Below are 72,089 nucleotides of genomic sequence, written 5' to 3'. Positions count from 1 at the left end.
GTCTTCCTAATGTCACTTTTACTTATTTTTCTGATGACTAAATCTCTGACAAATCATTCTCGATCTTTTCAGGACTGGGAGCATTTTCACTGCATTATTTCCTCTGTCTAAAACCCTCATGACGTGGAAAACTTCAATCAGACCAGCATTCAGCCCTCTTTTCTCCAAAGAGAGCTGCCCCAAACTTTCCAATGTCCCATCATTGCTGACATTCCTCAGGACGGCAACATTCACTTCAACCTGTTCAGCGCCGTCTGCAATTACTTCACTTCCCCGCTTCCTGAAGTATCACCCTCAGAATTGAGCATAATACAGGTGGAGGATTCATTCAGACTCGGATTGCGCGGGCGAAAAATCTGCAATACTTGTTCTCACTTTCACCACGTGTTTCCCTTCGCCGTGTTCACTGCAATGGCAGCTCTGCACCGTCCCTAATTCAGGCAGTCCGATCTTATTTAACGAAGTGGCTTTTTGAGAAAATTCATCGGACATTTTTGCTCAGGTCAATTTAAGGAATCGACTGGGATTGGAACCCGGGAACTCTCACACGGCTGCATGTGCTCGAAGACCCAAAGATAGAATCACATTCCAGACTAACGAGCCACCAGCCATGGGTGCAGCCAGCTCCTGAAGCAGCTGAGACTTGCTCAGTACGAAATACATTGTACATTACTCCCAGAAACGCAAGCAGCGAAGAGTTTCAAGAACATCTGCTTCTCAATCTGTCTCCCTGCTCCCAGGACGCTGCTGTTTGTCCCGTCCCCAGGGACCGGGCTCACTCCACTGGTGAATAATTGAACCATTTTGTTTCTACTTGGAAGCTGTGCTGGTGGAAGGCAGAGCCCATTCACTCTTCTGCTCGCTCTCACTATGACGTGAGGCAGGAGAAGTCAGTTACAGTCATGCGTCGGAAATGGGCAATTTTGAACTTGTTCCAAAGGTCTTGTTAACGGAGAGACAGAAAGATGACGTGCTGTCGGGACAGAGAGAAATGGACACCAGAGACTCTTCCCTCAGGTAAATTGATATGAGTGCATTTTTCTGCAGCCTGCTTGGTGTTCAGAATTTATCTTGACACAGCAATCCTGCAGAAAGTCTTTTATTACACGGGCGTTGGTTTCTTTACTGCAGGAAATGGACTAAAACAGCAAGTCACGTATTTCAAATTCACCGGTTCATTGCCATCTGAGAGAAGAGGTTTCACACGCAATCAGGACACACCGACAGAGAACAGGACAAGACAGCACCATTACACAGGAAAGTCGCTCAAGGAGGGTCGGAGCAATAGCAGAGGACCGTTTCGAACAAAAGACCCCTCGGTTATGGGCCCAGCACGCTCTCGCTGCCCCACACGGCCCCAAGGTGCAACGAGGCTTTCCGCCGATCCCTTCAGCCTTTCTTCTGGCGCGTGGCATGGACGTTCGAGACTGATGTCAAAGATCTTCACTGCTGTCGTCTTGTATGGTGTTGCGCAGACGTATGGAGGCTGTGTAAATATAAACTTTTTCTAACTTCCCACATTCTCTTGTGATTTCACTCTGAATAGACGCGATGCGGCCCACCTTCGCTCTGCTGGGTCTACACAGTAAGTAAACGTGGGTCTCTATTCGTATCATTCTCTTGCCTTCTCCATGTAATTCTGCACATTGTTACTTTAAACATGACCACCGATTTCCCGTTTGCGTCTAATGAATCTGCCTCTTTGTCAGTGACAGTTAGGGATTTACTGACCTCAACCACTCCCTGTACGAAAGCATTCTTCCTCATGTCACTTTCGGTTCTTTTCCTCATGACTTTTAAACTCTGCCGAATCGTTGCCGATCCTTTCAGGCGTGGGAACATTTTGACTACATTACTTTCTCTGTCTGGACTTCGCATGACTTGAAAAGCTTCAATCGGTCCAGATTTCAAACTTCTGTACTCTGAAGAGAGCTGTCCCAAATTTCCAATCGACCCTCATCGCTGACATCCCTCAAACACTGCACCACTCACGACAACTTATTCAACGCTATCTCCAATCATTTCACTTCGCTGCTTTCTGTCCCATTGGTCCTCCAGGGAGCCCAACCTCGTTTAACGAAGGTGCTTTTTGAGAAAATTAAACAGACACTTTTGCACAACTCATGAAACGCGGGCTCGTCCGGGATTTTAACCCGGGACCTCTCGCACGTTTGCTGGGGATTACACTGAGGGGGAAGGGAATCCTTTCCCACAGTCCCCACATTTCCACGACTTCCGCATTGGGTGGAGCTTTCCTTGTGTTGCTCTGGGTTTGAAATTACAAACAGAGTGGGGACATAGTCTTTCCCACCGCGAGGGGTGTGATTTTAATTCCCCAATCTGAGTAAATGGTTTGAAGCACTTTTCACAGTCAGCGCTCTGAATCTCCCTCACTCGGTATCTCAGTATTCTCCCTGCCACACCAGTGTCCAAAGTCTCTCAAGCAGACAAAAGCAAACATTTATTCAGGACCATGGGGGCAATGGATGATGCATCTGACTCCACCTACTTGTTTCAACTGCAGCTCACACCTTCTTCACACATCTCAATTAATCTTTCTCATTGTCATGAAACCGGCGTATGGGTACAATTCCTAATCTGCAGGAATGAGAATCGTTTCACTGTCTCGCGTCAGGAAATGTCCCTGAGAACATCAGAGTCAAGTCACAGCGCTGTCAGAGGAGGGGAAGCTGAAATAGCCCCACACGCTTCTCATGGGCACATTTCACTTTCCCCAACACACTGCCCCAGCCACTGCGGCTCTTGGGAGTGGAAAGGGAACAAGCACCAAAACCCAGTCTCAGCTTTGTAAATCTTCAGGAAATAAGAAAACTGTTCATCCCTTCGGGTCTTCCATCCTGGGCAGACAGCGTTAATTTTAAATGGCTGTCCAGTCAGTGTCGATTCGTTTTGGCTGAAAAAACCTTCCTTATCTCATCCCAGCATTTCTTGCCACAGAAAAATGTGCGGCAGAGTTCATGTATATATTTCCTTCTATGGTATTTTGTAAATTACATTCGTTTTCTGGTTGTTTGTATAGGGTATTTCAGGTTCATTAGTCGCTGTTTAATTGTGTTGGTAAATTTGTGGGCTACCATGATGCTGAGAGGGTTGAGTTGTCTGGACATCATTTCCCAGATGTCTTTAATGTAAAGTAATGTGGCTCGGGTTTCTGCAGACGTTGTGTCTGCTTGTGTCAGTTTGTTGATGTGAAATCGGCACACTGGGTTTATTGGGTAGGCAAAAGTGAGGACTGCAGATGCTGGAAACCAGAGTTCAGATCAGAATGGTGCTGGAAAAGCACAGCAGGTCAGACAGCTTTTGAGGAGCAGGAAAATCGACGTTTCGGGCAAAAGGCCTTCACCAGGAATAGAGGCAGGACAACTCCAGGGTGGAGAGATAAATTGGGGGTGGGGTGTGCTGGGCCGAATGTAGCAAAAAGTACAATAGGTGAATGGGGGTGGGGATGGAGGTGACAGATCAGGGAGGAGGGTGGAGCGGATAGGTGGGGAGGGAGATTGGCAGGTAGGCGAGTTCATGAGCACAGCGCTGAGCTGGAAGGTTGGAATTGAGGTAAGGTGGGGGGAGGGGAAATGAGGAAACTGATGAAGTCCACATTGATGGCCTGGGGTTGATTTTACCCCAAGCGGAAGATGAGGCGTTCATCCTCCAGGCATCGGGTGGGGAGGGAGCGGCGATGGAGGAGGCCCAGGACCTGCATGTCCTCGGCAGAGTGGGAGGGGGTTTGAAATGTTGGGCCATAGGGCGATGGGGTTGATTGGTGCCGGTGTCCTGGAGATGTTCCTTCAACCGCTGTGACTTGACTCTGCGAGGAGTCTCCAGTCTCCCCAATGTAGAGGAGATCGCATCAGAAACAATGGATACAAGAAATGACATTGTTGGATACACAGGTGAAAGCCTTCGACCGACCACAGCCCGGATTCGATTTCCGGGCAGGGAAGAAATTTTCAGTAGAGCTATCAGCATGCGTCCGCTTTTCCCTGGTGGTCTAGTGGTTAGGATTCGGCGCTTTCACCGCCGTGGCCCGGGTTCGATTCCCGGTCAGGGAAACGATTCTCAGGGAGTTTATAGGTTACACGTTCTTCTTAAATGCTCTGTACAGTTATTTATTGATCTTCGAAGTTCCTAGGTGCTGCAGTGTGTCGTGGCTCGTTGAAATAGTGTCCTGATTCAGATTTGTTTGTATGTGTAGTGGTGATTGCTTCTGTAGTTAAGTTTTTGGTTCGCGTGCGTTGTTTTCCTGTAGACGCTGTTTTGAATTTACCATTGACTGTTCGCTCTACTGTGACATCTAGAAATGGCACTTTGTTGTTGTTCTCCTCTTTTGTGAAGTTTATGCAGGAAGGATATTGTTGATGGTGTTGTAGGTTTCCTCTAATTTGTTTCATTTTTTGATGACAAAAGTGTCATCGCTGTAGCAGACTCTAAGTTTGGGTTGGATCGTTGGAAGGGCTGTTTGTTCGAGTCTCTGCATTATTGCTTCTGCTAGGAATCCTGATACTGGTGGTTTCATGCGTATTTCGTTGATTTGTTTGTAGGGCTTGTTATTGAGTATGAAGTGGATGGTAAGGCACAGTTCCACGAGCTTGACAGTGCTATCTTTGTGATGAAGTTGATGCTGTGTTTGAGTCTTTGTTTCTTCGAGTAGTGCCTTCAGTCTTCTTTGGCCACGTTGATGTTAATGGATGTGAACAGGGCTGTTATGTCAAAGGACAACATTATTCCATCCTCTTCTATCTTTGTGTCTTTGGTGTTCAGGAATTCTTGGATGGAGTAAATGGAGTGAAGTGAATCTTCGACTAGGTGTTTTAGCCTTCGGTGGAGGCCTTTGACGAGTCTGTATATTGGTGTTCCAAGTAGTGAGACTATGGTCTGGGGGGGGCTCCTGGTTTGAAGGGGAGGAGAACAGCAACAAAGTGCCATTCCTTGATGTCACAGTGGAGCGATCAGTCAATGGGGAACTTCAAACTGGCATTTACAGAAACACAACAGACCCAAACCAAGGACTTAACCACAGAAGCAATCACCCCAACACCCACAAACGAAGCTGCATCAGGTGATTATTTCAACGAGCCACTACACACTGCAGCACAGAGAAACTACGAAGAGCACAAGAGAAATACGTATATAGTGTATTTAAGGAGAACGGGTCCCCAATAAACCCCCTCCGCCGATTTCTCATTGATACTTTCAAGGTGACTCTCAAAAATTCGGTTTGACCCTCCATTCTTTCCTGTTTGTTTTTGTGGGTTTTGAAAGCTTTCGCAATCCTCTGACTGAGTATTGGAGTTGGGAGGTTATGTTGTGGCTGTACAGGACAATTTTTAGACCACTTCTGGAATATTGTGTACAATTCTGGTCTCCCTCCTATCAGAAGGATATTGTGAAATTTGAAAGGGTTCTGAAGCACCAATGGATCCACAGAGAGGAAGAGGCCCTTCTGCTGCCCTGAGTGTGGGAAGGCCTTCAGTGATTCCTCTGCCTTGGTGACGCACCAGTTGGTCCACACCGGGGAAGGCTGTTCTCCGGCCCCTTAGTGCGAGATGGCCTTCAGCAGTTCATCCCACCTGCTGAGACACAAGTGGGTCCATATTGAGGAGAAGCCGTTCTTCTGCCCCGAGTGCAGGAAGGGCTTTGCTCTTTCTTCCGACCTGCTGGCCCATTGGTGGGTCCACATGGGGGAGAGTTCGTTCAGTTGCCTAAGTGCAGGAAGGCCTTCATCAATTCCTCAGCCCTGCTGATGCACCAGTCCGTCCACACCGGGGATATGCCGTTCTCCTGCCCGAGTGTGGGAAGGGCTTTACCCGCTCCTCCACACTGCTGAAGCACCAGCTGGTTCCCACGGGGGGATGGGGGGCGGAGGGGGGAGGCCTTTCTGCTGCCCTGAATGCGGGAATTCCTTCAGCAATTCCTCCGCCCTGCTGAAGCACCAGTGTGTCCACACCGGGGAGAGGCCCTTCAGCTGGCCCGAGTGTGGGAAGAGGTTCATGTTTTCCTGCAACTTGTGGAAGGACCAGTGGGGGCACCAGCGCTCCCAGCAATCAGATCCCACCGGTGACGCTGCCTTCAGTCATCCTCAAGGACTAAACCTCTGTCAGTTCTGACAGTGTGTGCAGTGGGAGTGTTTTTGTTTTCTACTGGACTGCAATTGTCTCCCCCACCCCCCACAACCACAACCTCATGGTGGCTCACGGTTAGCACTGCTGCCTCATGGCACCAGGAACCCAGGAATACTTCCACCCTTGGGGGTCTGCGTGCAATTTATGGAGGGTAGGAAAATGGATCTGAGTGGGTTAATCTTCGGAGAATCTGTGCAGATGTGTTGGGCTGAAGGACCTGTTTCCACACTGTAGGAGTTCAACCATCATATGAGCTTTGCTTTCATTGGATACTGCTGCTCATTGAGCCAGGGGCTGCACATTGCCAAATGAAATGATCCAGAGAAACGTAAGACCGCAAGACCATCAGAGCAGAGTTAAGGCCATTCGGCCCATCGAGTCTACTCAGCCATTCGTTCGTGACAAAAGTAGTGCAGATGAGTTTGCTACAGTGTGGAAACAGGCCATTTGTCCCAACAAATCCACATCGACCCTCCGAAGAGGAACCCATCCAGACCCATTTCCCTCTGAGTAATGTACCGAACTCTGTGGGCAATTAAGCATGACCAATTGACATGACCTGAACATCTTTGGACTATGGAAGAAAACAGGACCACCCAGAGAAAACCCACGCAGACACTGGGAGAACATGAAAACTCCTCACAGACCCAACACCCAAGGCTGGAATCAAACCTGGGTCCCCGGCACGGTGAGCCTGCAGTGGTAAACACTAAGCCACTACATGTTGCAACTCGAAGTAGGCAAGCAGGAGGTTGGGAGAATACAGCAAGCCAGGCAGCCCCAGGATGTAGAGTAGTCAGCGTTTTGGGTATTAACCATTCTTCAGGACTGAAACGTTGACTTCTCCATGAGAAACGATTTACGGGAATGTTGCTGGGGATTGGAGGGTTTGAGTTACAGGGAGGAACTGAATAGTCTGGGACTGTTTTCACTGAACCATCAGAGGCAGGGGAGTGACAAAATAGAGGTTACAAAATCATGAGGGGCATGGACAGGGTAATAGACAAGGTCTTTTCCCTGGGATGGGGGAGTCCAGAACTAGAGGGCATAGGTTTATGGTGAGAGGCGAAATATATTAAAGGGACAACATCTTCATGCAGAGGGTGGTACTTATATGAAATGAGCTGCCACAGGACACGGGTCAGGTGTTTTCAAATGGGATTAGATTAGTTTATGATATCAGGTCAGCATGGACAATTTGGACCGAAGGGTCTGTTTCCATTCTGTACGTGTCTCTGACTACTGGTCCTGATGTAAGTTTAAAATAGAGTCCAAGTAACTTTGAATAGTTCAATCTTGTTGAGCTCACCTCCTGAAAAGTTTCAAATGAATCCCTGTTTAAACATGCTGAGTTAGACAAAGTATCCCATCAAGTTCAACACAAACCCAGAGTTGAAGACGTCAGAAGTCAGAACACCAAGGGGACCAAAAACTGATCACAATATTCCAGGTGCAGCCTCATCAACATAACTTGCCAACATCTATACTCAATTCCCGAACTGATGAAGGCCAGTGTGCTGAAACCTTTCTTCATTGCCTTGTGTACCGATGTAATCAGAGATATAGGACCTACTTTAAACTGATCCACAATCCTGCTTCTGGGAGCACAGTGACTAATAGGGAAGGCAAAAGGGAGATTGGCCTTTAAATGGAGTATAAAAGTAGGGAGGTTATAGTGGAGGTATTGATTGAAAGTACAGTGAAGATTCAACCAGCTGACAGTGGATCTGAATCACATGTTGATCAGACAGGTTCGGACAGCAGGAAACCAGATAAGTTTTTACAACAAACCACAACGATTTCATCATTAGACTCTTAATTCCAGATTTATATTGAATTCAGATTCCACCATCTGCCGTGACAGGTATTGAACACAAGTCCCTAGAACATTACCTGGGTGAATAGTCTGGTGACAATAAAGTCGGCCATCGCCTCCCCTGAACACATTGGCTTATTGTGTTTAGAGGTAACAAAGGAGCAAGAGGTTTCAGCAGCTGCTAAGTTGTTGATATGACACAAGGGAACATCAGCATTCTCAGTAATGTCACACACTGAAGACAGTGTCCTGTATCAGAGGTAAGGGCTCGGGAACCAGAAGAAATAGGAACAGGAATACGCCATTCAGCCCCTTGAGCTTGCTTCTCCATTCAGTAGGATTCTGGGTGATCTGGCATTCCCCACATGCACTTTCCTGCCCTTTTCCTGCAACTGTTCATCCCCCGACTCTTCACGAATCTATCCATCCTAGTTTTAAAGTGACATAAAGGCTGTCAACAGAGTTACTGGGGTGGGGGTGGGGCACGGGGTCTCAGGTCGAACTTGGGGACTAAAACAATGGCTTCACACTTCACAATATTTAACTAAGGGAATATTTATTGTTATCCAAAGCTGGAAATTGGGCAGGCATTCAGATGAAATTATTGGTAAATTATGAATGACAGAGGAGTCGGGAGAGAAGTGGTGTTCAGGTACAGTTGGATATCATTAGTATAGATGCCAACACCAGCAGCTGCGGTTAAACAAATCAGAACGGAAGACGCTAAAAGCAGACCCTCCCAGAGGATAGAGTGATGCTGGAGAGGGTCAGTACTGTCATTAACTCTGTTCAAGGCTGTCCGCAGGTCGACGAGGGAATGTTCATCCCTGTCACCGTTACAAAGGATGTCAAACATGACCTTCATAAGAACTGTTTCAGGGGTAGAAACCAGACTCGAGGGCTTTAAACACAGAATTCTGGAAAAGATGGGAATGGCTAATTCAACAATGATACATCCAAACCAACACTTCCATTGGTGCGATAATAATAGAAGTGTTTTGGTTTTTATTTAGAAGATTCTCAGCAACACTGAGTAAGAAGCAACAAAATTAACACAAGAAATAGTGCAATTGCTACAATGTACCTGCTCCCAATTGGGGGCCATCGGTGTGAAATTAACTGAGTACAAGGGGCAATATTGGAAAGTAATTACCCAGTTCATAGCTATAAGAGGGGAGACACAGACTGCTTGATACAAACACAAAATGGGCGGGAGTAGGCCACTCGGCACTTCGAGGCTGCTGCAGCATTCAATAAGATCATGGCTGATCTGAATTCAACCTCAACTCTACATTCCAACACTTCCCCGACAATCTTTCATCCACTTGGTGATCAAGAACCCATCTACCTCTGCCTTAAAGATTTTGAATCCACTGCCTTTTGAAGAAGACACACAACCCTCAGAAAGAAAAGAAATCATCCTCATTTTTGTCTTCTACATTTAAAATATGACCCTGTACTTTCAGATATTAAGATAGGGACACAAGCTGCATTCAAATAATACCTGTGGTACAGTTAACTATGTCAAAGTGCTTCACATGAACATAATGAGAATTCCTTTAAAAATCACAAGACCGGAGCACAGATTAGGACAGGTGACCAAAGACTTGGTCAAAGGGACAGGTTTAGGGAAATCTTTTAAACAGTTTCAATTTCCCAAACATCAGCGGACAAAGACGTGAACAACAAACACAAAATAGCAAAGAATGGGAAACAACAGTGTAGTCATAATGTCACAGGATGAGTAATCCAGGGAACATGAGTTCAAATCCCACCACAGCAAGAGGTAAGATGTGAATAATTCAAATTATAAATGCGGAACACAAAGTTCGTCTCAGTATGGTATCGATGGCACTGACGTCAATTGTCATAAAAACCCATGTTCACCAATGTCCTTTCAGGAGGGAAACTGCCATCCTTGCATGGTCTGACGTACATGTGACTCCAGACCAACAGCAATGTGGTTGACTCTTAAACTGCCCTCTGAATTGGCACAAGCAAGACACCTTTCACTTAGGGATGGATAACAAACATCAACCTTGTAAAAGTGTCATAACAGAAATTGCTGGAGAAACTCAGCCAGTCTGGGCAACACCGGTGGAGAGAGAGAAAAACAAACAGAGACAATATCCTGGCTTGAGTCCAGAACAGTTGTGAAGAAGGGTCACAGCACTTGAAATGCTAACTCTGCTTCTCTCTCTAGTTTCTCCAGCATTTGACTCATTTTTGTGTTTCAGATCTCCATCATCTGCAGTTCTTCATTACACTGACTTAGGGAAGCTCAAATCCCATAAAAGGGTAGAGCAGAAGGGCTGGACTTACTCCGCAAGTATGGCACCGGCTATGGAGACAAAAATAGTTCGTACTTCGGGTCATTGAATGATCTTACATCAGGGACAAACTTTTGGGGAAGCTGCAAGAGTAAAAGGCATTGGTGTAATTTCAACATCTGGGTGAACTCTCTCTGCCTTGGGGGTCAGGCTGATTCAGCATTCTGGTCCTGCTCATTACCTGTTAAATTCTCCATTTGTTGTTCTTGTTATATTTCTACATGGTTGACACATTCCTATGTTTTAAATGAAATTACAAACAGACAGGAATTTTCCATGTAAGTAGTTATACATTCGAGGGTTTGGAACGTGAATGTAACTTTTAAACTATTTATTCGTGCATGGGGCGTGGGCATCGCTGGCAATGCAGCATTTATACCCATCCTTAACCACCCTGTGGTTGGTTGGAAGAGTGCATGAAGGTGTCTGAGATTGTCTTGATCAGCACAGCAATCTCAAAGACGGGGTTGCTCAGGTAGAAGTACCCTCCACACCCACAGCCAAGTCTGCACTCACTTCAATGATAGATGCCATCTAAACCTCCCAGGACAAGGACAGCATGGGATGACAATCAGAATAAAGCTTCCTCTACTCTTCAATTACAAGTGAAGCTACCTCAACACTGTCCCCGACAAACACTGCCAAGACAGACACAGCATTGGGTTAGATACAGAGTAAAACTTGCTCCATACTTCCCCATTCATAAAGTCCTAGGAGAAGGACAGCAAAGGGTTTAATAAGCAGTAGAGCTTCTTCCGTTCTGACTGACACTTAGTCCGTTCTACACCAATCCTCAACGAAAATTCAGAACTGAGATTATTATCTGGTACTGAATCCTAATGGGAATGACAGCAACAGAAAATCATGCAGTGAAACACAGATAAAACACACACAATGTACAACAAAACTAGACTGTTCTTGGGATCAAAGACATTTAAATGACAGGAGACATAGTCCCTGCAGTGACCCGAATGTGAGCTGAACAAATTTCACACTTAAACAATATTCTCTGGGAATGCAATGTCCACCTCACTGCTGTCTATTCAGTTCCTCTGCTCTCGTTCAGGGCTGAGTGCGGCTGAACACATTGTGGCGTAGGGGTCAAGAGGTTGGACAGTTAAGGTCAACTTGGATTGAGGGCATCCTTTGTCATGCCAGTGAGGTCGAGGATCGCTCATTTACTCAACTTATAATCGGGTACAAGGGGATGTCAGGCTGGGCTTGTATCAGTTTGAGTTTAGAAGAAACAGATGATCCGATGGAGCTGTATAACATCTGGAGAGGACTTAATGTAAATGTAATGTCAACTCAATTCTAGCCGGAGACTAGTCTCTCATTTAAGATAGGAGAGTTTTGTTTTTCTCTCAAGTGTTCTCGAGTCTTTGAAATTCACTTATTTAGAGAGCAGCATGTGGTGGTGACACGGTGGTTAGCACTGCTGCCTCACGGCATCAGTGACCTGGGTTTGATCCCACCCTCGGGCCGACTGTCTGTGTGGAGTTTGCACATTCTCCCCTTCTGTCTGCGTGGTCTTCCTCTGGTGCTCTGGACTCCTCCCACAGTCAAAAGGATGTGCAGTTGAGGGTGGATTGACCATGGGAGATGAAGGGTTACAGGGATAGGGTAACGAACTGGGTCTGGGTGGGACGGTCAGTCAATGTTGACTCGATAGCCTGAATGGCCTATTTGCACGCAATTGGCCTATATCAATCAATAGTATGCACTTGCTTTATGGTTACCGACATCAAATTAGATGATTGGTTTTGGTTAATTTATCTCTTATTATCGTATTCAACCAACTACAGCATCTAGAAACTTGCTTAATTACAATATCCAATATCTGCAGAGTACTTTTGCTTTTAGTCATGACCATTATCGTGAACTCTGTCGTGTGACCTCCTCATTGCTGTCAAAGTTATTTATTTGTCTCTACATTGTCATGGTTTTACTTTGTTGAATGTCTTCCTGGCATTTGCAGTTAAGACCCTATATTCTGCCCTCGTCAACATTTTCCCTTAAAATTCTATACTAAAGATTTCATGAAAAACCCCAGAGTGTGGTGAGACTGCGGAACTCACTACCATAGTGAATAGTTGGAGTGGGAGACACTACAACTAAGGTTAAGCAACCCAATACAAATGAATGTCACTGTCACTAGATTCACAACACAGTGAAATTTAAACATGCAATGTTCCTCAATTTCTCAACTGTTCCGAACCAGACTTGATGAGGAACAGATCTTGCACAACTACATTATAATTTAAACAAAAACCAATAATTATAAATATGGGAAGTTTGCTCGGGCAAAGTTAAAGAAGATAATCTAATTAATACCACTGATTTAAACCCTTTGATCAAGTCCCCCACCATCTCAGAGACTGAAACTTAAGCGGCAAGTTAAGAAATAATTTTTTTTTAAACTTACCAATTCAAGCAAACTTTTCCAACATGGATTGCGAAGCCTTTGTGCAATCTTTGGACTATGACTGTTTCACAGACACGTAACTGTAAATCTAATTTAAAAGTCACTGCTGAACACCCCAGTGTTCAGCCATTTTTTACAGGCTGGGACTCATTCCCAGAGAGAGCCAACAATGCTTTAACTGGACAGTAGAATCTAGAGAGAACAGCTCCTGGTATCAACGAGCAGCAGCGCCCACTGGAAGCAAATTTGCAGAGGTGGGGGAGCACGACGGCATAAAACAAAAAAAAATCCGACCGACTCTCCCTTTATAAGCAATGTCAGAATGTGCAGGGGTTCAGTCCTCGCAGTGGACAACAGCAGTTTCACCAGCAGAATCAGATTGTTGGGTGCACTGGTGTGCCCGCTGGTGTTTCTGCAAGGTGCAGAATGATGAGAACCTCCGCTTCCACTCGGGGCAGGTGAACGGCCTCTCCCCGGTATGGGCCCACCTGTGCCTCAGCAGGTGGGAGGAATTGCTGAAGGCCTTCCCGCACTCTGGGCAGGGGAAGGGCCTCTACCCCGTATGGACCCGAAGGTGGGATGCCTGAGTAAAGCCCTTCCCGCACTTGAGGCAGGAGAACGAGCTCTCCACGGTGTGGACCCGCTGTTGCCAAAGCAGGGCAGAGGTATTGCTGAAGGCCTTCCAGTACTTGGAGCAGCTGAAGGGCTTCTCTGATATGTGGACCCGGCGGTGGGTCAGTAGGACGGAGGAATAGCTGAAGGCCTTCCCGCATTCGGAACAGGAGAATGGCCTCTCGCCTGTGTGGACCCCCTGGTGCCTCTGCAGTACAGAGGAATTGCTGAAGGTCTTCCCGCACTCAGGGCAGGAGAACAGTCTCACCCCGGTGTGACTGCGCCCATGAGTCTCCAGGTCAGATGGGAAACGGAAGCCTTTCCCACTGTCGCCACATTTTCATGGTTTCTCCACGGGACGGGATTCCTTGGGTTTCTCCATGACCGAAGCTTCAGCTGCACACAAACGCGAGTACAGCACCTCCCTGCCGTGAATTCCCTATTCCCAGTCTGTATAACTTTTACTGGCTCCACAATCAGAGTGCTGCAACAGTCGGGTCTCTCATCCAGTCTCACTGATGCTGAAAACGTACTGAAAGAGGAACCAAAAAGCTTGGTTCCTTCTCACAGAATCATAGTCGAAAATTGTTATAGTCCCGATGGATTCAGTGACTGCCAGACATTGACGTGAAATTGAGGACTGCAAATGCTGGAGAGTCAGAGTCAAAGCACAGCAGATCAGGCAGCATCTGAGAAGCTGCAGAGTCAATGTTTCAGGCAAAGCTCTTCATCTATTGATATTGAAACGTCCATCTTCAGATCTACAAATAATCTATAAAAAGAGATGACAAAAGTCATTACTGTCAGTCCAGGTTAGAAATTCCAAACAACCAATTCTACTTTCTGCAGAACATTCTTTTCTTTTTCCACAAAATTGAAAGCACCATCCCACCCCCTCTCACCCCTCTATTCTCACTCCGCTCAAACTACTCCTCCCGACGGTACTGATACAGGATCTTACAGAGACCGAAAAGTGAAAACATCAAGACAGACACCTCTGAATTTTGGATACCTCCACCTGAAAGTTAGTATCTTTCACGACATCTAGGAGTGAGTAAGTCTGATTTTGGGAAGCAAAAAAAAGTGTTAATTCAGGATGAACCTTCAATGCAGCTTCTTGAGAAACAACCAAACACGAAATGGTTAACATCTGGGGAGGTGGAAGTGGGGAGATGGAGGAAATGAGATATCAAGGCATTGACACCGACACTAGACAGAAACTGAACAAACAGGCAGGGCAAACATTACGGACAAGCCAGAGTCATATAGATACACAGCACAGAAACAGGTCCTTCGGTCCAACTCAGCCGTGCCGACCAGATAGCCTAAATTAATCTCGTCTCATTTACCAGCACTTGGCCCATATCCCTCTGAACTCTTCCTATTCATATACCCATCCAGATGCCTTTTAAATGTTATAATTGGACCTACGTCCATCACTTCCTCCGGCAGATCATTCCTTACACTTGCCTCCCTCACCCCAAACATATTATCCTCCTATTCTGGACTTCTCCCATCCCAGGGAAATGACCTTGTCTATTTACCCTGTCTATGCCTCTCATGATTCTATAAACGTCTGTAAGATCACCCCTCAGCCTCTGGTATACCGGGGAAAACAGCTCAAGCAATGCACTGCGTTTCCTTTTAGCTTCACACTCACAGAACCTTCCTCCCGTGTAAAACATTGTTTCCCTCCCCCACACTGTCCATGGGAAAAGCCAAGACTGCTGAGACTCTGGAGTTGGGGGAATGCCACGTAGAATTCCTAAAATGTTGAAACACGCCATTCAGCCCAACAAGTCCACACCGACCATCCAAAGCGTAACTCATGTGGACACATTCCCCTATCCCATTCCACTACACTTACTGCACACTATGGACCCATTTAGTATGGCCACTTCTCCCGAAACTGAAAACCTTTAGATGTTGGGCGGAAACCAGAGCACCCGGAGAAAACCCAGCAGGGAGAATGTGTAAACTCCACACAGAGTGTCGCCCCAAGGCTGGAATCGAAAGTGGATCACTGGCGCTGTAAGGCAGCAGTGCGAATCACTGATCCATCGTGCGGCCCATGTGTGCAGAAAGAGGTGGGGGCTGGGAACTTTGTTAATTGTACCACACAGTAGATTGTTGAGTAAGGTTAAATCTCACGGGACCCAGGGAGAGCTAACCAACTGGGTACAAAATTTAGAAGCGTGTTGTTGGAGATGCTGGAATCCTTCCTGAAAACAACGAATGCTGGAGATCACAGTGGGTCAGGCAGCGCTGTGCTACTCTATGACTGGATAGTGTGGACGTGGAGATGATGTTTCCACGAGGAGAAGGGTTGAGGATGCCAAGTCATTGAGGGCATTTAAGACAGAGATAGGTTCTTGATTAATAAGGGGTCAAGGGTTATGAGGAGAGGGCAGCAGAATGGGATAGAGAAACATATCAGCCATGATCGACTGGTGGAGCAGACTCGATGGGCCAAATGGCCTCATCCTGCTCCTGTGTATTGTAGTCTTAAAGCTGGGCAGATGACTTAAGGGGTTCTCAGAAACTATTTCAGAATCCTGAAGAGGGGTTGTTGGACTCGAAACTTTAACTCTGCTTTCTCTCCACAGATGCTTCCAGTCCTGCTGAGTTTTTCCCGTGTTCTCAGTTTTTGTTTCAGATTTCCAGCATCCACAGTTCTTTGTCTTCTTCATCAAATTCATTTCTTGCCCTTCCCAAGTGTCTGGAACTTCATCTCCCTGATCTACAAACTGTTCACTTACCCTAGAATGACCAAACCTCCTTGTCAAAGTAGACCCCTTTGTTGCAAAATTATTGTTCAATTCTGTGACCAAAAGTATTGCATTCGTAATTACTTACACCAGGGACTCTCAATATCTTAGGCCAGAACACGGCAAGATTGTTTCAGACAGTACATTTATGTGATTTGATTCAATTCCCTATTCCCGACTTTACCAGCGTGTTGCAGGGAATGGAGGGTTTGAGTGAAGAAGAAGCTGGGACATTTTTCCAATGGAGCCGAGGAAGTTGACAGTTAACCTTATAGAGATTTTTAAAATCAGAAGGGGTATAGATAAAGTGTCATTCCCAGAAGGCTCAGAATATTTTATTGCTCCAGAAGGTGTAAAAAGGGGTCAAAGCTTCAACAGAAATCGAGCAGAGTTGAGAACAGACAACATTTAACTCTGTGGGAACAGGGAGATCAGAGGACAGAAAAATCAGGACCTGAAATCCGAGCTGACACCAGACTACCATGCTATCAGTGCTTTGATTAGCAGTGCCCACCCTCTACCTTTACTGAGCCTCTCACTCGACTTGAATGCCACGTATCCCCTCGATATTCCGGATCCAATCCCTGTCATTCTGAAGCCATATCTCTGCAAGGAGTCTCAGATCATAATTATTCTCTACAATGTGTGCAGACAATTAATTCGCTTTTGTTACAATGCAGCACACATTCACATACTGAGCTTTTAGTTTTATTTTTTGTGATGGTTCGAATCCAGTTTTGATTGCTAGTACATTTATTCTCCTTGTCCCTTTCTATCATTCTCTGGCATTTGGTTTCCACATCACTACATTGCTCACCAGCCTTGATTTGGATTCGCCATGCTAAATTGCCCAGTGTCCAGGGATGTGCAGGTTAGGTGGGTTGGCCATGGGAAACGCAGGGTTATCGTTTCAAAGTAATAGAAGGAGTAGGTCATTTGGCCCATCGACCCTGCTCCACCATTCATTAAAATCATGGCTGATCGATCAATCGTCTCAGCTCCTCCTAATTGCATTTTCCCAACTTCCCTTAATTCCTTACCACGCAAAAAACCCATCCAACAGTGTCTTAATGAAGCTGCCTCTACTGGTTCCTTGAGCACAATATTCCATTAATTGACCATTAACCACATTGGTCCTGCCCTGGGTTGCCTCATCAAAATGCAACAGCTCATATTTGTCTAAATTAAACTCCATCCACTACTCCTTGGCCCATCGGCTCTTCTGATCAATTATTATTTATATTAAACTTTCTTTCCTACCTTATTCCCTAAAAGCTGAAAATCTCCATTCCACACTCTCACCCTCCATTCTCACTTTGTTGAATCTAATCACGGATGTCCTCATCCTGAAGGGTTTGGTTCATGCTGATTAACAGGCCCACATTCAAGGGAGATCTAACTGAAACGTACAGAACATTGAACGGCCTGGACAGAGTGGACATTAGGAAGATGTTTTCATTGGGAGGAGACTAATACCCATGGGAATAGCCTCAGCATAAAGGGAGAATGGAGATTAGGAGGAATTTTTTTAGCCAGAGATTGGTGAATCTATGGAATTCATTGTCACAGAAAACTGTAGAGGCCTGGTCACTGAGTATGTTGAACATTGAGATCGAGATGTACAGCACAGAAACAGACTGTTTGGTCCAATTTGTCCATGCCGACCAACTATCCCAACCCAATCTAGTCCCACCTGACAGCTCACGGCCCCATATATCTCCAAATCTTCCTATTCATACACCTACCCAAATGTCTTTTAAATGTTGCAATCGTAGTAGCCTTCACCACTTCCTCTCTCACATCATTCAATAAACGTATCATCCTCTGCGTGAAAAAGTTGCCCCTTAGATCTCTTTTGTATCTTTTCCCTCTAACGTGAAACCCATGCCCTCTCGGTCTGGACTCACCCACCCCAGGAAAAGACTTTGTCTATTAATCTTATCCATGTCCCTCATAATTTTATACACGTACAGTTACGACGTTTAAAAGACATTTGGAAAGGTTCGAAGGTTATGGGCCAAACACTTGTAGGTGCGACGAGTTTAGTTTGAGAACATACTCAGCATGGACTAGTTGGATGAAGGGTCTGTTCAGTGCTGTCTGACTCTGTGACTGACCTGTACTGGTCTTAAAACCATTTTCTTACCTCCCCCCAATAACCATCCACTTCTTTGTTGTTCAAAACGCAGATGAACTGAGCCCATATGTTCAATGACCCCACTTCTGAACTCAATTCCTCTTCGTAATATACCACTTGCCTTGCTCATTGCCTGCTGCATCTGCCCGACAACTGGCATTGACTGGTGTGGAGGGACTCTGAGACCCCTTAGTACATCCATACATCATTCCTGATGAAGGGCTTGTGCCCGAAATGTTCCCTGCCCTGCTCCTCAGATGCTGCCTGACCTGTTGTGCTTTTCCAATGCCACATTTTTCGACTTTCACCTCTAGTCCTCACTTTCTCCACGTTCCAGTATATCATCATTTAAACAATGCACTGCTTTTTTTTAAACAGCAAAGGCTAGAACTTTACATTGCGGCACTGCACTTGCCATGTGTTTGTCAATTGAGACACAGACCTGGACCAACTTCGGGAAGAGGCAAAAGACTAAGTTCTGAACCAAACCCGTAGCAACACTCAAAACGTCGGCTCTGTTTACCTTTCCACAGATGCTGCTCGACCCGTTGGCTTTCTGCAGTATTCGCTGTGTTTGTTCGACACAAATGTTGCTTTCCATTAAAGAACTTCAATCCCTGTCCTCTGGAAACTGACCCTCGTCAGTGGCAATAGGTTCTTCTGATCATTAACCTGCCCATTCCCACCACGTCTTCTCCCATCATTGCGAACAGCCCCTGGGAATCTCCAATTAACCTTCCTTGCTCCAAGGAGAACATTCCCAAAGTTGGGAATGTCTCCACAAAATGGAAATTGCTCATTCCTGGACATGATGCAAGTGTTACAATGGGGAAGAGGTTTTGGCAAAATATCGTCAGTTAGCAGGTGGAAAAATGTTCAGGACGTAAAACACAAATCCCAGTCTCCAGCTTTGTGAATCTTTAGAAACGCTTTGGGAAGCGGAATTAGAGGAGAATGAAGGATGAACTGTCCGACTGAATAGAGACAGTCCAGACATTGTCCCCTTATTTAAGAGGCCGGGAGATTGACTCTGATATTCTCGGGACATGAACTGATCTGAGACATTGAAAGAATTCTCTGCACATCAGGAATTCAAACCCCTTCTCGGCTCGGGGCCAATGAGAAAATTCGGGAAGAGGCGATAGCCCCGGTGTAGGAGAGCTAGTTCCCCGTGACATGGATGTGCCTGCAGATGGTGGGATCAGGCTGTCCCCATGTCTCCACAATGAATGTCCAAGGCTTTATTATGGAAAAGTAAAACTGATAGAAGACAATTTTTATTCTGGACGGGGCAAGTTGAATTATGAATTGAATAGTAGCTTCTTAAAAGATACTGTAGAGCTGATGCTTTGACCTGTCTCTGTGGCGCAATTGGTCGGTGCGAGTAGCTATTAACCGAACGGTTGGTGGGTCGAGATCCCCATGGGGCGAAGTGCTTCTCGTTCTCGCTCTTACTGCTCTCTTGGCTGTGAAGGCGTGCGTTTTTAATGGTATCAGGGACATGTTTCCCAAACGGAAATCTCTCCACTGAAGAAGCACGAAGGGGTTTCTGAATTGATTGAATTTCTAACGTAAAGGACTGCGGATGCTGATAATCCGAGACAGAAAGCGAAACCGCTGGAGAAGCGCAGCAGGTTTGGCTGTATCTGGATAAGGAAAAAACAAGTTCTGAAATGTTGCCTGATTCTCTTTCCACAGATGCTGCCTGATCTTCTGAGTTGATCCTGCAATTTCTGTTTTTGTTTTTAACTGAATGTCCATTTCATCTTTCGGGATGAAACACCTAGATTCGCCATTTGCAGATATTTAACCCTTTCGAAACCTGTGAAGTGATTGAATTCAAACAAACTCTGCAATGATTCACTCTTTCTCAGCTCCACACGCAGACAGACCTGGGAAATGAAGCTGTCAGTGTGGTTCTGTATTGGTGGGCCGAGTGGTGAATACGATGGACATGAAATCCATTGCGGTTTCCCCACGCAGGTGTGAACCCTGCCGACTACAGTTGAGAAAGGGAGATTGCTCCACGGTTGTTTAAAGATGCAAATCAGTGGAGTTGAAATATTTCATTCACATTGGGAATCTGCAACCCACTTGCCGTCAGGGTGGAACAAGCAGATACCCGCAGAGCTGCTTTTGAGGCTATGAACCAAGATTTTGGAAATGAGACTAGAACAGTGAGGGGCGTGAAGTCGTGATCGAAATGAAGTAGGCACCTGAGGACAAAGGTATTTTATTTGCCAGTGAAAGATACTGCTTCACAAAGTTGGGACTATGGAAGGGAAGCAGTGACGGTGATTATCTTTGGCTGTTCACATTGTGAATGTTCCCATTGCTGCGTATGTCCGTGTTAACGTCAGAACTCTGCAGCATGGCGGCGTCTGGTCCTCACAGGGCCGGGGCGCAATGGCTGACGCATTTGACTCCAGCTATCTGTTTAAAATGCAGCTCACTGCTTCTTCACACACCTCAATTCATCTTTCTCATTGTCCTGAAGCCGGCATATGGTTTGAATTCCTGATCTGCAGGAACGAGACTCTTTTCATTGTCTCGCATCAGGAAGTGTCCCTGAGAACATCATAGTCACGTCACAGCGCTGTCAGAGGAGGGGACGCTCTTCATGCGCACACTTCACTTTCCCCATCTCACCGCCTCAACCACTGCGGTTTGTTGGAGTGGAAAGGGAACAAACACCAAACCCAACTTTGTTGATCTTCAGGAAATAAGAAAACTGTTCATCCCTTCGGATCTTCCATCCTGGCCTGACAGCGTTGATTTTAAATGGCTGTCCAGTCAGTGTCGATTCGTTTTGGCTGAAACGCCTTATCTCATCCCAGTATTTTTGCCACAGAGACCTGTGCGGCAGAGTTCATGTATATATTTCTTTGTATAGTATTTTGTAAATAACAATCGTTTGCTGTTTGTTTGTATAGTGTATTTCAGGTTCATGAGCCGCTTTTTAAGTTTGTTGTTAGGTTTGTGGGCTACCATGATGCTGAGAGGTTTGAGTTTTCTGGACGTCATTTCACAGATGTCTTTAATGTAAAGTAATGTGGCTAGGGTTTCTGCAGAAGTTGTGTCTGCTTGTGTCAGTTTGTTGATGTGAAATCGTCACACTGGGTTTATTGGGTAGGCAAAACCGCGGATTGCAGATGCTGGAAATCAGAGTTTAGATCAGAGTGGTGCTGGAAAAGCACAGCAGGTCAGACAGCTTCCGAGGAGCAGGAAAATCGACGTTTCGGGCAAAAGCCCTTCATCTGGAAGAGAGGCAAGACGCCTCCAGGGTGGAGAGATAAATTGGGGTGCGGGTGTGTTGGGCTGAAGGTAGCAAAGAGTACAATAGGTGAATGGGGGTGGGGATGGAGGTGACAGATCAGAGAGGAGGGTGGAACGGATAGGTGGGAAGGGAGATCAGCAGGTAGGACAGGTCAGCCAGAAGGTTGGAACTGAGGTAAGGTAGGGGGAGGGAAAAGGAGGAAACAGGTGAAGTCAGCATTGGTGGCCAGGGCTTGAATTTATCTGAGGAGGAAGATGGGGCGTTCATCCTCCAGACATCGGGTGGGGAAGGAGCGGCGATGGAGGAGGCCCAGGACCTGCATGTCCTCGGCAGAGTGGAAGTGGGGGGGGGGCGAGGACGCTGAGACGTGAGGCCACAGGGCGATGGGGTTGATTGTTGCGGGTGTCCTGCAGATGTTCCCTCAAGCGCTGTGACTTGACTCTGCGAGGAGTCTCCAGTCTCCCCAATGTGGGGGAAACCACATCGGGAGTAATGGATACAAGAAATGACATTGTTGGATACACAGGTGAAAGCCTTCTAATTCCCACGGCCGGGATTTGATTTCCGGGCAGGGAAGAAATTTTCAGTAGAGCTGTCAGCTTGTTTCATTATCTCCCTGGTGGTCTAGTGGTTAGGATTCTGCGCTTTCGCCGCTGCGGCTCGGGTTCGATTCCCGACCAAGAAAGCAAATTTCAGGGGGTTTAACAGTTGCCCACTTAAATGCGCTGTACAGTTGTTTATTGAACCTGGGTGTTGCAGTGTCGTGGATCGTTGAAATAGTGTCCTGCTTCAGATATGTTTGTGTGTGCAGGGATGATGGCTTCTGTAGTTAAGTTCTTGGTTCACGTGCGTCGTTTTCCTGTAGACGCCGTTTTGAATTTACCATTGACTGTTCGCTCTACTGTGACATCTAGAAATGGCACTTCGTTGTTGTTCTCCTCTTTTGAGAATTTTATGCCAGTGAGGAGATTGTTGATGGTGTTGTCGGTTTCCTCTCATTTGTTTCATTTTTTGATTACAAAAGTGTCATCACAGCGCCTTCAGTTTTCTTTGGCCACGTTGATGTTAATGGATGTGAACAGGGCTGTTCTGTCAAAGGATAGCATTATTCCATCCTCTTCAACCTTAGTGTCTTTGGTGTTCAGGAATTCTTGGATGGAGTAAATGGAGTGGTGTGAATCTTCGACTAGGTGTTTTAGCCTTCAGTGGAGGCCTTTGAACAATCTGTATGTTGGTGTTCCAAGTCGTGAGACTATGGCCTGCGGGGGTCTCCTAGTTTGATTAGGAGAACAACAACAAAGTGCCATTCCTAGATGTCACAGTAGAGCGAACAGTCAATGGGGAACTTCAAACTAGCATCGACAGAAAAACAACACCCACAAACCAAATACTTAACCACAGAAGCAATCATCCCAACACCCACAAAGGAAGCTGAATCAGGACATTGTTTCAACGAGCCACTACACACTGCAGCAAAGAGAATCTACTAAAAACAGAAGGGAAATACGTATATAGTGCATTTAAGGACAACAGGTACCCAATAAACCAAATCCGCCGATTTCTCATTGATGCTTCCAAGCTGACTCTCAAAAATTCGATTTTCCCCCCCATTCTTTCCTGTTTGTTTTTTGTGGGTTTTGAAAGCTTTCCCAATCCTCCGACTGAGTATTGGAGTTGGGAAGTTATGTTGTGGCTGCACAGGACATTGGTTAGACCACTTTTGGAATATTGTGTGAATTCTGGTCTCCCTCCTATCAGAAGGATCTTGTGAAATTTGAAAGGGTTCTGAAGCACCAATGGGCACACAGAGGGGAAGAGGCCCTTCTGCTGCCCTGAGTGCGGAAAGGCCTTCAGTGATTCCTCTGCCCTGCTGATGCACCAGTTGGTCCACACCGTGGAAGGCTGTTCTCCGGCCCCAAGTGCGAGATGGCATTCAGCAGTTCTTCCCACCTGCTGAGACACCAGTGGGTCCACACTTACGAGAGGCCGTTCTTTTGCCCCGAGTGCAGGAAGTGCTTTGCTCTTTCTTCCGACCTGCTGGCCCATTGGTGGGACCACATGGGGGAGAGGTCGTTCAGTTGCGCTAAGTGCAGGAAGGCCTTCAGCAATTCCTCGGCCCTGCTGAGGCACTAGTCCGTTCACACCGGGAAGAAGCCATTCTCCTGCACCGAGTGTGGGAAGAGGTTCATGTTTTCCTGCAACTTGTGGAAGCACCAGCGGGGGCACCAGCGCTCCCAGTAATCAGATCCAACCGATGACGCTGCCTTGGGTCTCACTCCAGGACTGAACCTCCTGCCAGTTCTGACAGTGAGAGCAGTGGGAGAGTAGGTGGGCTGTTTTTGTTTTCTGCTGGACTGCAATTTCCTCCCCCACCTCCCACAACCACAACCGCATGGTAGCTCAGGGTTTGCACTGCTGCCTCATGGCACCAGGAACCCAGGAATAATTCCACCCTTCAGGGTCTGTGTGCATTTTATGGAGGGTAGGAAAATGGATCTGAGTGGGTTACTCTTCGGAAGATCAGTGCAGATGTGTTGGTTTGAAGGACCTGTTTACACATTGTAGGATTTCAACCATCCTATGAGCTTTGCTTTCAGTGGACACTGCTGCTTATTGAGCCAGGGACTACACATTGCCAAATGAAATGATCCAGAGAAACCTCAGACCGCAAGACCATCGGAGCAGAAGTTAGGCCATTCGGCTCGTCGAGTCTACTCTGCCATTCCTTAGTGACAAAAGTAGCTTCATTGTGGAAACAGGCCATTCGTCCCAACAAGTCCACACCGACCCTCCGAAGAGTAACCCATCCAGACCCATTTCCCTCTGACTAATGTACCTGACTCTATAGGCAATTAAGCATCGCCAATCCACATAACCTGCACATCTTTGGACTATGGAAGAAAACAGGATCACCCAGAGAAAACCCACGCAGACACTGCGATAATGTGCAACCTCCTCACAGACAGTCACCCAAGGCTGGAATCAAACCTGGGTCCCTGGCGCTGTGAGGCTGCAGTGGTAACTTTGAATAGTTCGATCTTGTTGTGCTCACCTCCTGAAACGTTTCAAATGAATCCCTCCGAGCGATCCTGTTTAAAAATGCTGAGTTAGACAAAGTGTCCCATCAAGTTCAACACAAAGCCAGAGTTGAAGAAGTCAGAAGTCAGAACACCAAGGGGACCAAACCTGATCACAATATTCCAGGTGCAGCCTCATCAACGTCCTGTATAACTACAACACAACTTGCCAACATCTATACTCAATTCCCTAACTGATGAAGGCCAGTGTACTGAAACCTTTCTTCACTGCCTTGTGTACCGATGTAATCAGAGATATAGGACCTACTTTAAACTGATCTAGAATCCAGCTTCTGGGAGCACAAAAGCAGATTAGTGCTGTGTGACGTTACTGGGCACATAACACAGAGGTCGATGGGTCAAAACCGTGTGATGCTATTGCTCAATGTCTCCGTAAGCTGCTTTTCCTTTGCAAATGTCCTCTGTTCTGGATCTTGCCTTTGCAGTTACTTCCAAAACCTTCTTCGGTGGAGGAGTGGCAGTGGCAGCTGGAGCCCAGGAGTTCAACAACCCTCCAGAGCTGGAGGAAGACCCGAGCTCCAAGAAGCGGGGTGCAAGGCTGGAGACTGGATTTGCTCAAGGCTTGTATCTATTAACTCATTTAAATGGTACCTACTGTATGGGGCTATGGTTCACATTAAAACGGGAAGATCATATCAGAGTGTTTATATTTAGCAGTGCTACCTGGTAAAATTCACTCCCTAGAGGAGCACCTTCCATGATGCTGCATTTCTTGCCTTCTGCCCTTCCCCCATTTCTTATCTCCCATCTTGATTTTTTTTGGTCAAATTTAATTTCATATTAAGCAGACTTGGTATTCACTGTGTGTTATTAATTTGTTTGTTCGAATACTGTAAGGCAAAATTAATGCTGTAATTTAATTTCTGATGTCAGAGTTTGACTTTGAATGTGCAGGTGTGAATACCAGTAAGTTGTGAAAATAAATCAGGAACTTGTGGTTTTCAACAAAAAGAGCAGTTCATTGATATTCATGGCATTGTCTCATTTTGGAGTGATGATTCAAATCTGACCATCAAACCATTTCATGCAGTCACCCAATTTAATTAAAATTTTCTTTACTTTAATTAAAGAACATAACACTGGCAGGCTAAGATTTATGCAATCTATTTATAAAATTATGTCCATTGCTCGCAATATGGTCTCATCCACATTGGGGAAACTGGATGCCAACTAGCAGAATGTTTCAGGGAACAGCTCTGGGACACTGAGACAAAACGAACGACCGCCCTGTGGATGACGCTTTAACTTCCCCCACCCATTCCACCAAGGACATTCAAGTCCCGGGCCTCCTCCACTGCCAAACTCTTGCTACCCGACGCTTGTAGGAAAAACACCTCATCTTCTGCCTTGGGACCCTCCAAACACATGGGGTCAATGTAGATTTCATCAGTTTTCTCATTTCCTCTCCCCAACCTTGTGCCAGATCCAACCTTCCAATTCGACACTAACCTCTTGACCTGTCATACCTGTCCACCTTGCTTCTCACCTATTTTCTCCACACTCATCTCTGACCTATCACCATCAATCCCTACCTCCATCTACCTATTGCACTCCCAGCTACCTTCCCTCCAGCTCCACTTCCTTCCCATTTATCTCTCAGCCCCCTTGGACCACCCTTTATTCCTGATAAAGAACTTATGCTCTCAACCAAGACTGTGATGAAGCAACATCTTCAACAAATAGGAAATGGCTACGAAGTCAGATTTCATCCCCTCTTCTGTTTCCCAGTTCTTTCAGAAATAAGAAATGTATTTTTCTTCCACTAGAAAGTGGTCTTCCACGTTCCGCTGTCTGAAGTGTCATGCCACACCTTTACTTCTGTCACCTTTTAAGAATCCTTTCACCCTGTTTTTCTAACAATTGTGGAGGTGACCAAAAGCAAACATTTCACTCCTCCTCAATGTCCCATTTCTCTTCCTATGAGCCATTTTGTCATGTTGTCTATGTTACAAGCAGCCGAGTGCACTTGGAATCTGAATTAAAAATTGGCCATTGAAGTGAGCAGGATTAATATTATCGATGGCTAGCTGTGTTTGCACTAACTGTAATTATCCACCAATATGATGTCTTTTGTTCCACCAAAACTGGAAACAATGATCTGTGTTTATATTGCAGTCGGATTTAGAAAATCATCCCAGCGATCTTCACGTTATTATAGTTTACTGAGGCCATAACAGCATTGCGTGGCAGTTTGATGTGACTAAAACTTAGATGGAAAGAATGTAGATTGATGAGAAGTCAAAATGGCAGAGTCTCTGGCCACAATCGATCTGTCTGGATTGATTATATGAGTGGCGGCTCTTTAAGGGCAACTTCCACTCCATCACTTCAACCAGCAAGAGGAGATAAGTGTGAACACAACATTCCAACTGTGACGTATACGCATTGCTTCGATGTAATTGATCAAAATCCTGGAACTCGCTCCTGAACCTTTGTTATACACCACATCATATTTGTGAAGTAATTTAAGAGGCAGCTCATCACCACTTTTTCAAGGACAGTTTGGGAAGAGTCAATGATATGCACATGATATTGGAGGCACTCTAATCGTATGGATAGATGATTGGCTAACCAATGATGCAGTATGGATAAGGGAAATGTTCAGGATCGCAACTTGTAACGAGCAATGTGCTACAGGGATCAGTGCTGCGGCCAAAATTATTTACAATATGGATATGAATTACTTGGATAAGTAAAGTGAATGTACTATTGCCAAGACTGCAGTAGAGACAGTTGATTGGAATGCAGGTGGTGAGGATGACATGGAGAGGGATATAGACTGGTTAAGGAAATGAGCAAAACCTTGGCCAATGGAATAGAATGTGGGAAAATGAGGTTGTGCACTTTGCCCGGAGGAAAAGTGCTGAATGTTAAATGGAGAAAGCTGCTGAATAGGAGGATTTGCAAGCTCACATCCATGAACACTTCATCCAAGTTCAGTGAGTAATAGGGAAGGCAAATGGGAGGTTGTTTTTAAAATGGAGTATAAAAGTAGGGAGGTTGTAGTGAACCTATATCAGACACCAATTAGGCCACAACTGAACACTGCGAAGAGTTTTGGGCCTTTTAGCTAAGGAAAGTTATACTGGCATTGGAGGCAGTCCAGAGAAGGTTTATCAGGATGATATCAGGGATAAAAATAATGTCTTAGGAGGAGAAATGAATAGGTTTGGCCTGTGGTTAACAGAATTTAGAAGATTTCGAGGTAACATTATTGACACAAACAAGATTCTGAGGAGACGTGAAAGGCTAGATGTGGGAAAGTTTCCCATTGTGGGTGAGTTTTTAACCAGAGGGATCAACCTGCAAATAAGGGATTGCTTGTTTAGGACAACTTTTGAGCCTGGATTGTTAAGTGCATTCAAAACTAAGATATTTTCTTTAAAGTCAAAAAGTGAATTGAGGATTATGGGGAAACAGCGGGAAAGTGAAGTTGATGTTCACCAGAACAATAGTGGGAGACGAAGTGCGACATCCCGTGAATGAATAAAGGAAAATAGTCAGGAGAAAATTGTCATTGAAGTGAAGATTGGGATCTAATGATAATGGTTGAGCAACCTAGAGATCTAGGTCTTCTGAGAACACAAATACAATTCCCATCATGGCTGCTGGTGGAATTTATGTTCAATTAATAAAAAGATCTGGAAGTGAAAGTTTCTCTCCGTCCGCAACTAGGAAACAGAAATTCACGAAAATAATGATGTTGGAGATGTTGGAGATGAGCAAGAAAAGGCAAAATTGCTGGGGAAACGCAGCAGGTCTGGCAGCATCTGTGGAGAGAAAACAGTTAATGTTTTGGATTCAGCAAGTTTTGAAGAACCACTGGACTCAAAGCAGTAACACTGTTGTCTCTTCATAGATGATGCCAGAACTGTTGTGTTTCTCCAGAAACTGTCCTTTTTAAGGTAGGAAATCTACCATTCATGAACCCTGCATGCATGTGCGCTCCAACTCTCTCTCTCTCTCTCTCTCTCTCTCTCACACACACACACACACACACACACACACACACACACACACACACACACACACACACACACACACAGTGTGACTCCACACCGGTATAATATGGTTGACTCTCAACTGCCTTTTCGCATGTCGTCACAATTACTCTGTCCAAGGGCCATGAGGGACAATTAGCAAATGTTGGATGTGCTCGCAATCATCACATCCCACAAAATATTTTCTCATAACTGAAAAAAAACATAGATTAATGAAGGACAGCGAAAACAAACTGCTGTGGGAAAGTCATGCCCAACTAACCTGATTTGCTTGCAGTTATATTTTATTAAAATCCTCTTCCTAGAGGACATTGATTACACCACTGTTCGAATACTGCAGGCAATTCTGGGCCCTCTGGTACAGGAAGGAGGTTGTAAAACTTGAAAGGGTTAAGAAAACATTTGCAAGGATGCTGCCAGGGTTGGAGGTTTTGAGCTACAGGAAGACGCTGAATTGACTGGGGTCATTTTCCCGGAAGTTTTGAAGGGTGAGGGGTGACTTTATAGCTGTTTATAAAATCATGAGGGCATGGATAGGGTAAATAGGAGAGCTGTTTTACCTGGGGAGGGAGAGTCAAGAACTAGATTGCATAAGTTTAAAGTTATTGGTAAATGGAGTTTAATATAGCTAAGTATGAGGTCTTACATTTTGTGTAGTCAAATCAAGGTCGGATGTACATGGTGAATGGTTGGACCTTGAGTGTAGTTGAACAGAGGGATTTTGACGTTCAGGTTTTGGCACACTGGACTTCATCAGTGATGGCATTCAGTACAAAATACCAAATTAGAGGAGAGATATGCACCAAATATGAACGTCTACCAACAATCTGTTTCATATGCAGTATTTTGAACCAAGAGATCAAGGGTTGCGGGTTATTAGCTCCGAGAAAATGGAGTCGTGGGTAGACAGGGTGGTGAAGAAGGCTTTTGGCATGCTTGTTTTCATTTGTCAGAGCATTGAGCACAGGAGTTGGGACGTCTTGTTGCAGCTGTCACACATGCCACACAACAACGATAGGCATGGCCCTGCCCCCCTCTGACTGGCTGTCCCTTTGAATGTCTGGGGGAAGATTAGACCCACCTACCTGTGTTTGGCTCATATGTACTTATCCAAATAATTTTAAACATTCTAACATTACCTGCATCCACCACTTCTTCTGACAGTTCATTCTGCACACGAACCACCTTCAATGTAAAAAACGTTGCCCCCACCCCCGTCCTTTTTAAATCTTCTCCCTCTTATCTGAAAAATATACTCCCAAACTTTGAACTCCCCGACCCTTCGGGAAAAGACAAAGGTTATTCACCTTATCTTTGTCCCTCATGACTTCATAAACCTCCATAACCTCCACCTCAACCTTATACACTCCAGTGAAAAAAGATCCCAGCCTATGTCTTCTGTAAATCATTCTGGCAACGTCATGGTTAAAAAAGGTAAGCTTTAAGAATTGACTGGAAGGGCAGTGAAAATTCAACCAGCTGACAGTGGACCTGAAATCACATGTAGATCAGATCAGGTTTGGACAGCAGGAAACCAGATAAGGTGTTACAACAAACCACAACGGTTTCGTCTTTAGACTCTTAATTCCAGATTTATGTTGAATTCAGATACCTCCATCTGCCATGGCAGGTTTTGAACCCAGGTCCCCGGAACATTAACTGGGTGAATATGTCTGGTGACAATAAAGTCGGCCATCGCTTCCCCTGAACACGTTGGCTTATTGTGTTTAGAAATAACAGAGAAGCAGTAGGTTTCAGCAGCTGTTAAGTTGTTGATATTACACAAGGGAACATCAGCACCCTCAGTAATGGCACATACTGAAGCCAGGACCCTGTCTCGGAGGTAAGGGCTCGGGAACCATTCGAAAAAGAACAGAAAATGCCATTCAACCCCTTTAGCCTGCTTCTCCATTCAATAGGATTGTGGCTGATCTGACATTCCCCACATGCACCTACCTGCCCTTTCCCTGTAACTTCATCCCCCGACTGATCACGAAACTATTGATCCTAGTTATAAATGTGACATGTCAACAGAGTTACTGGAATGGGGAGCGGGTTGATCTGGTCTAACTTGGGGACGAAAACAATGGCTTCACATTTCACAATATTTAACTAAGGGAATGTTTATAGTTTATAGTTAATAATTCCTGAAGAAGGGCTCATGCCCGAAACGTCGATTCTCCTGCTCCTTGGATGCTGCCTGACCTGTTGCGCTTCCTATTCATATACACATCCAGATGCATTATGAATGCAGTAATTATACAGCCTCCATCACTTACTCCAGCAGCTCATGTCATATATGCATCACCCTCTGCGTGAAAAGGTTGTCCCTTAAGACCCTTCTGTATCTTCCCCCTCCCCTCCCTAAAACTATGCCCTCTCGTTCTGGACTCCCCCATCCCAGGGAAACGAACTTGTCTATTTGCCCTATCCATATCCCTCATGATTTTATGATCCTCTATGAGGTCACCCCTTTGCCTCCGAAGCTCCAGAGAAAACAGTCTATTCAGCTTCGCCGTATAGCTCAACACTCCAACCCTGGCAACATCCTCGTAAATCTTTTCTGCACCTTTTCTAGTTTCACAACATCTTTCCTATAGGAAGCAGACCAAAATTACATGCAATATTCCAAACGTGGCCTGACTAATGCTCTGTACAATGGCAAGATGAGCTCCCAACATCTCTCCTCAATGCTCTGACCAACAAAGGAAAGCATACCAAATGCCTTCTTTACTATCCAATCAACTTGTGTCTCTACTTTTAAGGAACTATCAACCTGAACTCCAAGGTCTATTTGTTCAGCAACACTTCCAAGGAACTTACCATTAAGTGTAAAAGTCCTGATCTGATTTGTTTTTCCAAAATGCAGCACCTCATATTTATCTACATTAACCTCCATCTGCACCTTCTCAGCCCATTGGCCCATCTGATCAACGTCCCGTTGTAATCTGAGGTAACCTGCTTTGCTGACTATTACACCTCCAATTTTGGTGTCGTCGACAAAAGTACTAACTATACCTCCTCCGTTTACATACAAATCATTTACATAAATGACAAAACGTAGCGGACCCAGCATCGACCCTTGTGATACACCATTGGTCACAAGCCTTCAGTCTGAAAAGCAGCCCTTCATCACCATCCTCTGTCTTCTGCCTTCCAGCCAGTTCTGTATCCAAATGGCTAGATGTCCCTGCATGCCATGAGATTAAACCTTGCACACCAGTCTCCCATGAGGAACCTTGATGAATGCCTTTCTGAAGTCCATACCACGTCCATCGCTCTGCCCTCATCAATCCACTTTGTACTTCTTCAAGAAATTCAATCCTGTTCGTGAGACATGATTTCCCAGGCATAAAGCCATGCTGACTATCCCTAATCAATTCTTGCCTTTCCAAATACATGCAAATCCTATCTCTCAGGATTCTCTCCAAAAACTTGCCCATCACGGATGGCTGCTCTGGCTCACCTGTCTATAGTTTTTGCTTTTCCTTACCACCTTTCTTAAATACTGGCACCACGTTCGCCACCCTTAGCCTTCCGGCACCGCAACTGTGACTATTGATGATACAAATATCTCCGTGAAAGGCCCAGCAAACACTTCCCCAGCTTTCCACTGAGTTCTAGTACTCCTGATCAGGTCCTTGGGATTTATTCACTTTTATGCATTTCAAGATATCCAGCCATTTCTCATCTGTAATATGGACATTTTTTCAACATGTCACCCTCTACTTTCTCACATTCTCTATCGTCCATGCCCTTCTCCACAGTAAAGACTGATACACAATATCCGTTCAGTGTCCACCCCCCACTCCCCCCACCCCACTCCCCTACCCACCCCCCCCCCGATCTACTGCAGCTCCACACAAAGGCCGCCTTGCTAATCTTTGAGGGGCGATATTCTCTCCCTTGTTATCCTTTGCCCTGAACGTATTTATAAAAACCGTTTAGTTTCTCCTTAACTCTATTTTCCAAAGCTATCTCATGTCCCCTTTTTGCCCTCATGATTTCCCTCTTAAGTATGCTCGTACTGCCTTTATACTCTAAGGATTCCCTCGATCTCTCTGTCGATACCTGACGTATGCATCCTTCTTTATCTGAACCAATTTCTCAATTTCTCTGGTCAACCAGCATTCCCTACACCTACCAGCCTTTCCTTTCGCCCTATCTGGAATATACTGTGTCTGGACTCTTGTCATCTCATATTTGAAGGCTTCCCATTTTCCAGCAGTCCTTTAACCTGCGAACATCTGCCCCCAATCAGCTTTTGAAAGATCTTACCTAATACCTGAGTCTTCCTCCAGTTTAGAACTTGAACTTTTAGATGTGATATATTATTTTTAATCACTATTCTAATGTGAATAGAATTATGGTTGCTGGCACTTAGGTTTTACACCCTCGCCAGTATGTACATCCACATTGTGAATTAGAAAATTTCCTTGTACACACTTAACAAATTCCTCTATTTGACGGATAAGTCAATGGGCAGGAGTTATACCTTGGGTCCACTCTTCCTTCATTCCCATAAACGCCATTCCCACCCCAATAGTCCAACGGCACTTTCCCCTGCAACTGCCGAATGTGTGACACCAGCCCATTTACCGATTACCTCCTCACTATCCAAGGGGCCACAACCTACCTTCCAGGTGAAGCAGCACTTTCTCTGCACTTCCCACAACCCAGTTTACTGCATTTGCTGCTCACATTGTGGTCTCATCTATAATGGGGAAAAAGAAGCGTAAACTGTGTGACTGCTGCTCAGAACATCTACGTTCTGCCCGCAAAAAAGATCCTGAGCTTCCAGTTGCCTGCCAATTCCTCACCCTACCCTGTTCCCTGGCCAACACCTCTGTCTCAGGTTTGTTGTAGTGTTCCAGCGAAGCTCAGCACCAGCAAAAGGAAGAGCACCGAATATTACACTTGGGGACATTGCATCCCTCCGGTCCCAATAGAGAATTCAATAATTCTAGGGCCGGAACTCCACAGTATCCTCGTCCCTGCAACACACACCAAGCCTTGTTATCACATAGTCTGTCATGACACACGACCTAGCCACGAACAGTCTCCATTAATTGTTATTCACCCTCCCACGCCGATCGTTATCAACTCTTTTTTTCTGGCCAACAGTTCTTCCTTCTCTTTGGGCTCTGTCTTGATCTCCGCCTTCCTCCCACAAAATCTCCTGCATATCAACCGACATTTTCCCAATCACCATCTGTTCTGTGGAAGGGTCACCGGCAACTCCTGTTTTTTGTTCCTGATATACAGCATCCGCAATTCTTTCAGCTTTTTATAGAGAGAGAGTTGGAAATTGTTTCGAGAGACAGAAGGAGAGGGGGGAGAAACAGAACAGACATGAACTGTTGATCTCCCTTGTGACTCATAACGTAAAATAATTGCAGTGCGATCACTTCCCTTAAGCATGAAGTGAGGCCACATGCCAGTTGTGAGCTTGTGGCGCAACGGTAGCGCGTCTGATTCCAGATCAAAAGGTTGCGTGTTCGAATCACGTCAGGCTCACTGATATCAACTTCTTACATTCGAAATCAAGGAAGGAGCACGCTCGCTCCGGATATCAGTTGAGCCAAGTCTTCTTTGTGAAAACTTTCGATCACACGTGAAGCTTTGTTGTCAGTTTGATTTGTGAACACTGTGTCAGGGAGGTGGTGTGCCCATTGTTTGGGCAAATGCCCAGCTCCCCGAGTTCGTCACGGGATTTAAACAGAGCCGTCTCCCTCTGGGCAGCCGCTTCTTACAGTTGGTGACAGCGCGGTGTGAATAACATAATACCGAAATTTTTACAACATAACCCAGAGACTCCCAGCTTTATGTTTCAATCTATCAGGAGAGAGACAGCGAGTTCAGATAGAAATGTTTCCCACCAACAGCAAATCCTTTCCTCTCACTCGACACAGTTAAAATTATCTGAATTCAACAGAAAGAGCTGAAAAGACAGTCTGGCATCCTCTCTCCACATTAACGGTGAGCCTGAATTTTATAAACGGTGTCAGTAAAATCCAATGGCGGACACTGATTTGGTTCAATCGATTTTTTGCCAAGCGTAATTCACCGAGAGGATGCTGCTGTGTGAAACAGCGTGGGGAATTAGTGCAGGGCCTCCTGTGTATGGGACACACCGCAACTGATGTGTTTCACCTTCACTAGTTTATTCCTATCTCGGAGAAGAGAGATTTGATGATTCGGATCATAGCAGCCAGACAGAGAACAGGAGGAGAGCACTCAGCACTTCACAAGTTTGTCACCACAGCTGGGTCATCGTGGCCCGTGTGTCAGTATGGGATAGTAATCTGTATCTACTGACTGGAAGCACAGGAAATTGGAGTGCTGGTGGGACTATCACACAGGAGAAAACGGCTTCGACCGATCAACTGGAGTGGCTCCAAACGTGCAACTCCGCTCACCTCAACTGAATAACTGTAAACAAATTACTCAATGATTCAAAGGAATACTCAGTTTTGAATCTGCATTGTGGCATGTACCTTCGAGAATGATGTCAAAACACCTTCATTGCTGTGATGGAGTATCCTGTTGGGCAGAATATATCCGTTGTCAAATTTCCCACGTTCTGTTGGTCCAACTCCGATTTCACTCAGAATCACGAAATGTGTGACAGCGCAGACTGAAGCCATGCAGCCCACCTCAGCTCTGCTGGCTCAACGCAATATGTAAATAAGTGTCTCATTCTGTCGCCTTCTCCCTGTAACTCTTGCACATTGTTACATTGAACATGCCCACCGAATTCCCTTTTGTGTCCATTGAATCTGCCTCTTTGTCACTGTCAGACAGCGACTTACTGACCCCACTCCCTGTGCGAAAACGGTCTTCCTAATGTCACTCTTACTCATTTTCCTGATGACTTTAAATCTCTAGCAAATCGTTTTCGATCTTTTCAGGCCTGGGTGCATTTTCACTGCATTATTTCCTCTGTCTAAAACCCTCATGATGTGGAAAACTTCAATCAGACCAGCTTTCAGCCCTCTGTCCTCCAGAGAGCTGCCCCAAACTTTCCAATCTCCCTTCATTGCTGACATTCCTCATACACGGTAACATTCACTTCAACCTGTTCAGCGCCGTCTGCAATTATTTAACTTCCCCGCTTCCTGAAGAATCACCCTCAGAATTGAGCGTAATACAGGTGGAGGATTCATTCAGACTCGGATTGCGCGGGCGAAAAGAATCATCAATACTTTTTCTCACTTTCAACACGTGTTTCCCTTCGCCGTGTTCACTGCAATGGCAGCTCTGCACCGTCCCTAATTCAGGCAATCCGATCTTAATTAACGAAACGGCTTTTTGAGAAAATTGATGGGGTATTTTTGCTCAGGTGAATTTAAGGAATGATGGTTCGCCTGGGATTGGAACCCGGAAACTCGCACACAGCAGCATATACTCGGAGACCCAAAGCTGGAAATATATCCCAGACTGACGAGCCACCATCCATGGGTGCAGCCACCTCCTGCTCAGTACGAAATTCATTGTATATTGCTACCAGAAACGCAAGCAGCAACGAGTTTCAAGAACATCTGCTTCTCAATCTGGCTCCTTGCTCCCAGGACGCTGCTGTTTGTCCCGTCCCCAGGGACCGGGCTCTCTCCACTGGTGGATAATTGAACCATTTCGTTTCTAATAGCAAGCTGTGCTGGTGGAAGGCAGAGCCCATTCACTCTTCTGCTCTCTCACACTGTTACGTGAGGCAGGTTAAGTCAGTTACGATCATGCGGAGGAAATGGGCAACTTTGAACTTGATCCAAAGGTCTTGTTAACGGAGAGACAGAAAGATGCTGTGCTGTCGGGACAGAGAGAAATGGACACCGGAGACTCTTCCCTCAGGTAAATTGATATGAGTGCATTTTTGTGCGGCCTTCTTGGTGTTCAGAATTTGTCTTGACACAGCAATCCTGCAGAAAGTCTTTTATTACACGGGCATTGGTTTCTTTACTGCAGGAAATGGACTAAAACAGCAAGTCATGTGTTTCAACTTCACCGGTTCATTGCCATCTGAGAGAAGAGGTTTAACACTTGAGATCAGGACACACTGACAGAGAACAGTTCAAGACAACTCAGAGCTCCACAAGTGTGTCAGCGCAACTGTATAAATTTGACTTGTGTATCGATGTGACATATTTAACTCAGATACCCCAAGTTTTGAGAAGCAGATGACAAGGCAAGGAACAGAACAGAGCGCCGTTAGACGGGAAAGCTGCTAAATATGACATTGAGTGAATAGGAGAAAATGGTTTCGCTTCTGGGTTCTGATCCCAGCGCGCTCCCGCTGTGCCTTTCTCCTGCATTGCACGGTAGCTTTTCCAGAGAAGTATTCAGCTTTTCATCTGGCGTGTGACTTGCATGTTCGAGAATGACGTCAAAAGATCTTCACTGCTGTAGTGTCATGTGCTGTTGTGCAGACATATCGTCGATGTGCAAATATAAACTCAGAGAGCAATGTACACTAGAGACGCTGAGCCAGCTGAAACTTGCTCAGTGTGAAATACATTCCACATTGCTCCAAGAATTGCAAGCAGCAAAGAGTTTCCAGAACATCTGTTGTCATTCTGTCCCCGGGGCGCTGATGTTTGTCTCATCCCCAGGAACTGGACTCTCTCCACTGGAGGATAATTAAACCAATTTGTTCCTACTTGCAAGCTGTTCTGGGGGGCGGGGGCGGTGAGGGGTGAGTGCATTCGCTCTTCTGCTCCCTCAATCCCTTGGGGCGGGAGGTATCAGTTAAACTAATGCGTGGGCAGTGAGCTTTGATTGTGAACTTGCTCCAAAGGTCTGTTATCGGAGAGATAGAAAAATGTTGTGCTGGTGGATCAGAGAGAAATGGACACCGAAGACTCTTCCCTCAGGTAAATTCGTATGAATAAATTGTTGTGCAGCCTGCTTGCTGTTCAGAATTCCTCACACCCAGCAATCTTACAGAAAGTCTATTGCAAAGTGGGCATCACTTTCTTTGCTGCGACCGCGCAGCAGTTAACATCTGAGCCCCAAGTGTCCCAGATGAAGAGAATCTGAGTGAAACCTTCACTCACTGAGAGTCATCCCCACGGCCCTGAGCTGCGGGACTGCAGGCGGTCCAACACGGAAGGGACGGTTAAAAATGAACGTTGTTGCTCCTTCAGATTGTCTGTCCCATAGACAGGCATTGGGACGGCATAAACGGTTAGGATCATTCTCCCGCAGACAGAGGCGGTTCACTGTCACTTGTCTCTCTCTCTGAGGTTCACTGTCACTGTCACAAGTGAGAGTTCTCTGTCACTTGTCTCTCTCTCTGAGGTTATTCACAATCGGTGATATCTGTCCTCATCGTGGGGGACTATGTCTGAGTGGTGATACGGTTTCGGACATGCTTGTCATTCACGTCTGAACCAGGGTGGCGAATTACTGCAGGGAATGGACGAAACCGCAAGGCATGGGTTTCAACTTTATCAGCTCATTGGCATCTCAGAGAAGTGGTTTTGCGAATTAGTTCATAGGAAACCGACCAAGAACAGGAGAAGACCACCCAGACCTCCAAAAAGCATGTTACTTGAACCGTGTGAGGTTCGCGAGTGTATCGGTATGATACAGGACGTTCAGACACTCAGAAAGTAGGTGCAAAGGCAAGATACAGAACAGAGTACAGCACCATTACATAAAGGAAGCTGCTCAAGGAGACACGTTCGAGATTGGTGTTAAAGACCTCCACTGCTGTCGTGTAATTTGCTGTTTCGCAGAGTATGGAGGCTGTGTAAATATAAACTTTGTTCTCACTTCCCACATTCTGTTGGTCGAACTGTGATTTCGCTCTGAATCACAGCATGTGTCACAGCGCAGACGGACGCCATGCGGCCCACCTTCACTCTGCTGGTTCGACAAAGTAAGTAAACGTATGTCTCTATTCGCATCATTCACTTACCTTCTCTGTGTATTTCTGCACATTGTTACTTGAAATATGATCAAGCACCTCCACTAATTCTCCCCCCACATCGGCACGGCTTCCGATTTTGTAAAGTTGATCCTGCAGCCCAAAACACTGCCAAATAAATTGATTGTTTGAATCAATCGAGGAACGGACTCCTCCAGATTGGCCAAGAACAAAAGGACGTCATCAGCATGATGTTAAAGATCAGCCATTTCAGAAAGTCATTTAAATGTAGAGCTTTTCTAACAACAGGTGTGAATCTTGTCTGTGTCCCAATATCGAGTCAGACTGACATTGTTGTTCGAAAAGCCCTGCATTTAAATGAAATTCTTGAAGGTAATTTAAAACTAGTTCTGGGATTAACGTACCAAAGAACAGAAGCCCATTCTAAAATATGAAAGATTTAATCTAAAATTGTTTAGTGAAGGACATCTCCATGACCGTGGACTCCTTTGGCTATAAATTCTGTGATCATGATCTTATTGTCCACGACCACCTGATGAAAGAGCAGCACTCTGAAATGGAGTGACCAGTAAAAATGTCTCATTTGGATCCCCCCCAAGGTTAGAAATGGAAACATATCTCTTCAAGGTTACAATTTGATTTGCTCTTTCAACACTCTTGAAATGTAATGTGTTCCATTGTAGTGTTCAATTCTGATCCATTAAAATCAGTATCCAGTCTCATCTGAGTGCAGAACCAACTCAACTGACGGAACAAACAAAAACTTTTCGGTTTGCTTTTGAGATGTGACATCTTCTCCCCCTCCCTCTCTGGTGATCGAAATTAAGCAGGCACCTGAGGACAAAAGTGTTTTATTTGCCGGTGAAAGATACTGCTTCACAAAGTTGTACTACGGAAGGGAAGCAGTGACGGTGATTATCTGGTTGTTCACATTGTGAATGTTCCCATTGCTGCGCATGTCTGTGTTAACGTCAGAACTCTGCAGCATGGCGGCGTCAGGTACGCAGAGTGCCGGGGCCGCAATGGATGACGCATCTGACTACACCTACCTGTTTGAAATGCAGCTCACAGCTTCTTCACACATCCCAAATAATCTTTCTCATTGTCCTGAAGCGGGCATAAGGTTTGAATTCCCGATCTGCGGGAATGAGAATCCTTTCACTGTCTCGCGTCAGTAAGTGTCCCTGAGAACATCAGAGTCCCGTCACAGCGCTGTCAGAGGAGGGGAAGCTGAAAGATACCCACACGCTGCTCACGGGCACATTTCACTTTCCCCAACTCACCGCCCCAACCACTGCGGCTCCTGGGAGTGGAAAGGTAAGAAACACCAAAACCCAGTCTCAACTTTGTAAATCATCAGGAAATAAGAAAAATGTTCATCCCTTCGGGTCTTCCATCCTAGGCTAACAGGGGTGATTTTAAATGGCTGTCCAGTCAGTGTCAATTCTTTTTGGTTGAAAATATCTTCCTTATCTCATCCCAGCATTTCTTGCCACAGAGACCCGTGCAGCAGACTTCATGTATACATTTCCTTGTATGGTATTTTGTAAATAACATTCGTTTTCTGGTTGTTTGTATCGGGTATTTCAGGTTCATTAGTCTCTGTTCAAGTGTGTTGGTAGGTTTGTGGGCTACCATGATGCTGAGGGGTTTGAGTTGTCTGGACATCATTTAACAGATGTATTTAATGTAAGGTATTACGGCTAGGGTTTCTGCACACGTTGTGTCTGCTAGTGTCAATTTGTTGATGAAAAATCGGCATTCTGGGTTTATTGGAAAGGCAAAAGTGAGGACTGAAGATGCTGGAAACCAGAGTTGAGATCAGAGTGGTGCTGGAAAAGCACAACACGTCAGACAACTTCCGAGGAGCAGGAAAATCGAAGTTTCGGGCAAAGGCCCTTCATCAGGAGTAGGGGCAGGACGCCTCCAGGTTGGAGAGATAAATTGGGGATCGGGGGGTGTGCTGGGGCGAAGGTAGCAAAGAGTAAAATAGGTGAATGCTGGTGGGTATGGAGGTGACAGGTCAGAGAGGAGAGTGGAGCGGATAGCTGGGAAGGGAGCTTGGCAAGTCGGACAGGTCATGAGGTCAGTGTTGAGCTGGAAGTTTAAAACAGAAGTAAGGTGGGGGGAGGGGAAATGAGGAAACTGGCGAAGTCCACATTGATGCCCTGAGGTTGAAGTGTTCTGAGGCGGAAGATGAGGTGTTCTTCCTCCAGGCGTCGGGTGGGGAGGGAGTGGCGCTGAAGCAGGCCCAGGACGTGTATGTCCTTGGCAGAGCGGGAGGGGGGGGTGGTTTGAAATGTTGGGCATAGAACGATGGGGTTGATTGGTGCCGGTGTCCCGGAGATGTGACTTGACTCTCCAGTCTCCCCAAAGTTGTAGAGATCGCATCGGGAGCAATGGATACAAAATAATACATTGGTGGATGTACAGGTGAAAGTCTTCTTCCCATCGCGGCACGGGTTCGATTCCCGGGCAGAGAAGCAATTCTCAGTAGAGCTAGGGCGGTGCATGCATATCTCCCTGGTGGTCTAGTGGTTAGGATTTGGCGCTTTCACCGCCGCTGCCCGGGTTCGATTCCCGGTCAGGGAAGCAATCATTTGCGTGTCTGTTGGCTGCTAATTCTTCTGAAATGCGCTATACAGTTGTTTATTGATCTTCAGAGTTCCTAGGTGCTGCAGTGTGTAATGGATCGTTGAAATTGCATCCTGATGCAGATTTGTTTGTATGTGTAGGGATGTTTGCTTCTGTAGTTCAGTTCTTGGTTCGTGTGTGTTGTTTTCCTGTAGACGCTGTTTTGAATTTACCATTGACTGTTCGCTCTACTGTGACATCTAGAAATAGCACTTTGTTGTTCTTCTCCTCTTTTGTGAATTTTATGACAGTTAGGATATTGTTGATGGTGTTGTATGTTTCCTCTAATTTGTTTCATTTTATGATGACAAAAGTATTATCGCTGGAGCGGACCCAAAGTTTGGGTTGGATCGTTGGAAGGGCTGTTTGTTCAAGTCTCTGCGATATTGCTTCTGCTAGGCATCCTGATACTGGTGGTTTCATGGGTGTTTCGTTGATTTGTTTGTAGGGCTTGTTACTGAATATGAAGTGGATGGTAAGGCACAGTTCCACGAGCTTGACAGTGTTATCTTTGCTGATAAAGTTGGTGCTGTGTTTGTATCTTTGGTTCTTCGAGTAGTGTCTTCAGTTTTCTTTGGCCACGTTGATGTTAATGGATGTGAACATGGCTGTATGTCAAAGGACAACATTATTCCATCCTCTTCTACCTTGGTGTCTTTGGTGTTCAAGAGTTCTTGGATAGAGTAACTGGAGTGGTGTGAATCTGCGACTTGGTGTTTTAGTCTTTAGTGAGGGTTTTTGACTAGTCTGTATATTGGTGTTCCAAGTGGTGAGACTATGGTCCTGAGGGGGGCTCCTGGTCTGAAGAGGAGGAGAACAGCAACAAAGTGCCATTCCTAGATGTCACAGTAGAGCGAACAGTCAATGGGGAACTTCAAACTAGCGTCTACAGAAAAATAACACACACAAACCAAGTACTTAATCACAGAAGCAATCATCCCAACACCCACAAACGAAGCTGCAGCAGGACATTATTTCAACGAGCCACTACACACTGCAGCACAGAGAAACTACGAAGAGCAGAAGAGAAAGACGTATATAGTGTATTTAAGGAGAAAGGGTACCCAATAAATCCAGTCCGCCAATTTCTCATTGATGCTTCCAAGCTGACTCTCAAAAATTAGGTTTGTCCTTCCATCCTTTCCTATTTTGTTTTGTGGGTTTTGAAAACTTTCCCAATCCGCTGACTGATTGTTGGAGTTGGGAAGTTATGTTGTGGCTGTACAGGGCATTGGAATATTGTGGAATAATTTTGGAATATTGTGTGCAATTCTGCTCTCCCTCCTATCAGAAACATAGTATGAAATTTGAAAGGGTTCTGAAGCACCAATGGGTCCACAGAGGGGAGAGGCCCTTCTGCTGTCCTGAGTGCGGGAAGGCCTTTAGTGATTTCTCTGCAATGCTGACGGACCAGTTGGCCCAAGCCGGGGAAGGCTGTTCTCCGGCCCCAAGTGCGAGATGGCCTTCAGCACTTCTTCCCACCTGCTGAGACACCAGTTGGTCCACACCGAGGAGAGGCCGTTCTTCTGCCCCGAGCGCAGGAAGGGCTTTGCTCTTTCCTCTGACCTGCTGGCCCACTGGTGGGTCCACATGAGGGAGAGGTCGTTCAGTTGCCCTAAGTGAAGGAACGCCTTCAGCAATTCCTCAGCCCTGCTTAACCACCAATCCATCCACACCGGAGAGAAGCCATTTTCCTGCCCCGAATGCGCAAGGGCTTTCCCCGCTCCTCTGCCCTCTTGAAGCACCAGTGTGTCCACAGCGGGAAGAGGCCCTTCAGCTGGCACGTGTGTGGCAAGTGATTCATGTTCTCCTGCAACTTGCGGAAGCACCAGCGGGGGCACCAACGCTCCCAACAATCAGACCCCACCGGTGTTCTGCCTTGGGTCACCCCATGGACTAAACCTCCTGTCACTTCTGACAGTGGGTGCAGTGGAAGAGTAGGTGAGCTGTTTTTGTTTTCTGCTGGACTGCAATTGCCTCCACCAACCCCACAACCACAACCTCACGGTGGCTCAGTGGCGTCACGGTGACTCAGTGCTTAGCACTGATGCCTCATGGCACCAGGAACTCAGGATGAATTCCACCCTTGGGGGTCTGTGTGCAATTTGTGGAGGATAGGAAAATGGATCTGACTGGGTTACTCTTCGGAGGATCAGTGCAGATGTGTTGGGCTGAAGGACCTGTTTCCACACTGTAGGAGTTCTTCGATCCTATGAGCTTTGCTTTGAGAGGACACTGCTGCTCGTTGAGCTCGGGACTGCGCATTGGCAATGAAATGATCCAGAGAAACCTAAGACCGCAAGATCATCAGAGCAGAAGTTAGGCAATTCGGCCCTTCAAATCTACTCTGCCATTTGTTAGAGTAAAAAATTTCAGATGAGATTCGCTACAGTGTGGAAACAGGCCATTTGTCCCGATAAGTCAAGAAGCGACCCTCCGAAGAGTAACGCACCCAGACCCATTTCTCTCTGACAAATGCACCTAACTCTATGGGCAATTCAGCATGGCCAATCCACATGACCTGCACATCTTTGGACAGGACCACACAGAGAAAACCCACGCAGACACTGGGAGAATGTGCAAACTCCTCACAGACAGCCACCCAAGGCTGCAATCAAACCTGGGTCCCTGGCGCTGTGAGGCTGAGCCACTACATGCTGCAACCCGAAGTACGCAAGCAGGAGGTTGGGAGAATACAGCAAGCCAGGCAGCACCAGGATATGGAGTAGTCAGCGTTTTGGGTATTAACCATTCTTCAGGACTGAAACGTTGACTTTTCTATGAGAATCGATTTACGGGAATGTTGCTGGGGGTTAGAGGGTTTGAGCTACAGGGAGAGGCTGAATAGGCTGGGGCTGTTTTCACTGGAGCATCGGAGGCAGAGGAGTGACCTAATAGAGGTTACAAATTCATGAGAGGCATGGACAGGGTAATAGACAAGGTAGTTTCCCTGGGATGGGGGAGTCCAGAAGTAGAGGGCATAGGTTTAGGGTGAGAGGCGAAATATATAAATAGACAACTTCTTCATGCAGAGGGTGGTACATATATGAAATGAGCTGCCACAGGATATGGGTCAGGAGCTATCAAATGTGACAAGATAACTTTAGGATTTCAGGTCAGCATGGAAAAGTTGGACCAAAGGGTCTGTTTCCATGCTGTATGTGTCTCTGACCACTGGGTCCTGATGTAAGTTTAAAATAAAGTCCAAGTAACTTTGAATAGTTCAATCTTGTGGCGCTCACCTCCTCAAATTTTTCAAATGAATCCATCTGAGCGATACTGTTTCAACCTACTGTGTTGGACAAAGTATCCCATCAAGTTCAACAGAAACCCAGAGTTGAAGAAGTCAGAAGTCAGAACACCAAGGTGACCAAAACTGATCACAATATTCCAGGTGCATCCTCATGAACGTCCTGTATAACTACAATATAACTTCCCAACATCTATCGCAATTCCCTAACTGATGAAGATTAATGTGCCTAAACATTTCTTCACTGCCTTGTGTACCGATGTAATCAGAGATATAGGACCTACTTTAAACTGATCCACAATCCAGCTGCTGGGAACACCGAAGCAGAGTAGTACAGCATGAGTGTGCTGGGTAGATAACCCAGAAGTCGATGGGTCAACACCATATGATGCTATTGCTCAATGTCTCCTTAAGCTGCTTTCCTCGGCAAAGGTGCTCTGTTCTGTATCTTGCCTTTGCATCTGCTTCCCAAAGTTTCTTCAGTAGAGGAGTGGTAGTGGCAGCTGGAGGAAGGTCCGAGCTCCAAGAAGCGGGGTGTAAGGCTGGAGGTTGTATTTGCTCAAGGCTTGTAACATATTAACTTATTTAAATGATATCTATTGTAAGGGGCTATGGTTCACATTAAAGCCAGAGGATTTGTTTATATTTAGCAGTTGTAGGTCGTATTCAATGTGTGTTATTATTTTGTTAGTTCGAATATTGTAAGTCAAAGTGAATGGTGTAATTTCATTTCTGATGTCAGAATTTGACATTGAATGTGCAGGTGTGAATACCAGTAAGTTGTGAAAATAAATCAATAACTTGTGATTTTATAGCAAAAAGAGCAGTTCACTGCAATCAATGGCATTGTCTCATTTGAAGGTGATGAGTTGAGCGTGACCAACAAACCGTTTCATGCAGTCACCCAATTTAATTAAAATTTTCTTTAACTTAATTGAAGATAATAACTCTGGCATGCTAAAATTTACACAATTTGTGTATAAGATTTATTTATATATCCATTGCTCTGCAACATTGGGGAGACTGGATGTCAACTTGCAGAACATTTCAGGGAACAGCTCTAGGACTCCAAAACTGAACGACCCCACCGCCCTGTGGCTGAATACTTTAACTACCCCTCCCAATCCGTCAAGGGCATGCACGCACTTGGCGGCATCCCCCTCCAAGCTCTAGCTACCTGACGCATGTAGGAAGAACACTTCATCTTCCGCCTTGGAACCCACCAACTACATGGGATCAATGTCGATTTCACCAGCTTCCATATTTCCCCTCACCCTCACTCCCACACCACGCGCCTTGTCCCAGATCCCACCTTCCAGCCCGGCAGTGGCCTCTTGAGCTGTCCTACCTTTTCATCTTTCTTCCCACCTATTCGCTCCACCCTCCTGTCTTACCTCTCATGATCTCTCCCCACCTCCATCGACCTATTTCATTCACAGCTACCTCCCCTCCATTCCCATCTCCTTCCCAATTATCTCTCGGCCTCCTTGGAACAACGTTCATTCCTGACGAAGAACTTATGCTCTAAACAAAGACTGTGGTGAAGGAACATCCTGAATAAGAAAGAGCTCCCAATTCAGATGTGTTCCCCATTTGTTTCCCCGTTTATCTAGAAATAAGAAATGTCGTTTTCTTCCGCGAGAAAGTGGTCTTATACTTTGCGGTGTCTGAAGTGTTATACCACTCCACGTCTTTGCCTAGCTTTTAAGAATCCTTTCAACCTGTCTTTCAGACAATGGTGGCGGTGACCAAAAGCAATGCCCCATTTCTCCTCCTGTGAACCACGTTGACATGTTGTCTGAGTGTACTTGGTTTTCAAAATGTAATTTCGCCATTGAAGTGAACTGGGTTAATCTTTATCGATCACTAGCTTTGTTTGCATTAACTGTAATTATCCACCAATTTGCTGTTTTTTGTTCCACCAAAGCTGGAAACAATGATCTGTATTTATGTTGCACTCAGGTGTGAACAATCAACCCAAGAATTGTCATATTATTATAGTTGACTCAAGCTATAAAAGGAGGCATTCTGTGGCAGTTTAAGACTAAAAATGTGGCTAGAAAGAATGTAGATTGATGAGGAAAGTCAAACAACAGAATCTCTGTCCACAATCTATCAGTCTGGCTTGATAAAGTGGTGACTCTTCAAAAGCACCTTCCAAGCCATCACCTCAACCATCAAGAGCAGGTAAGTGTGAACACAGCATGCCAACTGTGAAATATATCGCATTGCTTCTTTGTTATTGATCAAAAGCCTGGAATTCGCTCCTGAATATTATTGCACACCAAATCATAATTGTGAAGCAATTTAAGAGGCAGCTCAGCACCACGTTTTCAAGGACAGTTTGGGAAGGGTTGTTGGCAGAGCCAATGATAGTCACATCTCATGAAATAATAAGCAAAGAGGCATGGACAGAGGATTGGCTAACCAATGATACAATTGGGATAAGGGGCATGTTCACGATAGCAAATCGTAACTGGTAGTGTGCCACAGGGATCAGCGCCGGGGCCAAAATTATTTACAAAATCTATTTGAATTCCTTGGATAAGTAAAGTGAATGCACTATTGCCAAGACTGCTGAAGAGACGGTTGATGGGAAGGCAGGTGGTAAGAATGACATGAAATATCTGGAGAGGGATATAGACAGGTTAAGCAAATGAGCAAACCTTTGGCAGACGGAATAGAATGTGGAGAAATGATGTTGTGCACTTTGCCAGGAGGAAAAGTGTTGAATGTCAAATGGAGAAAGCTGTTGCATAGAGGGATTTGGAAGCCCATATCCATGCATCTCTTCAGCCAAATTCAGTGAGTAGTCGGGAAGGCAAATGGGAGGTTGGCCTTTAAATAGAGTATAAAAGTAGGGAGGTTATAGTGAACCTATGTCAGGCATCAGTCAAGTCAGAACTGAACACTGGGAGGGTCCTTTACCTAAGGAACGATATACTGGCATTGGAGGCAGCCCAGAGAAGGTTGACCAGGATGATATCAGGGATGGAAAGAATATCATATGAAGAGAAGTGAATAGGTTGGGCCTGTACTTAATCGAAGTTAGAAGATTTAGAGGTAACCTTATTTTCACATAAAAGATTCTAAGGATACTTGACGGGCTTGATGTGGAAAAGTTTAGCTTTGTGGGTGAGTCTAGCACCAGAGGGAATAACCTGCAAATGAGGGATTGCATGTTGAAGACAGATAGGAATTGTTACTGAAGGCAGTAAATCTGTGGAACATGTTACGACAGAGTGTTGTTGAGCCTGGGTCGTTCAGTACATTCAAGGCTGTCAGATTTTTTTTTAACCAGTGAGGGAATTGAGGATTATGGGGAAATGGCAGGAAAGTGGAGTTGATCTTTACCAGAACAAACGTGATCTTAATAAACGGCAGAATTTATTCAATGCGGTGAATTGAATAGTAAGTAATAAAGGGGAAAAGGATACAACTGGCACCTACAGGCCAGTCAGTGTTGGAAAATTAGAGATTGGACAGAGTTGGTGGCATTTTGGCATTGTTACTGGATTTCAAATCTGGAGTTTCAAATTGATGCTGCTATGTCTCCGGTGAGCTTTGAAATCAATTAATATATCTGGAATATAAAGCTTATCGCTGCTTTGGTGATCTTAGCAATTGATATAAGGACCTATCTTGTTAGGGAAGGAAATCTTTAGTCCTTACCCAGCTAGGCGATTGTGTCACTCTTGATCCATGGTAATGTGATTTACTCGTAACTGCCCTCTGAAATGGCACTTGCTTTTTCTGGGAGATCAAGTGCCACATCCCATGAATGAATAAAGGAAAATATTCAGCAGAAAATTGCCACTGAAGTGAAGGTTATATAGTGATAATGGTTGAGTAACCCAGAGATCTATGTCTTCTGAGAACAAAAATTCAAATCCCATCATGGCAGCCAGTGGATTTTATGTTCAACTAATAAAAAGATCTGGAAGTGAGAGTTTGTCTCAGTACTGGCCACCAGGAAACCTTTATTGATGAAAACAATAAACTGCAGATGTTGGAGATCGGAAACAAAAGGCACCATTGCTGGGGCATCGCAGCAGGTCTGGCAGCATCTGTGGAGAGAAAACAGTTAGTGTTTTGAATCCAGTCACTTTTGAAGAGCCACTGGACACGAAACATTAATACTAATCTCTTTATAGACGCTGCCAGAATCGTTCGGTGTCTCCAACCATTATTGATTGATTGTTGTGAAATTATTCCTTTATGGAGGAAAATCTACCATTCATCAACCCTGTGTGTGCACAGCGACCATGTGATTCCAGATCTACTACAGTGTGGGGTTGACTCTCAGCTGCCTTCTAGCACGTAGTCAAGTACTCGGTCCAAGGGACATGAGGGACGGTGAGAAAATGTTGCACATGCTTGCAACAATCACATGTCACGATTTTGTTTACAAGAAAAGCATCGATTAATGAAGGACAGCCAAGACAAATTGCTATGGGAACGTCATGCCCAACGGATTTGATTTCCTTGTAGCAATACCATAAAATTGTAAGTATTTTTAAAAATCATCTTCAGAGGTTACATCACTATAGGAATACTGCATGCAATTCTGGCTGTTTGATAGGCGAAGGATGTTGTGAAATTTGAAAGGGTTCAGAAAAGATTTACAAGGACGCTGCCAGGGTTGGAGAGTTTCAGCGCGATGAAAAGGCTGAACAGACTGGGGTTATTTTCCCTGGAGCTTTGGAGGCTGAGAGGTGACTTTATAGATGTTCTTAAAATTATAAGGGGCATGGAAAACGACAAACAGGAAAGGTCTTTTCCCCGGGGTGGTGGCGGGGAGTCAAAAACTAGAGTGCATAGATTTAAGGTTAATAGCAAATGGAGTTTAATATAGATAACCGTGAGGTCTCACAGTTTGCATAGTCAAATCAAGGTAGGAGTTTCATGGTGAATGATTGGACCTGTAGTGGAACAGAGGGATCTCAGAGTAGGTTTACAGTTCACTGAAAGTGGAATCATAGGTAATAGTATTTCGGCACACCGGTGAGAGCGTTGAGTATACAAGCTGGGAATTTATGTTGCAGTTATACAGAATGTTGGTGAGGCTGCACTTGGAGTATAAAATAGATTCAGTGCTATATTTAAGGCAGGAAAGAATAACAAACATATCCTGATTAGAGAGACATAAATTATGTATCTAAATAAGATAGTGAATTAGAGTATAGATAAGTGCCAAATGATAATGTTCTTCCGACAAGCACCGAACTTGTTTCATTTGCAGTATTTCGAACCAAGAAATCTAGGGGTGCACGTTCATAGTTCCAAGAAAGTCGAGTTACACTTTGACAGGGTGGTGAAGAAGCCTTTCAGCCTGCTTCCATTCATCAATCCAAGTATTGAGCACAGGAGTTGGGACGTCTTGTTGCAGCTGTCACACATGCCACACAACACAAGTTATGACCCTGCCCTTCTCTGACTGACCATCCCTTTGAATATCAGGGGGAAGACACCCCTTTAATTGTGATGTTCAGGAAACATGCCTTACTTCAACAAAAAATGTGCTGTACTCACAGATGTTTGGACAGAGAAAGGAAGTTGCAGTCTGGGGTGAAGCTCAATCTTCATTCAGAAAGAGAGGAACGGCAGTAGCTTCATAAGCTCATGGTCCAACTTGTACATTCAGAAAATAGAGGGGCTTTGATTGGCAAGAGGACCCAGCAAATTCTGGTCCTTCAGGGCTCCCCATTGGTCAATCTCCAATAACAGCACTGCCTGGACTGGGTGACGTGAGCGATGGGAGACAGTCAGCCTGGAAATGCAGGAATGTCACTGCCAACCACCGCGAATCCAATTGGCTACCTAAGGTTTGCACGCGCGCATACACACACACACAGACACACACACACCATTGTGGGCATCACAATGCAAACGTAAGCCAACGAGCTTCAGCGGGAAACTGTCTGTTCTGGGCAAAATCTGGGAGCAAAGCAATGTTTCCCCCTTTCCATTCCTCATCCTGGGAGGGCGAGAGAGGGGGGAGGCACTGTTCACTTGCAGTAACTGGAGACAGAGAGTATGAATCCAAACAGGGAGCAGACTCTGCAAAGGTCGGTTTCAGTCGGCTTCTTCTGGAATATTGTGTGCAATTCTGGTCTCCCTCCAATAGGAAGAATATTGTGAAACTTGAAAGGATTCAGAAGAGATTCAGAAGGATGTCACCACGGTAAGAGGGTTTGAACCACAGGGAGAGGCTTTGAATCACAGGGCGAGGCTGAATAGGACAGGGCTGTTTTCCCTGGAGCATCGCAGGCTGAGTGATTTTTTTTAATAAAATAGGTTTATAAAAGCTTGAGGGGCGTGGATGGGGTGACAAGGTCTTGTCCCTGGGATGGGGGAGTGCAGAACTAGAGGGCATGGGTTGAGGGTGAGAGGGGAAAAAATTAAAAGGGATCTTGCAGTCAACCTTTTCATGCAGAGGGTTGTGCTTGTATGGAATGAGCTGCCAGAGGAAGTGGTGGAGGCTGGTGGAGGCATCTGGATGGGTATATGAATAGGAAGGATTTAGAGGGATATGTGCCAAGTGTTGGCAAATGGGAAAATATTAATTTTGGATATCTGGTCGGCTTGGACAATTTAGATTGAAGAGTCTGTTTCTGTGCTTTACGTCTCTGACTCTGAATGGTGAAAAGTATTGGCATTCGTTGAAACATTTATGCACCAGGAAATTGTAAGAGGGTAAACATAAGCCTCATGTCATTGATCCATGAATCCTGGTGCAGTATGGATGTATTTCCAGTGATAGAGACAGTATGACATGGAAGGAGTCCAAAACGACGGCTTCTTTTACAAAGATTCCCACGTAAATCCGAGTCTTCTGGGAATCTAAGATAACCGTGCCTTAATATAAGATAGGTAAGTCTGGGGTATCTGGTACATATTCGATGGAATGTTTGTGGCTCTAAAAGCCTGGTTTGCAGTTGTTTCTGGGCTCATAATATTGTACTGCAGCATATTGTATATCTTCAATAAGAACGTCAATACCGAAATAGATGTCCATTCAGCAACTTGAGTCCATGTGAACTCTTCATGGAGCATGCAATCCATCACATTACCCAGCTGGTATACATTTACATATAGATCAGCACAAAGATCTTGGGTATGAAGAAAGGAATGAATGTTTAGGATGTAGGTTTGCTCGCTGAGCTGCAGGTTTGATATCCAGGTAAGAATGTTCCACAAAAACTAGAATAATTTGTTCTGATTTTCTATTGTGGACTGACAGCGATGACCTTTGCAATCTCTTTTTACAGGAATATTATAAGAGAAGAATTTGAAGGTAGAAATCTCAGACCAAACATCACATCAAAGTCTGACAGTCACGTGACTCACCAGGACTTGGATATTAATGGCCTTGAAACAAGGATGAGGCGGTATGTCTGCTTAGTAAGGTTGGAAACGTCAGGGTGACTGGAAACTCAGAGTCTCACATACCAGAGTAGTGACTGGAACATGCTTTACAGACTGAATGAGAGTGTTCCAATTATCAGAAGGTTCATCAGTAACTTCATACACATGCTGTAAGTGTGAGCGAGTTTTCAACTGATCGTTGAACCTGGTAAACGAGGACACCTGCACCATGGAGAAACCGTGGAAATGCAGGGAGTGTAAGGACAGTTTCCCTTCCCCGCCTGCACTGGACATTCATCAGCATTTGCACACTGGGCAGCGGCTGTTCACCTGCACTCAGCGCGGGAAAGGATTCACTCAGTCGCATCACCTCCTGGTCCACACCGGGGAGAAACCGTTCATCTGCCCCATATGCTGAAGCAGATGAAGGACATTTTTTGAAAAATCCTGGATGGAGCATACTGCAGGTATACCTGAAATAGATACATTTGTCTCTGTCCCACTGAGTCTCCAGCACAGGGCCAGGCCGGGCAGCTCAATTGGTCTCTGTCAGTGTTTATTCTCCACCTGAGCCTCCATCCACACACCCCTCTTCATTGCCTCTCATCTCCCCTCCATCAGCATAAAGGTAACCCCCACCTTTCGAAAATTAACTTTACACTACTTGACCTTTACGAAAGACCTACATTAATAATTGTTTTCACAAACCAAAAGAAATCCGAAGAGGATTTTCGCTTTTACACAGAAAGGCATAATCTAAATTTGTTCATGGTAATTGCTTCTTCGCTTTACTCCATGCCAGCTTAGGAAAGGTTTCATAGGAATGCTGTACTTTCAGATAGTGGGGGGAACCTGTAGTGGGGCGGCACGGTGGCTCAGTGGTGAGCACTGCTGCCTCACAGCACCAGGGATCCAGGTTCGATTTCTGTGGAGTTTGCGCATTCTCCCCGTGTTTACGTGGGGTCCCTCCCACAATCCAAAAATGTGCAGATTAGATGAATTGGTCATGCTAAATTGCCCATAGTATTAGGTGCATTAGTCAGGGGTAAATATAGAATAGGGGAATGGGTCTGGCTGGGTTTCTCTTCCGAGGGTTGGTGTAGATTTGCCGGGCCGAAGAGCTTGTTTCCATACTGTAGGGAATCTAATACACTGAACCTGCTCTTTATTGCCCAGGTATGGTCTCTGTTCTTCTGTTCACCTCCCGTTCATGTGTCTATCAAGATATACCTTAAACGTTGTTAAGGAGCCTGCCTCCACTAACTGCACTGACAGGGCGTTCCAGGAACCCCCCCCCCCCCACCACCCCTCTGTGTGAATCCCCACCACCACAAACTCTCCCCAGACAGTCCCCTCTCGTCTCGAACCTGTGCCCTCTTTTATGTGACCTTTCCAGCCTGGAGGGAAAAACAAACCTATGACTATCATAGAATCCATCCAGGGTGGAAAAAGACGATTCAGCCAAACAAGTCAACAGCGACCCTCCAAAGATTAACCTCCAGGGACTCATTCCCCTACCCCATTACTCTATATTTACCCCTGACTAATGCACCAGACATACACATCTCTGAACACTGAGGCAATTTACACACAGACAATCCAACTTAACCTGCCTATCAGTGGACACTATGGGTAATTTAGCATGGCTCATCCACCCTAACCGACACATTTTTGGAATGTAGGAGGAAGCCCATGCAGACATGAGGTGCAGGGAGAATGTGCAAACTGCACACAGACAGTCACCTAAGACTGAAATCGAACTCGGGTCTCTGGCACTGTGAGGCATCAATGCAAACCACTGAGCTACCCTGCCACCCCTGTCCAGCCAATCTGTGCCTCATCATTTTGTTGAGGTCTCCCCTCAGCCTCTGTCTTTCCAGAGAAACAATCCAGGTTTATGCCACATCTCCTCATAATAAGAGCCCTTCAGACCTGGCAATGTCCTGGTGAACCTTGTCTGCACCCTCTGCCAGATCACCCACACCCTTCCGGTAGTTTGGCGACCAGAACTGCACGTAGTATTCCGAATGTGACCAGAATAAATAGCTGTAACATAACTCGCCAACTCTTACACTTAAGGAAGCGTGCTGTGTTTCTTCTTGACCACCGTACCCACCTGCATTACCACTTCCACGGATCTATATGCCCAAATCCTTCTGTATGCTAGTGCTGCTATGAGTTCTGCCATTTATCATACAATTCTTATATTTCCTTCGTCTCTATCCAGCTTCACCCTATTTTTTTTCTCTTCATCTCCCCCCACCCCTATCCCCAAACCCTCCACACATCAGCATATCATAAGATCATAGGATGTTCTTCATATGTTTGATCTTTCATTCCTGGGCCATTCTCAAGAACCTTCTCTGAACATGTTCAAGGGCTATCCTTCCTGAAATATTTACGGCAAAACTGCATTCAGTACTCCAATTGTGGCCTGACCGGAGCCTTACAGAGCCTCAGACGTACATCCCTGCTTTTATATTCAAGTCTAATCAAAATAAATGTCATCATTGCATTTGCCTCCCCAACTAGTGACTCCACCTGCAAGTTTACCTTGAGAGAATCCTGGAGTAGAACTCCATAGTTCCTTTGCACATCAGATTTCTGAATTTTCTCCCCATAATCCTTCTGTTCCAGAGCAGCAGCAGAGATTTCCAGACACATTGATTGTTTTCAGGGATACCAAGGGATCTTGGGAATTACCAATATCCCAGGAGGAGGCAGAGAGAAATGTGGTGCGGTCCTGTAAACTCCAGAACTTTCCAAACTGCCTGAGTCAGCAATAACTCTTTCTGGACCAAGAAACAAAAGGGCCACTGAGAAACTGTTACGTCATAAGACCTCAGAAGCAGAAATTAGGCCATTCAGCCCATTGAGTCTGCTCCACCATACAATCATTCTAAAGTATCAAGGATTACGGGGAGTTTGGGTTAAGAAACTTATCAGCCATGATTGAATAGTGGAGCAGACTCAATGGGCTAAATGACCTAATTTCTGCTGGTGAACCATCCCGGGGAAGAAGGACGCAAAACAACGAGCTGCGATAAGTATTTAATAACCTCATGAAAAAGGACAATTAAGTCTGTCTGTGAAAGGAAGACCCTAACATAATGGAGTTTACTGCAGGACAGGCTATTTCAAACAAACCGCTAAACCTCGAGGATAAGACCTGAGATCTCCAGAAGTGTGGGGAGGTGGTATTAGAATCTGAAGAATTGTCACACCACAGATTTGAAAGTGAGGAATCTCCACCAGAATTTAACTCCAGAAAGATGCAGCAGCAGTACTTGGAAGAACAACACTGCAGTGAATCCCTGGACACTTCCAGAGACAGATGTGTCGGAGGAAACTCAGTAAAATTCTGCCATCGATTGGGTGATAGTCACGTTGAGGGTGAGGTTGAACTTGGTTACTTGAGAGGTTTTATTTTTGGTTGCTACATACAATAAAGTGTAAATCATTGTTTCAGCAGTTGATGCTATGTGCAGTTTCTGAGTCAGGAGCCAAATTAAGGCAATTCACCCACAACCACAGCCAGAGGCTGGGATTAATATTGACTCCATTGCATTCAGCAGGACATCACGTCAATACTCTTATAAAGCAAAGGATGACACCACTACCCTAGATCTCAAACCGAAACACCCAGTGGAGCGCATCGCCCCATAATCTGTAAAATTAGCATGATAAGTAGTGTAGCCTGCTCTAGTGATAAAAATAAATCCCCAACACATTAAAATCAACAATCAGCAATTTATTTATCCAAGTCTCACGGTGTACAAATGAACAAAACTATTGACAAACTGGATACAGGCCAGGAGCAGATGGGTGGCACTAGTTTAGTTGGGGATCATAGACTGGTTGGTCTGAAGGGTCTGTTTCCAGGCTGCATGTCTCCATAGCACGGAATGAATGGGGATCCTTCCCAAAGACGGTAAAGGTTTCAAGCACCACCTGAGGCAAATGTGTGGACTCCCTCCAAATAACTGAGGGCAGTGGGGCACTGTGAGGCTTGGTCGATCAGACAGTCAGTCAGCAAGTTCTCTCTGGGAGACTTGTCTCAAGAAAGTAAGTGGTTTCCTGTCCTCCCAGCCAGATTATCCAGTTTGGATTAGGTCCTATATTTCCAACAAAACAGGGAGACAGGGCAGTGAAGAAGGCTTTAAGCACACTGGCCTTCATCAGTCAGGGCATTGAGGAGAGACGTTGGCAAGTTATGTTGCAGTTAATCCGGATTTTGATGAGGCTGCATTTGGAGTATTGTCATCAATTTTGATCACCTTGCTATGACAAAAATGTTATTAAACTTGGAATAGTGCTGAAGACATGTACAAAAATACATACTCAGGACTCAAGGGTCTGAGTAAAAGGGAGAGGTTGGACAAGCTAAGACGTTTTTGTTTCGAGCATTAGAGACTGAGGGGGGATGGGGCCTTATCGAAGTGAAGAGATCATGAGAGACATGGAGAGGGTGAATGCACTCAATCTCCCAGGGGTTGGGGAATTGAGGGCTCGAGGGCTTCAGTTTAAGGTGAGAGGAGAAAGAATAAAAGGGAATGTGAGGGGCAACTTTTTAACGCAGATGGTGGTACACATATGAAAGGAACTGCCAGCAGAAGTGGTTGAGGTGGATACAGTAACAACATTGAAAAGGCTTTTGGACAAATACGTGTATAGGAAAGGTATGGAAGAAAATGGGCCAAGTGCAGGGAAATGGGCTTAGTATTGATGGACAGTTTGGTCAGCGTGGACCATGTTGGGACGAAGGGCCTGTCTCCTGCTGTAGGACTCTATGATTCACGTCTCTTTGTCGGTCCAACACTTAGAGTTTCCAAATGAACATCTCACTAAATCAGGCCGAATAAAATCCAATCTCATTCGTCAACTCTGATGCAGAGGTGCTGGTGTTGAATTGGGGTGGATAAGGTCAGAAGTCATACGGCACCAGATGAAGTGATGAAGGAGCAGCACTCATGAAAGAGCAATGCTCCTAACGCTTGTGATTTCAAATAAACCTGTTGCACTGTAACATGTTGTCGTGTGACTTCCGACTTCTTCAACTCTGGGTTTGTCTCAAATTTGATGGGATACTTTGTCCAACTCGGCATATTTAAACTGTATCGCTACGAAGATTTTTTTTTCGATTAGATTAGATTCCCTACAGCATGGAAACAGGTCCTTTGGCCCAACAAGTACACACTGGCCCTCCGCAGAGTAACCCAGCCAGACCCATTCCCATATCCCAATTCCTCTACATTTACCCCTGACTAATGCACCATACCAACACATCCCTGAACACTATGGGACAATTTAGATGGGCCAATCCATCCTAAACTGCACATCTTTAGACTGTGGGAGGAAACCAGAGCACTCAGAGGTAACCCATACAGACGTGGGGGTGTATCGTGCAAGCTACACACAGACTGTCAATCGCAGGGTAGAAGTGAACCAGGTCAGCACAGTGAGGTAGTGGTGCTAACCACTGAGTCACCGTGCCATCCGTGAGCCACCATAGGGTGGGCTGGGGGTGGGGTGGGTGGGGGGTGGTTGAATCCAGCACAAAATAAAAAAAGACCACTGACTCTCAGTCAGAATGGGCAGGAGGTTCAGCCCTGGGGGTGACCCACTGCAGCGTCACTGGTGGAATCTGATTGTTGGGTGCGCTGGTGCCCCCGCTGATGCCTCCACAAGTTGCAGGACAATGTGAACCTCCACCCGCAGGCGGGGCAGGCAAACGGCCTCTCCCGGTGTGGACCCATTGTTGGGCCAGCAGTTTGGAGAAACGAGTGTATCCCTTCCCGCACTCGGGGCAATTGAATGGCCTTTCCCTGGTGTGGACCCGCCGGTGGGACAACAGATCAGAAGAATTGCTGTAAGCTTTCCTGCATTATGGGCAGCTGTAGGGCTTCTCCCCAGTGTGGAACTGCTGATGGGCCAGCAGCCTGGAGGAATCGCTGAAGACCTTCCCACACTCTGGGCGGCTGAAGGGCCACTCCCCCGTGTGGATGCACTGGTGCCTCAGCAGGTTGGAGGAGTCGCTGAAGGCCTTCCCACACTCGGGACAGCTGAATGGCCTCTTCCCCGTGTGGGCTCGTTGGTGATTCAGCAGGTCTGAGGAATTGCTGAAGGCCTTCCTGCACTCATGGCAACTGAAGAACCTCTCTCCTGTGTGGAATCGCTGGTGAGTCAGGAAGTTGTCCACCCAAGTGAACCCTTTCCCACACACGGAGAAGTAAAACGTCGTCTCACCATACTGAATATGCTGGTGGGCAAGCAGGACACAGGAGCAAGTAAAGCCCTTCGCCCGCCTCGGGGCAGGAGAACGCCCTCTCCCCAGTGTGATTGCACTAATCAGCCTCCAGGACAGATGGGACACGGAAGCCCTTCCCGCAGTCGCCACGCTTCCATGATTTCTCAACGTGGCGGGATTCCTCGGGTTTCTCCATGGCCGAAGCTTCAGCTGCACACAAACGTGTGTACAGCCCCTCCCCGCTGTGAATTCCTCTTTCCAGTCCTATCACTTTTTCAGGCTCCACACTCTGTGCTCTGCAACAGTAGGGTCTCTCAATCAGTCCCACTGATGCTGAAACTCATATTCAAACAGGAACCAAAAAGAAAGCTTTCCTCCTTCCATAGAATCATTGTTGAAAATCGTGTGCAATCTTCTTCATTTGAAAGAGCAGAAATTGCGCCCCACTGAGCCTCCCGTACCAGGGGCGTTCTGTCCTTGTTACGGTTGGAGGGGTGGGGTCTGAGGGCGGAGGTGTGGGATGTGGACGAGATGCATTGGAGGGCATCTTTAACCACGTGGGAAGGGAAATTGCGGTCTCTAAAGAAGGAGGCCATCTGGTGTGTCCTATGGTGGAACTGGTGCTCACCTTCCACCCTACAAACCTTCGCATCAGCCAAATCATCCAACGGACATTTCCGCCACCTCCAAAAAGACCCCACCACCAGGGATATATTTCCCTCCCCACCCCTTTCCTCCTTCCGCAAAGACCGTTCCCTCCGTGACTACCTGGTCAGGTCCACACCCCCCTCCCATTCTGGCACTTTCCCCTGCCACCGCAGGAACTGTAAAGCCTGTGCCCACACCTCCTCCCTCACCTCTATCCAAGGCCTTAAAGGAGCCTTCCACATCCATCAAAGTTTCACCTGCACATCCACCAATATCATTTATTGTATCCGTTGCTCCCGATGTGGTCTCCTCTACATTGGGGAGACTGGGCGCCTCCTAGCAGAGCGCTTTAGGGAACATCTCCGAGACACCTGCACCAATCAACCAAACCGCCCCGTGTCCCAACATTTCAACTCTCCCTCCCACTCTCCCAAGGACATGGAGGTCCTGGGCCTCCTTCACCGCCGCTCCCTCACCAACAGACGCCTGAAGGAAGAACGCCTCATCTTCTGCCTCGAACACTTCAACCCCAGGGCATCAATGTGGATTTCAACAGTTTCCCCATTTCCCCTTCCCCCACCTCATCCTAGTTTCAAACTTCCAGCTCAGTTACAGTCTCCTTGACTTGTCCGGACTTCTCCGACCTGTCTATCTTCTTTTCCACCTATCCACTCCACCCTCTCCACCTTGACCTATCACCTTCATCTCCTCCCCCACTCATCCATTGTACTCTATGCTACTCTCTCCCCACCCCCACCCTCCTCTAGCTTATCTCTCCACGCTTCAGGCTCACTGCCTTTATTCCTGATGAAGGGCTTTTGCCCGAAACGTCGATTTCGCTGCTCGTTGGATGCTGCCTGAACTGCTGTGCTCTTCCAGCACCACTAATCCAGTATTTGGTTTTCAGCATCTGCAGTCATTGCTTTTACCACGTGACCCATGCCGAATACATATTCATGTTCCTGGGGCCAGCATCATTATTGTGTCACAATAGCTGCTGGCCATCACTGCAGAAGTCCTATGACGTCGTATTGCGGCTGGAATTTCTGAGGACAGTTTTTTCAAGAGGGTCAGGCAGCCCTTCATCGGGGCTTCCCTTCCTTCCACTTAAGTTCAAGGCCTATCCAACCGAAATTCCTCAGGTATGTTTAAAAGCACTTTTTCCCGATGTTGGCTAATGATTTCTGCAGACATTTGGTAAAGTTTGAACACGGTGAGAGCCATCGGCTTCTCAATCTCGTTCCCGAATTGCTCAACCAACACTTAAAGCAGTGATAATGATGCAAAACCACCGTATGATTACGGCCGAGAAAGATTGTATTCCGCTCAGTCAGTTCATGTTTCTAAAGAGAGACAAAAGTGACAATGCAAGTGAAACGAACTAAATTGCAGACAGGCTGCCATACCACTCTGTTTGCATCCCCACACAGGGGTGATTTCTGTGACATGGGTGTGTCTGCAGTGTCTGTGGTCAGACCGTTTACAATGAATGTCCCAGCCTTTATTTTGATAAAGTCACACTGATAGAGGACAATTGTTATTTCAGTAATTGTAGTCCGAAGCTGGAATTCGCTAACACTCGGGATTCGTGATCTTACTTTTTTTTTACATCTCAGACTCTTTGGTGCAGTTAGTCAGGAAGTCCGGCTGTTCACCAAAATAGTTGTAAATCGAAATGGAGCAAAATTATAGAATTAGGGCCAGACTTTTCAGGGTACATGTTCAGAAGCACTTCTACACATTGAGTTTGTCAGATGTTTGGAATTATCCTACATAAACGGCCGTGGGTACAGGATCATTTGTCAACTTTAAATCAGATTTTTTTTTGTTCAGGAAAGGCATTAAGGGACATGGGCCAAAGACAGACAAATGGAGTTAGGCCTCTGATCAGCCATGATTTCTTTGAACGTTGGAACACGTTTGAGGGGCTAAATGGCCTACTCATATTCCGATGTTTCTATAATCTTAACTGTTTCCTTATTGCACATTTCCGGCCTGTTATTGGGGATACAATCTGCAAGACAATATTCTCCAATTATTAGTTGTTCCGGAAATATCGAATACAGACACACCCAGGCATCTTATACCAATATTCGAAACAACAAAGTCACAGAACAGATAACTGATTGAATTCCTGCATTTGAATCTTTAGAAGCGTAATGTTCTTGGTTTCCTGATAATGATTCGCTTTCCTCAGTCCCAGATGGAACAACACAAGAAAAAATAGAAAAGCAGCAATGTTCTGGTCCTATAATCTCCAATCTTCTGCTGCCAGTGAAAAACAACAATGCAACTTAAATCAGGGTCGACTATAACCCGGGCTTAATCTCCCAATGAACCGAGCACAGGCTCAGCGAAACTGAGGGAGATTATGTCCTGATCACGAAACCTGCGACCAGCGTTGGCAAAGGCCCAAGGAGTCACCCATAAAAGTCAGTCATCTACTTTCTAAACGTACTCAACTGCCGACTTCCTTTATTTTATTGACCTTTGCAAATCTGAAATTGAGAATTGGGGATGTGTGGTAGCGAGTGGCTGTTTGTGTGTCAGGTATGCCTGTCAGTTTTGTTGATATTGAAGAGAATTTGCTTTCAAAATAAAGGCAACAAAAAACAGACAAACAAGTTTGCATCCAAGAAGAGAAGCTGAAGAACTGGATGTCAGCGTTGAGAAAGAAGCAAAAGGGAAGTGGAATCTCAATGATTTTCCTGATTTTTGAGCAGAAAGCGTTGGAGCTGTAGACTTCTGCTGATCAATGTATTTATTTTCGTGGATTTTAAGAAGTTATTTTGCCTTGACAAAAGAACTGGTCACACCCTGAGTATATGTTCGAATACCTCAGTAGTAGAACAAAAGATTTTTATTCTGAGGTCGTGAGTTTGACACTCATATTGAACAATGTTCCCGTGAAACTTTGCTTTTTGTGCGGAACATTCGCTCTTTCTTCAACTGACAATCTAATCATATTCAAAATGAATTTTACTCCCGTTCGTTTTCTTCCTGTCCCCGTTGCTCGGTTATGAGGGAAATCTGAGAGTGAATGGAAGACAAGTTTGAAGGTGTGGCTTAACGGTTTCACTTGAAAATTGGTTCTATTCATGTCTCGAGGCCAGTAAATGGCTCAATCATAGCATACAACGGTCAAGTGCTATGGGAATCAATACCTGTCCATATTAACGTACACTGAAATGAGTAAGATGTGATTCATTTCGAGGAAAGAAATTAGGAAACTTCGTCACCCAGATTATCTCAGAGCAATCGTTGGCTATGGTACGTTTTATGTAAAGCTCATGGAATCACTGGATTGTGACTTGATCTGGTACTCAGGCCTTACTTCGTGACACGAATGTATTTTGTTATCGAATTGCTACATAAGTTGCGGAGCAATTCCTGTACATAGAGATGAGGAGTGTTGAACCAATAAGACAAGACGACTGTGCTAAATCAGAACTGTTACCAAATACATTTACCAATCTATGTTCATCCTATCGATTGTCTTAGCATCACCAACACTTCTCATCAAACTAACTCGAGAGACATTCATCACAATTTTCTGTGAATACTTCTACATTAGCTTTGCTGAATGAACCCCAAATTTCTTGAAGTGGCTTATTTTCGGCCCTGATTATTAATCTCTCTACGCACGGAAATGGATCCTTCCCAGCCGCTCTATCTCTCATCAATGTGTGTCGTTCAATTCGATCTCCCATCAGCCTCCTCTGTCCTGATCAAATCCAGGGGAACAGGAAACGTTGGGGCTATGGTGCGGAAAGGACAAGCCCTATGCTCACCTTTCCGGTTAGAACAATTCCATGAGAAAGTTTAGGCCACAATTTCGGGCGTGTAATTGTGGACGAACACTTATGATGCTGGCGTAGACATCCTTTGGGGCTCCCCCGCCCAGGGTGGGTACCTGCTGACTATGCTTTCTTCGCTGGCGATTTTAAATGACTTCCTGTTGGTTGCATTATCGCTCAAGCTTCACAAAACCCGTCTCAATAATGTCACGTTTTCTCATGTCTGGAAATTTATTTCCGTGCAGGAAACTCGGGTTCTGAACAAACAACGTCCGAGACTCAATACGTCAGCTCTGTTTACCTTTCCACAGATGCTGATCGAACCGTTGGCTTTCTGCAGTATTCTCTGTGTTTATTAGGCACAAGTGCTGCATTTCATTCAAGAACTTCAATCCCTGTCCTCTGGTAACTGACACTGGTCAGTGCCAATTGGTTCTTCTGATCATTAATCTGCCCATTCCCACCGCTTCTTCTCCCATCATGACCAACAGCCCCAGGAAATCTCCAGTTAACTTTCTTTGCTCCAAATTGAACATTCCCAACCTTGGGCATGTCTCGCCAACATGGAAATTCCTCATCCCTGGAAACGAAATGTGGCGTACACTTGGGAAGAGATTTTGGCAAAATATTGTCAGTTAGGATATGGAAAAATGTTCATGAAGCAAAACAGAAATCCCAGTCTCCAGCTTTGTGAACCTTGAGAAACTCTTTGGGAAGTGGATTTAAAGGAGAATGAAAGATGACCTGTCCGATTGAGCAGAGACAGTCCAGACACCGTCCCCTTGTTGAAGAGGCCGGGAGGTTGACTCTGATGTTCTCGAGACATGAACTGATCTGAGACATTGAAAGAATTGTCGTTCCTGCACATCAGGAATTCAAACCCCTTCTCGCCTCCGAGCCAATGAGAGAACTCGGGAACAGGCAAAACGCTGAAAGGCTGGAAGGGCGACGGCCCCGGAGTAAGAAAGCTAGTTCCTCGTGACATGGATGTGTCTGCAGACTGTCCCCGGTATCTCCACAAGAGATCTCCCGGGCTTGATTATGGAAAAGTAAAACTGATAGACGACAATTGTAATTCTCGGCGGGGAGGCTGAATTATGAATTCACTAATAGCCTCCCCTAAGCGATGGCGAAGCCCACCCACCCGCCTGTCTCTGTGGCGCAATTGGTCAGCGCGTTCGGATGTTAACCGAAAGGTTGGTGGTTCGAGCCCACCCAGGGTCGGTGTGTTTGCTGCTCTTCCTTGGCTTCGAAACAGTGCGCTTTTGATGGGGTCGAGAAAATGATCCCCAAACGGAAATCTTCTCCACAAGGGGGTTCTGAATTGAATTAATGTCGAACGGAAGGGACTGCGGATGCTGAGAAGACGAGACCGAAAGAGAAACTCGGTAGGTTTGACAGTACCTGTCGGGGAAACCAGAATTCTGAAATGTTGTCTCTGATTCTCTTTCCACAGACGTTGCCTGACCTTCTCAGTTCCTCCTGCAATTTCTCGTTTTGGTTTTTACTGAAAGTTCATTTCATCTTTTGGGATGAAACAACTGTATTAGCCGTAGGCAGATATATAACCCTTTCGAATCACTGTGACGTGATTGGATTCAAACAAACTCTGCGATGATTCACTCTTTCTCGGCTCCACAGGCAGACAGACCTGGGAAATAAAGCTGTCAGTGTGGTTCTGTATTCGTGGGCCGAGTGCTTAATGCGATGGACTTGAAATCCATTGCGGCTTCCCCACGCAGGTGTGAACCCTTCCGAGTACAAAATGAGAAATGTCGTCGAAAAGAAAGGGAGCTTGCTCCCCGGCTTCTTCTTTAAGATTCAAATCAGTGGAGGGGGAAAAATATTTCACTCAAATTGGGACTGGTGGGAATCTGCAACCCACTGCCTGTTCGGGTGGAACAAGCAGATACCCGCAGAGCTTCTTTTGAGGCTATGAGCAAAGTGTTTGGAAATGAGACTCGTACAGCGAGGTGCTTGAAATCGTGATCGAAATGAAGCAGGCACCTGAGGACAAGGGTGTTTCCTTTGCCAGTGAAAGATACTGCTCCAGAAAGTTGGGCCTGTGGAAGGGAATCAGTGACGGTGATTATCTTTGGTTGTTCACATTGTGAATGTTCCCATTGCTGCGCATGTCCGTGTTAACGTCAGAACTCTGCAGCATGGTGGCGTTAGATACGCACAGGGGCGAGGCGAAATGGATGACACTTCTGACTCCAGTTACCTGTTTGAAATGCAGCTCACAGCTTCTTCACACACACCAATGAATCTTTCTCATTGTCCTGAAGCCGGCATATGGTTTGAATTCCCGATTTTTGGGAATGAGAATCTTTTCACTGTCTCGAGTCAGGAAATGTCCCTGAGAACATCTGAGTCAACTCACAGCGCAGTCAGATGAGGGGAAGCTGAAATAGCCCCACACGCTGCTCACGGGCACATTTTACTTTTCCCAACTCACCGCCTCAACCACTGCGGCTCCTGGGAGTGGAAACGAAACAATCACCAAAACCCAGTCTCAGCTTTGTGAATCTTCAGAAAATAAGCAAAGGTTCATCCCTTCGGATTTTCTATCCTGGGCTGACAGGGATGGGTTTTGTCACTCTCTTGCAAATGGATGTTTTGCAGAAAAGCACCACAACCCCATCTGATTAATCAGGACCTGGATGTTTTCGGTCTTTGAATGTAAGTGTTGTGCTCCAGAACTTTGCTGTTCACAGTTTATAATACTTATCTTCCCAGTCCCCTGTATCACTTGTTGAAAATGTTTAATTTGTGTCTTGTAATCCTTTCACTGTCTGCTAATGAGGATAGCGTTTCCGTGTTTTATCAAAACTATCTTGACCTTGCATACCTCAAGCCTCAAGCTAATTTCACGAGAAACCTTCTCCAGTTCAAAAGCCAACTGTTGATGATGGCTGTTTCTTGTCACGTGTCCAATTTCAGATCGATGTTGTTAATGTCCCTTTTATTCCTTCTGATCCAGATTTCGCTCACAGGGCTAGAACAGAACTGTCAGCAAATACATTTATCAATCTACATTCTAAGGAACATACCAATTCAAGATATGTTCCAGCCTGGAAGGATATTCAGGAGGTAGCAGGTAAATTGTGCTTCTGAGTGAAATCACGGTTCGTAAAAACAGAATGTGGCAATTTCGACAGAGTTAATATTTGCTTATCGGCGATATTTCTGCTGGTGCCTGATGGGAGCATAACCCAGAAGGGAAACCATCTTCCCTATTCACTCAATGTCGTCTTTAGCAGCTTTCCAGTATAACGGCGCACTGTTGTGCACCTCGCCTTCTCATCTGCTTCCCCAAAACCTTCGACGTAAATATTTCACATTGATACACAGACCCAGTATGCACAGTTGAGATGACACACTCGTGGAGGTCTGCGGGGTCTTCTCCTGTTCTCTGTACCCTATGTTGAGGAGGGCAATGCTTGTCACTGGTCACTCCGGTGTCAGAGAATAGTTTAGAAAGAAAATGGTTTAATTTTCTGTCAGTAGAGAGGGCCCGGTTCCTGGAGACGGGCAAACGGCAGCAGAGAGACAGAATGAGAAGCAGCTGTTCATACAGTCATAGAGATGTACAGCATGGAAACAGACCCTTCGGTCCAACCCGTCCACGCCGACCAGATATCCCACCACAATTTAGTCCCACCTGCCAGCACCCGGCCCATATACCTCCAAACCCTTCCTATTCATATATCCATCCAAACGCCTCTTAAATGTTGCAATTGTAGCAGTCTCCGCCACTTTCTCTGGCAGCTCTTTCCATGCACGCACCACCCTCTGCGTGAAAAAGTTGCCCCTTAGGTCTCTTTTATATCTTTCCCCTCTCACCCTAAACCTATGTCCTCTCGGTCTTGACTCCACGATCCCAGGGAAAAGACTTTGCCTATTTATCCTATCCATGCCCCTGATAATTTTGTAAACCTCCATAAAGTCACCCTTCGACCTCCGACGTTCCAGAGAAAACAGCCCCAGCCTGTTCAATGTCAACTGGACTTTACTCTGAGCAAGACTCAGCTGGTTCAAGAGGTCGGGTGGGGGTGCGGGGGCGCACCAACCGTGTGGCGCGTTGGTCTTGGGGTATGATTCTCTCTTTGGGTCTTTGTCGCTGCAGACGTGCGAGAGATCCCGCGTTCAAATCTTGGACGAACCCGAGCTGCTTGACTTGTGCGAACATACCTGTTTAATTTTCTCAAAAAGCACCTTCGTAAAACGAGGTTGGGCTCCCTGGAGGACCAATGGGACAGAAAGCAGCAAAGTGAAATGATTGGAGGTAGCGTTGAATAAGTTGACGTGAGTGGTACAGTGTTTGAGGGATGTCAGCGATGAGGGTCGATTGGAAATTTGGGACAGCTCTCTTCGGAGTTCAGAAGTTTGACATCTGGCCCGATTGAAGCTTTTCAAGTCATGCGAAGTCTAGACAGAGAAAGTAATGTAGTCAAAATGTTCCCACGCCTGAAAGGATCGGCAACGATTCAGCAGAGTTTAAAAGTCACGAGGAAAAGAACCGAAAGTGACATTAGGAAGAATGCTTTCGTACAGGGAGTGGTTGGGGTCAGTGTATCCCTAACTGACACTGACAAAGAGGCAGATTCATTAGGCGCAAACGGGAATTCGGTGATCATGTTTAAAGTAACAATGTGCAGAATTACATGGAGAAGGCAAGAGAATGATACGAATAGAGACCCACGTGTACTTACTGTGTCGACCCAGCAGAGCGAAGGTGGGCCGCATCGCGTCTATTCAGAGTGAAATCACAAGAGAATGTGGGAAGTCAGAAAAAGTTTATATTTACACAGCCTCCATACGTCTGCGCAACACCATATAAGACGACAGCAGTGGACATCTTTGACATCAGTCTCGAACGTGCATGCCACGCGCCAGACGAAAGGCTGAAGGGACCTGTGGAAAGCCCCGCGGGGTTTTGGAGCATCGTGGCGCAGCGGGAGCGTGCGAGGCCCATAACCCAGAGTTTGATGGATCGAAAGCATCGTCTGCTATTGTTCAATTCCTCCTTGAGCGACTTCCCTTTGTGATGGTACTCTGTTCAGTATCTTGCCTTTCAAACGACATCCTGAGTGTTTCAGTGCCCTGTACCGATACAGTCGCGAAACTCACACCGTTCAAGTTACGTGCTTTTGGAGGTCTGAGTGGTCTTTTCCTGTTCTTCGTCGGTTTCCTATGAACTGAATCGCAAAAGCACCTCTCTGAGATGCCAATGACCTGATAAAATTGAACTCATACCTTGTGGTTTCGTGCCTTCCCTGCCATAATTCGCCACGCCGGTTCCGACGTGAATGACAAGACAATCAGCATGTCAGAAACTGTATCACCATTCAGGCACAATCTCTTAGTATTCGGACAGATATCACCGATTGTGAATCAGCTCAGATAGAGACAAATGGCAGAGAGTCGTCGTGGACACGATAAGCTGGACCGCCTCTGTCGGCGGGAGAATGATGCCACGTGTTTATGCCGTCCTGCTGCCTGTCTCTGGGACAGAGAGGCTGAGGGAGCAACGATGGTTCATTTTTAACCGTCCCTTCCGTGTTGGACTGCCTGTAGTCCCGCAGCTCAGGGCCGTGCGGATGACTCTCAGTGAGTGAAGGTTTCACTCGGATTCTCTTCATCTGGGACACTTGGGGCTCCGATGTTAACTGCTGCGCGGTCGCAGCGATGAAAGCGATGCCCACTTTGCAATTGACTTTCTGTAAGATTGCTGCGTGAAGACGAATTCTGAACACCAAGCAGGCTGTACAACAATGTGTTCATATGAATTTACTTGAGGGAAGAGTCTTCGGTGTCCATTTCTCTCTGCCCCGCCAGCTTAGCATCTTTCTATCCCTTCGATAACAGACCTTTGGAGGAAGTTCACAATCAAGGTTACTCACTTCCCACGCATTAGTGTAAGTGATACCTCTTGCCCGAAGGGATTGGGAGATAAAGAGCAGAAGGGCGAATGGAGTCTTCCCTCCCTCCAGAAAAGCGTACAAATAGAAACAAATTGGTTTAATTATCCGCCAGAGGAGACAGACCAGTTCCTGGGGATGAGACAAACGTCAGCGCACCGGGGACTGAATGACAAGCAGATGTTCTGGAAACGCTTTGCTGCTTTCAATTCTTGGAGCAAAGTGGAATGTATTTCACAATGAGCAAGTTTCAGCTGGCTCAGAGTCTCTAGTGTACATTGCTCTCTGGGTTTATATTTGCACATCGACGATATGTCTGCAGAACAGCACATGACACTACAGCAGCGAAGATCTTTTGACGTCATTCTCGAACGTGCAAGTCACACGCCAGATGAAAAGCTGAATACTTCTCTGGAAAAGTTACCGTGCAATGCAGGAGAATGGCACAGCGGGTGCATGCTAGGATCATAACCCAGATGCGAAACCATTTTCTCCTATTCACTTAATGTCGCCTTTAGCAGCTTTCCTGTATAACGGCGCTCTGTTCTTTTCCTTGCCTTGTCACTTGCTTCCCAAAACTTCGGGTATCTGAGCTCAATATATCACATCGATATCAAGTCAAATTTACACAGTTGCGCTGGCACCCTAGTGGAGCTCTGAGTTGTCTTGTCCTGTTCTCTGTCAGTATGTCCTGATCTCGTGTGAAACCTCTTCTCTCAGATGGCAATGAACCGGTGAAGTTGAAACACGTGACTTGCTGTTTTAGTCCACTTCCTTCAGTAAAGAAACCGACGTCCGTGTAATAAAAGACTTTCTGCAGGATTGCTGTGTCAAGAAAAATTCTGAACACCAAACAGGCTGCACAAAAATGCACTCATATCAATTTACCTGAGGGAAGAGTGTCCGGTGTCCATTTCTCTCTGTCCCGACAGCACAACATCTTTCTGTCTCTCTGTTAACAAGATTTTTGGAACAAGTACAAAGTTTCCCATTTCCTACGCATGACGGTAACTGACTTCTCCTGCCTCACGTAATAGTGTGAGAGATCAGAAGAGCGAATGGGGGGCTCTGCCTTCCACCAGCACAGCTTGCAAGTAGAAACGAAATGGTTCAATTATCCACCAGTGGAGAGAGCCTGGTCACTGGGGATGGGACAAACAGCAGCGTCCTGGGAGCAGGGAGACAGATTGAGAAGCAGATGTTCTTGAAACTCTTCGCTGCTTGCGTTTCTGGGCGCAATGTTCAATGTATTTCGTACTGAGCAAGTCTCAGCTGCTTCAGGAGGTGGCTGCACCCATGGCTAGTGGCTCGTTAGTCTGGGATATGATTCTAGCTTTGGGTCTTCGAGCATATGCAGCCGTGTGAGATTTCCCGGGTTAAAATCCCAGGCGAACCATCTTTCCTTAAATTGACCTGAGCAGAAATGCCCGATCAATTTTCTCAAAAAGCCGATTCGTGAAATAAGATCGGACTGCCTGAATTAGGGACGGTGCAGAGCTGCCATTGCAGTGAACACGGCGAAGGGAAACACGTGGTGAAAGTGAGAACAAGTATTGCAGATTTTTCGCCCGCGCAATCCGAGTCTGAATGAATCCTCCACCTGTATTACGCTCAGTTCTGAGGATGATACTTCAGGAAGAGGGGAAGTGAAGTAATTACAGTAGGGGCTGAACAGGTTGAAGTGACTAGTACCGTCCTGAGGAATGTCAGCAATGAAGGGAGATTGGAAAGTTTGGGGCAGCTCTCTTTGGTGAACAGAAGGCTGAAAGCTGGCCTGATTGAAGTTTTCCACGTCATGAGGGTTTTAGACAGAAGAAATAATGCAGTGAAAATGGTCCCAGGCCTGAAAGGATCGAGAACGATTTGGCAGAGATTGAAAGTCATCTGGAAAATAAGTAAAAGTGACATTAGGAAGACCGTTTTCGCACAGGGAGTGGGGTCAGTAAGTCACTGTCTGACAGTGACAAAGAGGCAGATTCAATGGACACAAAAGGGAATTCGGTGGGCATGTTCAATGTAACAATGTGCAGATTTACAGGGAGAAGGCGACAGAATGAGACACTTATTTCCATATTGTGTTGAACCAGCAGAGCTAAGGTGGGCTGCATGGCCTCAGTCTGCGCTGTCACACATTTCGTGATTGTGAGTGAAATCGGAGTTGGACCAACAGAACGTGGGAAATTTAACAACTGGTATATTCTACCCAACAGGATACTCCATCACAGCAATGAAGGTGTTTTGACATCATTCGCGAAGGTCCATGACACAATGCAGATTCAAAACTGAGGATTCCTTTGAATCACTGAGTAATTTGTTTCCAGTTATTCAGTTGACGTCAGTGGATTTGCGCATTGGGAGCCCCTCCAGTTGACAGGTCGAAGCCGTTTTCTCCTGTGTGGCAGTCACACCAGCACTCCAATTTGCTGTGCTTCCAGTCAGTAGATGCAGATTACTATCCCATACTGATACACGGGCCACGATGACCCAGCTGTGGTGACAAGCCTGTGAAGGGCTGCGTGGTCTTCTCCTGTTCTCTGTCGGCTTCCTATTATCCGAATCATCAAACGTCTCTTCTCCAAGATAGGAATAAACTGGTGAAGGTGAAACACATCAGTTGTGGTCTGTTCCATACGCAGGAGGCCCTGCAGTAATTCCCCACGCTGTTTCACACAGCAGCGTCCTCTCGGTGAATGAAGATTGGCAAAAAAAAAACCATTGAACCAAAAACCAAACCAAGGGAATATACAATGAGAAGCACGGCACCAGGAAGCTCCGAGAAACAGTGAGATCTTGGGATGTTTACCCACAGTTATTTGAAGGTGGCATGACACGTTCGTAGATTATTTAAGAAGGCACATGGGACAACACATACCTTGATCAGTCGTGATGCAGATGAAAGGAACAGGGAGGTTTTGTGTGGATTTACATGACTTTGGTGAGAATCCTGCAGAAGTATTGTGTACAGTTCTGGTCAAAACATGATCGGAATTTATCCTCTCACAGAAACACATCAATCTTCAAAACGCTGATGAGGGATGGAGAGTTTGACAGAGTTTAATATGGGGAACTGGTCAACTATGTAAGAGTGGAGATAATCCCTTGTAAGTAAAGGTCCAAAAATGGTTCTCTCCAAAAAGGATATCAGTCTCCTCTTAATTTTTGGAAAACAAATATCGAGCTCACATTGTCTCCAACAGAGCTGATTCACTTAGCATTGATCCTGCCCAGAAGCCTTGATGGTTTTCTGCCGTGCATCTGGTAGTTGCTACTGTCAATGCTGGAGGAAGTGGATGCTTGTGGATGTAATGCCAATCAAGCAGGCTGCTTTTTCCAGGATGGTATCAAACTTCTTGAGTGTCGATGAAGCTATATCCATCCAGGCACGTGGGCAGTATTCCATTGTACTACTTAATTTTACCTTGGCTTTGGAGAGTCAGCAGGTGAGTTACTCGCCGTAGTATTCCGAGTGTCTCATCTGCACTTGGAGCAATAATATTTAAATTCGTTATTAACAGATAGTTATTGATGAAGCAGCTGAAGTTGGTTGTGTCTAGTCCTGTCGTACTCCTGCACAGCTGTCCTGGAGCTGAGATGACTGACCTCCGACAACCACAACCATCTTCCGATGTGCCAGATATGACATCAGCTCTTTGGGAGTGTGCTGCTGATTGTCATTTTGTGAGGGACACGCGGATGTCACGCTCACCTCACCTCTGGAATTCAGCTCTTTG

The 72,089-nt window shown here is 45.8% G+C and overlaps 3 non-coding genes across 3 annotated transcripts; all 3 read left to right on the top strand.

Moving 5' to 3' along the window:
- The first annotated feature begins 3,998 nt into the window (after positions 1-3,998).
- On the top strand, positions 3,999-4,070 carry trnae-uuc (transfer RNA glutamic acid (anticodon UUC)). The gene has a single exon. It is a non-coding gene; the product is annotated as a tRNA-Glu (tRNA).
- Positions 4,071-34,049: 29,979 nt separating this feature from the next.
- trnaw-cca (transfer RNA tryptophan (anticodon CCA)) lies at positions 34,050-34,121 on the top strand. The gene has a single exon. It is a non-coding gene; the product is annotated as a tRNA-Trp (tRNA).
- A 6,889-nt stretch (positions 34,122-41,010) lies between these two features.
- Positions 41,011-41,082, top strand: trnae-uuc (transfer RNA glutamic acid (anticodon UUC)). Its single transcript has one exon. It is a non-coding gene; the product is annotated as a tRNA-Glu (tRNA).
- Positions 41,083-72,089: the final 31,007 nt, after the last annotated feature.

The sequence above is a fragment of the Chiloscyllium punctatum genome, chromosome 36, assembly GCF_047496795.1.
Source record: "Chiloscyllium punctatum isolate Juve2018m chromosome 36, sChiPun1.3, whole genome shotgun sequence".
Lineage (NCBI taxonomy): Eukaryota > Metazoa > Chordata > Chondrichthyes > Orectolobiformes > Hemiscylliidae > Chiloscyllium > Chiloscyllium punctatum.
Note: the sequence above shows the minus strand (reverse complement) of the source record. Positions and strands in the feature narration are given on the sequence as shown.